Source organism: Adelges cooleyi, unplaced genomic scaffold (assembly GCF_023614345.1).
Source record: "Adelges cooleyi isolate 19-005CV unplaced genomic scaffold, UGA_ACOO_1.1 ACOO_flye_CR_arks_rails_tigmint_CR_PRNA_378, whole genome shotgun sequence".
Taxonomy (NCBI): domain Eukaryota; kingdom Metazoa; phylum Arthropoda; class Insecta; order Hemiptera; family Adelgidae; genus Adelges; species Adelges cooleyi.
Genome location: NW_026096054.1, coordinates 202,181 through 274,269, shown reverse-complemented (window position 1 = coordinate 274,269; position 72,089 = coordinate 202,181). Strand labels below are relative to the sequence as shown.

The 72,089-nt window shown below is 29.6% G+C and overlaps 6 protein-coding genes across 14 annotated transcripts; 5 read left to right on the top strand and 1 right to left on the bottom strand.

Annotated features, from left to right (window-relative positions):
* Positions 1–2,558: 2,558 nt before the first annotated feature.
* Positions 2,559–9,352, top strand: LOC126841197 (BTB/POZ domain-containing protein 9-like). Of its 9 annotated transcripts, none has more exons than XM_050577520.1 (12): positions 2,559–2,633; positions 2,966–3,073; positions 3,708–3,834; positions 6,383–6,466; positions 6,959–7,088; positions 7,181–7,411; positions 7,487–7,754; positions 7,820–7,940; positions 8,228–8,457; positions 8,542–8,770; positions 8,917–9,106; positions 9,168–9,352. In XM_050577520.1, the coding sequence occupies exons 7-12, from the start codon at positions 7,637–7,639 to the stop codon at positions 9,267–9,269; spliced, it is 990 nt and encodes a 329-aa protein (XP_050433477.1). In that variant the 5' UTR covers positions 2,559–2,633; positions 2,966–3,073; positions 3,708–3,834; positions 6,383–6,466; positions 6,959–7,088; positions 7,181–7,411; positions 7,487–7,636; the 3' UTR covers positions 9,270–9,352. The 9 variants fall into 9 exon arrangements, 8 of the variants coding, with proteins under 8 accessions (XP_050433477.1, XP_050433474.1, XP_050433476.1 ...); XM_050577517.1 differs by having other exon boundaries at positions 3,232–3,834; XM_050577519.1 differs by having other exon boundaries at positions 2,966–3,088.
* Positions 9,353–15,784: 6,432 nt separating this feature from the next.
* On the top strand, positions 15,785–18,097 carry LOC126841204 (BTB/POZ domain-containing protein 9-like). Its single transcript, XM_050577527.1, has 4 exons — positions 15,785–15,902; positions 16,852–16,935; positions 17,500–17,629; positions 17,816–18,097. The coding sequence occupies exons 1-4, from the start codon at positions 15,865–15,867 to the stop codon at positions 18,095–18,097; spliced, it is 534 nt and encodes a 177-aa protein (XP_050433484.1). The 5' UTR covers positions 15,785–15,864.
* A 31-nt stretch (positions 18,098–18,128) lies between these two features.
* On the top strand, positions 18,129–20,445 carry LOC126841206 (BTB/POZ domain-containing protein 9-like). The gene is made up of 6 exons (XM_050577530.1): positions 18,129–18,402; positions 18,467–18,596; positions 19,404–19,636; positions 19,720–19,903; positions 20,055–20,250; positions 20,326–20,445. The coding sequence occupies exons 1-6, from the start codon at positions 18,273–18,275 to the stop codon at positions 20,431–20,433; spliced, it is 981 nt and encodes a 326-aa protein (XP_050433487.1). The 5' UTR covers positions 18,129–18,272; the 3' UTR covers positions 20,434–20,445.
* A 2,750-nt stretch (positions 20,446–23,195) lies between these two features.
* LOC126841203 (uncharacterized) lies at positions 23,196–38,110 on the top strand. The gene is made up of 8 exons (XM_050577526.1): positions 23,196–23,272; positions 24,432–24,561; positions 24,702–24,978; positions 25,035–25,158; positions 32,837–32,966; positions 37,284–37,514; positions 37,592–37,868; positions 37,926–38,110. The coding sequence occupies exons 2-8, from the start codon at positions 24,541–24,543 to the stop codon at positions 38,108–38,110; spliced, it is 1,245 nt and encodes a 414-aa protein (XP_050433483.1). The 5' UTR covers positions 23,196–23,272; positions 24,432–24,540.
* Positions 38,111–38,671: 561 nt separating this feature from the next.
* Positions 38,672–39,250, top strand: LOC126841208 (BTB/POZ domain-containing protein 9-like). Its single transcript, XM_050577532.1, has 3 exons — positions 38,672–38,761; positions 38,912–39,101; positions 39,159–39,250. Exons 1-3 carry the CDS (start codon positions 38,682–38,684, stop codon positions 39,222–39,224), a joined length of 336 nt encoding a protein of 111 aa, XP_050433489.1. The 5' UTR covers positions 38,672–38,681; the 3' UTR covers positions 39,225–39,250.
* Positions 39,251–44,231: 4,981 nt separating this feature from the next.
* Positions 44,232–45,744, bottom strand: LOC126841205 (uncharacterized). Its single transcript, XM_050577528.1, has 2 exons — positions 44,570–45,744; positions 44,232–44,485 (listed from the first exon to the last, which is right to left on the bottom strand). The coding sequence occupies exons 1-2, from the start codon at positions 45,699–45,701 to the stop codon at positions 44,280–44,282; spliced, it is 1,338 nt and encodes a 445-aa protein (XP_050433485.1). The 5' UTR covers positions 45,702–45,744; the 3' UTR covers positions 44,232–44,279.
* Between the last annotated feature and the right edge of the window lie 26,345 nt (positions 45,745–72,089).

Here is a 72,089-nt window from a genome sequence, read left to right as displayed (position 1 = left end):
TTTACGTAGTCATTAGTTGAAAAATGTTTGTATTGATTATGACCTAAGCTGGTGCCATCCGTAAATACTATAATTGTCTATTTATTATCTCATTTCGGAGTTGATGCAGTACGTTTACAGAAATTGTTACCGCTTGATTCGGTGTCCGTTTCCTTTCTAAAATATTGAAATCCCAGTTTTAAGATATTTTTTAGTTTTCTAGCAGATTTTTGACAATTTGTTTAAACGTGTTGTCAATGTGTGTTATTAAACATACGACCGCATCATAGTAAGTAATAATTGTCAAATGCATGTGACTTCTCTAATATTATTCTTAATGTCTCACAGACGTTCCACATCATTGAAATGCCCACACATTCGATTACGTTTTAAGCCAAATAAATCGGTTTCTTGCAAAGTTTTAATGGTTTTCAATGTAATCGTCGTTTGACAACGGTCAAGACAGCATAGTGCAATAACACAGACTTGGAACAAAAACTTTTTTTAACATATATTTAATTATTTTACAAAAAAAAAAAACAGGCTGGTATATTATAAACATTGATATTAATTTATTTTAGTATAAACGTACTATTTTCACAAATATAACTGCACTCAACAAATGTTCATATCGACTGAATCATTGTTATAAATTGCATGGCAAACCAAAACACATTTTACAGAGACATCAAATATGTTTTTAACGCTAATATTTTTGCTAGTAGGTATTTATTTATTTTTTTAAGAAAAACTCGGAATGAATAACAAAACGATTTAGATGCAAAGTTTGACTGAGGTGACCTATATTTTAATAACGTGTTGTTTGTACTTTTCACCGTAATGTTAATACCCAAGCATTTGGAAAGGCGTTCATAGTTTTTAATATTATTATTTAAATGTAAAAAAAAATACTTGATTAAGTATGGTAGATTGTGCTATTTTAGCGGTCACTGCGGCAGTGTGGATACTGGACTTCACTTTGGTACTTTCTTGCTGTGCTGGTTTATACTTTGAATGTATTTGGTTTAAACTACATTAAAAATAATCAATAATCAGGTAGTGTTAACAGTCAGATTAATGATATGTTTATTTGTTGACGGGATACTTTTGTTTTTGTTACTTTTAAAAAAGAAAACTTTATCGAGTTGGTGAAAAAACGTGGTTGCGACCTGTTTCTCTAGGCTTTATCGTGTTTCTACAAAGACAACTATAAAAATATAGGGTAATTGTCAGTATTTCGAATTTAGTTTTATAAATGTATAAAAAAAACCAGTACAGCGGGGTCGGGGCATAGTAGAGACGGGGAGGTCACAGGTTTACAGGTACTTTGATAAATTAAAGTGATAAAATTGAATAAAAACCACTTTGAAATAAACGCTTTAATGCTTATTTGTAAATACAGCACCTCAATTTAATACTTTCTAACTTTGCCCCGAACCCACTGTACTGGTATTTTGTAACATAACAATATTAGCTCACGTTTGTCTGTAATAATACGTTTTATTTCTCCAAAACCACATTTGACGATTTTGGTAGGCTGATAAAAACTCAATAATTTCGGATTACCTCATTCTATTAGTGACAAAATTCGGCAAGTAACATTTTTCTGGATTTTTGTGTAAAAAACTTCAAAGGTGGTCAAATAATATGTTTTTGGGGTCGGTGATTACGAATTTAATATCAGTTCTAAATTTTAATCAGCCAGAAAGAAATAAAGTAAAAAAAAAAAATTGAATTTGTGTAAACTTAAAGTCAAAAGTGGTACTTGAGCACAAATCTAGTATCATTCTGCATAGATATACATAAAATTGTTTTAATGATTTGATACATTTTTTTTAAAGGTGTTTTTGTTAAAATATACGCAATCTGCGAAAACACAGTTTTCCGGCAATTAAAAAAAAACTGTAGTGCCGAATTTGCTTTCCGTTTAATATGTTATGAATACTTATGAGTTCTAACTACTGACAAACTTTCAACTTACATGACAAACCCGACTTATTGACGATTTTCTAGAATAATAATAAAAAAAACGACCTATGTCGATCAATTTTATTTTTTTTCGTAATGCAATGTTATTTTAAGGTCATTGTAATTCTTCCACATTCGGTAAGAGTATTTAGGGAAGGGGTGATTTTGGAATCTCTTATAATAACCTCTATAATAAATATAATAGATGTGCATAAGTTGTTATTTTTTGTTTTTGAGTAAAATAGAGTTTGATTGAACTTTGAAGTTTATAATATCATTTCAAAGGGCCGTAGCCTTTAATTTAAAATAGTAAGGTGACGTGAAGTAATAAGTAATGGGTTTAGAATAATTAGGTCGCGGACCGAAGATGGCAGTAAGTCAACTGACTGGGCATCGGTGCCCCTGGCATTGTCCCGTGTGTCTGTTGTCTCCCCTACCTATAATGGCTTACATGCTAATCGGGGTAAACTGCTAATAATACATGTTTTTGGAGGCGAGTGGTAACGGGTGGCTAAATGTGAGGGTTACTAATGTATCTTATATTCGTCTTCCAGCCTCCAAATACCATAAACGTATTCATGAAGAACTACCTTTATCTTAAGGGAAAAAATAACCCTCTTTGAATAGCAAGTGGTAAATTGTTTTAAAGGCGTCTATAGCATGACCGATGGAGAAGAAAAAAACACGTACTTATCAATAATCATGGTAAATTTAATTTAGTGTCGTATTTACAGGAGTTGATCAGGGTTATATACCATTAACCAAAGTCATATTTTTTTATAAAACGATTTAATAATCTATTTTTTTAACAGAAAACACTTCTTGTATTCAAAGAAGCTTCGGATAGAATTTTTTTTTCTCGATAAATTTTTTTCTAGAAAAAAAAATCATTTTTCACCTTTTTTGGCCCCCGTGTTTTTGACTTTCTAAAAACCGATAGTCCCGTTTTAAATACGACAATAGTGTTACATGAATTTAAAACACAATAACAAACGAGAATATTTTTTTTATTTTACAGGTACCTTGTCTATAAATTTCGGAAATGTACGATCAAATTCATCGAGGCCTCGCACAAAAATTGCACACCAGTTGTATACATAATTCTTTCTATGAAAAACACCATCGCGTATGCTAAAAAATTGTGCGCTATTTTATCAAAATATTATACTCCCGTTAGCTTTCAATACCTACGGACGTTGTGTTTTGTATAGTGTTCATAAATCACATTAACACGTATAACATGATGGTGTTTATGTTTTATTTTATTGTACTCATTGTTTTAAGGTCAACTCCGGGTACGTAATATATTTTATTTGCATCTTCGTAAATAATTGCCTTCTTATAATTGAAGCATATAATCTTAAGCGACATATTCTGAACCCAATTATGGTAATTATCGCAATCTGCTGTATTTGCTATTTTCTCACTAAAAGATGGCCTATTAAGATTTACTCATCCTTTCACAGATTCACGATTTCACAATTATTATTAAACCGTACTGCAAATACGCAATTAATTTATTGTTATTTTTTCATTTGAAAAACCAAAAAAAATATTTAAAATTAAATGAAAAATTGTTCAATTATTTTACAATCGTAAACATTTACTGCACTAGTGCAATACAATTATTATTATTATTTCATTAAAATTATCAACATTTACCATTTAAAAAAATTGATGTTAAATCAAACCGCTGGACGTTAATTCTTACTGTAAATAAATAATACAAATTCATTTGTAAAATTAATTTTATATTTTAGCATACTCTGGTCCTACCGAGAATCCATCGTCTTCGCCAAATCCGGCCGGTGACGAGCAAATTGATCACACTCATTTCTTGACCGACGAATGTCGTCGTTTCGATCGCAATACGTTTTTAAAAGAAGAGTATGTATTATGAAATTTTATAAGATTCCATTAGATGTAAAGGACGGGTGATTTTTAATTTTAAAGAATATTAAATTTTATTTAGTATTAACCCGTGTACAGGGAATAACCTGTACAATATATGTATAATAACAGTGTGTTGCCTACTATAACATGCCCTTAAAAAAAAAATTGAACTAGGAAATAAAAATAATTCTTATAAACAAAACATTCTAATTATAAAATATAAAATTATCACATTTAAAAAAATAAAGCAATAAAATTTAAAAAGTTTCTCAGCCGAGTCTGCAACCACGAAAGAGCATTTCCATGTCTAGTTGAAGTATTGAATAAATTTAGAGTATATTAACAAGCTATTATCTAAGGTGGCTAGTAAACATATCAAGTTTCTGGCTAATATTTTAGTGTTTTCATAATATCTGGCCCAAAACAATTCATAGGAAATTAACCTGTTAATTTACATTGAATTTTGTCAGTTATAATTTGATCGTTGTAAATACAACATATCTCTCATCCCAATCTATTACCCCTATCTCCCACCCCTATCACTCATCCCTATCTCCAACTCATTTTTCTCACCCCTATCTCTATCCCCTATCTTCCACCCTTTTCTCTATCCCCCTATCACCGACCCCTAACTTCTACCCCTATCTTCCACCCCAACCCCATCCCATCATCGTTCCCACCCACTACCCCATCTCCGTGTGGTAACACTTTTTTGATAACACTAAGTAAATAACACTTTTTTCGGTATGTGCCAGAGTTAAGACATGAAAATGTCAAAAACTATTAGGGACAAAACAAGATAAAAATAAATAATACAGACATACAAATGATGAACAATTAACATAAATATATCTTAAGTTTTACTATTTCCTACCATATCTGTTTACTGCATCATGCTGTTTAGGAACTATGGGAGAATTTGAATAATTAGTTTTCTTACTGCAATTTATTCTTATCTAAAGTCTTCATTATATTTCAATGTAAATGATACTATGTTTTCTATATTTTCTCCTATACCATTTTCAGTTTAAAGCTTTATATCATAAAACCTTCTACAACATGCACTTTTTAAAAATCATTAGACGTTTCTTTTTAAATTTTGGTTAACTATCTTTAATTTATACCTCGTGATCAATGTGTATATAACATTATATAGAAAGGCTGCTTACGGCTTCAACAATATCACTAAACTTATTTAAAATGTTTTTATCAGTATCGTTAACACAATCAATTATTCTAATTTTCTTGAATTATTACATGTTAGTAGACCTAAAATTGTAGTGCAGTCAAAATCCACTATAGAAAAAACATAATCTTATAACAACATTTAAGTTTACAAGTATCAATAGAAGGAATAATTACTTTAGCATGTATAGACATAAATTTCGTCACTAATTGTTTATTAATGACAGATTCATTTTTTTTTTTTGAAAAAATGTTTTTTGATGGTATGTGTTAAGGCGGAGGGTTCAAAAATAATATGACCTTATCCGGCCTTCAAGATTAAAATATTAAAGCGTTTGACGCTGAATCCAAAAACTGGTTCTACTATTAAATATTAAATATGGACTGTATAGGTAATTTTGCTCATTAAAATAAAAAATAAAAACATTTGTTGTATGTAATTCTATAAAATTACTTCTCTATTGAATATAATAACTTATTTAATAATCTTACTTTCTGGCCAGAATACTAAGGAATATTGAAATACTTAAGACTAACATATAATAATAGGTGATAACAATACCGACAATAATTTGATTTCCACTGTTGTAACTGCCACTATGACGGCCCGAAATTCTTGTGTGAAAGAAGACGGTCCCCGTTATGGCGCGCAGAACATGAGCTCAACTGGATATGAAACTTTCGGCGCGGCTCCTATGACTGCGACCGGTAATACGACGACAAACTATTTTATCTTTTTAGATAAAATTTTACAATTAAATTAATTAAAGCAGAAAAACAAAACAAAACGGCTCGACGGCCGAACACAGCATAAAAAACGCCTCTGGCACGTCGCGACGCGCGTAATTTGATTTGAATCCTATCTGCTGCACGAACAAACAATATCATTAAACTTATTAAAAAATTTTTTTTTAGTATCGTTAACAAAATGAATTCAATTTTAATGCCATTCAATTTATAACATTATATCCTTAAAGCAGGATATTTTATTTATGTTTTAGTAAAAGCGTGTAAGATTATTATTATTATTAATAATTTTATTGAAGTATCAGCTTAAAACTATTTATTTCTACAATTAATAAGATCTTGCTATGTACGAATATGAATATAAACCTCAACATCAATGATTATACTTAATTAGCTATCTCTGAAACACTCCCTTAAAATATATGAATAAAAAAGCATATAATTTATCAAAATATAGTATTAAATATATAAAAAACACAAGCAGTTTATAACTAAACTAATTTTTGGAATTTCTCTGTATTATTTTTAAAGATTTAATATTATACATAATATATTATTCATTTGTAGTATTTATAAGTATATTACTAATATATTTTAATATTTATTTTAGGTTTTCGGATGTTGTTTTAGTTGTAGGTAATGAACGATTCCCCGCCCATCGTGCTGTGTTAGCCTCACGCAGTGATTATTTCAGGTAATAATATCTTTAAGCATATTATTCTCTTTTTTGATTGATTGGTAAATTGTACTAATGGTAACATTTTTTTTTACTTTTTTACTATTTTTTAGAAAAGAATATTTTTTGATTTTTACGGTTAGGTTAGGCTCACTAATTTCCTAATTAACCACCTAAATTTTTTTGAAAAAACAGAAACATCGATTGCCTTAACATTTTTTACTGTTTTGTAATCTATAATTGTTAGTTTACTTGCTTGATATAAATTGATACTATGAACCATTACCACTTATACATATTTATGACAATAATAATATAGTTTTGTAAAACAAGTAAACAAGTGATTTAGTAATTATACAAACTGATTGTATGACTTATTACATAGCTGTTCATTATAATCTAACATGCTCAAACTAAACGAAAGTAAATTGAGTAGCCCGTACAATGTGCCTTACTGGTTGTAGCACATACAATGCATTTTTTTATGCTAATATTGGATACCTTTTTTAGTGTATTACTTTGTAACGGTTATACAGAAACTTATAAAAAGGAGGTGCCAATAAACGAAGGATCACCAACATCAATTAAAGAACTTCTTAAATATATTTATTTCGGTAAAATGAATTTAAGTGTTCTAGAGGTAACTTGTAATGTATATATTTAGAATATAAATATATTTTATAGAAAAGGATTTGTCGAGTATATATATATTATGTATTTTGTATGTATTAGAATAACGTCATTTTGGAGTTATTATTTCTCTCGAATGTATGGCGTTTTACAAACTTACAATTTTCACTGTCCGAGTACTTATGTAATAACATTAATATACACAATGTATGTTCGTTTTTGGTTGTGGCACTTTACTATTAACACAAAGAACTCGAAGTCGCATCAATCAATTTTATTGACATAAACGCTTTGGACGTATTGCAATCTGAAGATTCTCAATCTTTGACGCCCGTAATTATATTTTATAGTAAAAAATAAGTATTGCTCTTGTTAGCTAACTAGTTGTGACAGTAATATTATTTTTAGGAAGCATTAATTCTAATTCTCAATCGTGACACGGCGTATGCTCATGAATTGGATATATTCCGTGCGGTTAGTCAGTGGATCAAAAAGAACCAAGAAAAACTGGGTCCTAACGATAAAACCAACATTTTATCGGCCATCAGATATCAGCTTATGGATAAAAAAGAACTGTCTGAAGTTTGGGGATCTGAGCTGGTTCGTTCGTATAAAATTATTTTAGATGTCATAAAGAAGTCCCTCACACAAACATTAAATTATCGAGGACGATTAGGTATGCTCAATGTAAATATAATATGTTAGGCAAAATATTTTAGTATCAACTACTTTATTCTTTAGAACCAAATGTGAATTTCGCTCAAAAAGATTCGATAGAGCTTTCTCAAATTGACGGCGGTACCATGATCATGTTGGATCATCCGTCGAGTATAAACTACATCGAAATGGAAATATGTTGTTGGTGCGTTTTTATTTATTAATATTCTAATCAAAGATTTAGTATAATATCATTTGAATACCAACAAGATTAAAATTTATTTTTTTCATGATTTATATTAATAAATGTTAATTTAATTTATAAATGAATAAAAAAAATTTTAAATGCATCAAACAATCAGTTATGACTTATAATTGTTTTTTTAATCTATTTTGCACAACAATTATTTAAATTTATTATTTGATTTTTGACATCTTTATTGATAAAAAAATTACTCATGTTTTCATTTGATCGAATTCTTGTTATTTCAGCACTCCCTCCTATTACATTGAAGTATCAATAGATAAGTACAGTTGGTTTCGTGTGGTTGATCATTCAAATTACGATTGTCGGTCAATTCAACGTTTGTGGATTAACCGAATATATGTTAGATACATCCGTATTGTTGAAACCAAAAATACTAGTAAAAAAATTAAATTTTTAAAAGTCATGTACAATACGGACAAATTGCACTTGGTGGAAATCAAAAACGGATTAGTTGGTAAGGACAACACGAAAATAACTCGTTCTTTGAATAATATAAAAAAAAACTTATCTATCTAATTAACTGATTTCAATCTATTAGCTCCAAAGTACAATGTTGCTTTATCATCTATGGATGCGATTGTAATCAATGGAATTCCAAATACGTTTATCAGACATATGGCGAAATATACGCCCAGTACGATGCAAGACAGCATTTTGAATGATGACTATAAACACTACTATAAGTATCGTGGATATTTATATCATTACCTGAATAGAGGGTGTATAGAGGTTCAACTCGCCCAACCGTATTTGCTAAGTTCAATGAGGTAATCGTTTACAGAATATTTACTTTTTACTTTGGTATCTATTTTTTAATTATAATACTTTTTGTGCTTGAAATATATTTAAAAATAATTTTAGGTCAACTGTGGCAATAAGATTAAGATTATATTAGTATTGTCATTATTTATAGGATGCTGCTTTGGGACCACAATAACGATACCTACGATTACACTGTTCATGTTTCAGTCAATCATAAAGATTGGGACATCATTATAGATAAATCCAATAAATCGTGCCGATCGTGGCAGTTATTGCAATTTGAACAAAGGCTGGTAGTGTATATACGTATTACTGGCGTTCAGACTTCAAATGATGACAGAGTAAAATAATTGATTCAAGAATGTTTTCTAGACATTGTTAAAAAACTTCTTTTTTTTGTAGTCTTTTAATTTAGTATATTTGGAAGCACCCGCTCAAGTATCGCTAGCTAGCATCATCACAAAACCGTGGAAGTCGATGGTGTGGCTTTTAAATCGGAAATAGCGCCAACTATTCTCCCGAAGGCCAACTTCTATATGGACTAATGGGTTTTTTTTTACATATTATTGTTATAGGTTACTGTCAATTTTATTTCTTAATAAATATATATATATTAAATTTAATTATTACTATTATTAGTTACTTATGCACAAAAAAAATATATATATAAATAAAATAATAAACAAGATAGTTGGATGTCTAGTGTCGTTATCCATTTGACCACGTTATCAGTAGGTTCTTTGAATTTTTTAATGCATTATAAATATAAATAACATTTAATGTAATGTTCACATACAACTATATATAGTTTTTAGCTTCAATGCAGAGCGGCAAAGGTATTGGTTTTACGCTGATGTGTGATTATCTGTATACACTGTAACTTTTTTAATAATGAACCAATTCCTTCAAGTAGCAACTTTATAAATCACAAATTTCATCTAGTTAGTACTTTAGGGTGGGGGGGGGGTTGTAAAAGTTGAAACCGTTTACTTCTGTACAGTCGAAATTTGAAAAACAAAAAAAACCATACCAGTTTTTAAGTTAGAACTTTTACCGGCTATAATTTCGAAAAAAAAAGTCGGATCGACTTGAAATTTACAAGAAATATTTATTTGGTATGCTTGTACACGTCAGTTGTATCAAATTTAAATGAGACCCATTTCCCACCTCCTTAGTTAGGGTTCAAGTTTTTATAGTTTTTTAGTCCTAATTTTAGGACCTATAAAATGAGAATTTGTTAGTAGTTAGAACTCATATTTATTCATAACATATTAAACGGAAAACAAATTCAGCAATACTTTTTTTTTTTAATTGCCGGAAAACTGTGTTTTCGCAGATTGCGTATATTATAACAAAAACACCTGAAATCTTAAAAAAAATATTCATCAAATCATTAAAACAATTTTATATATATCTATGCAGAATGATACTATTAAGTTTTGTGCTTAAATACCACTTTTGACTTTTAGCTTACACAAATTTAACTTTTGTTTTTTTTGGCTGAGTGAAATTGAAAATTAATAATAAATTCGTAATCACCGACCCCAAAAACATATAATTTGACCATTTTTGAAGCATTCTACATAAAAACCCAGAAAAATGTTTTAGCTTCGATGCAGAGCGGCTTTACTGTGATGTGGGCTTTTTTTTATCTGTATACACTATAACTTTTTTAATACTGGACCAATTACAAACATAGTTAAAATAGTTAAAATGAATAGTTAAACGACCTATTTTGAAATCAATTAATTAAACTATAACAATTATCATTACCTACCAAGATAATCACAAATTTTTTAGCGTTACGTTGTTTTTTAAGTATTGAGTTGAAAATTCATTATTAATTATACTTATTCATTCACAAACATTTTTCTTTTTCTTCAATAATTTTTTTAAAATTATTTATTAATTATGTTATTCATCAAAATAATCTGCCTACAACTGTATGCGTTATAATTACTATCTTAGTTTAATGTATCAGTTTGAGTTTACCCGTGTTGAACAATTTGTATAGTTGAAAATAATTATTTGTTAGTTAAGTTAAAAAAAATTTCTCATTAATTGCTTTAATTTTGACAAAATTTTAATATTTTCTCGATTGTTTTGAGAGGTAATATTTAATTTAGTTCAACATGAATTGATCTTACCCGATATTATGATTTAATCATTAATGGCATATTTGGTCATGCAGTTTTGAATAAGTTAGATATTGTCTATTAAACAGTTTAAGGCAGTGTTTAAGTTGTTTTAAAATTATAAAATGTAATTTGAGTAAAGAGGTACTTAGTAATCGACATGGAAATCTCAAACAAGAGTTCTGTAAAAAAAAACAACTATTTTGTAAAATTGTTGTACTGTTGATTTTGTTTAATGAAATCATGTCTTATGAGTTATTATGTTTGTATAAATATTGTTATTGTATTACATAGCATACAATAGTTTATAAATACTTGGTTAATATTTATAAGACTTCTATAACCTATGAAAATGTTCTTATTTTCACTATGTACACATTATAAAAAAACTAATTATCTACCGAAACATAAGGTGTTGAATTTTATGCATATCTACCAGGAATTTTATATTTGTCATTAGACTGTTCCATTTTAATAACCTTTGTTTTCTTTTAATTACCCACTATGCATTATGCATTGTAGATGCTTGTGTGTTATGTGACTACCATATGAGTGATGGGTTGTTATATTTGTCAGTGTTATTAAACAACATTTTACAAATATTTTTTTTTTTTATTTAGGCTTCTACAGTTTGTTTTTTTTTATGTTAATTTTTTACCTGACTGACGTGCATGCATACAAAACTGATACAAGTGAACGTGTCAAATACTAATTATTTATTATGTTTTATGCAGTTTTCTACTAAAAACATTTAAATAAAAACAAAGATGTTTATAATTTGTAACTGCTGAAATATAAACATATCGAGTTACGATTAACAGTTATGTAAGATGTATGTGAACAATTAACTTGCGCACGATGTTGTACAATGGGGGTATATACAAGACAAAGGATATAGCCAAATTTTAATAAATAAAGAGGAGCTCAAAGAAGCTATCATTAACGTTTGCTTAGAAATGAATGGTTGTGTAATAGAAAAAGCCACAAATAACGATAATTCTGAAAAAATTAATTTGTGTTTACAGAATGGGCATCATTTTCAACATCGTTTGTAATAAATGTAAATAATGTACTTTTAAAAACAAATAATATAATAATTTAATGCTTCTAAAATTGTTTATTTTTATTTACCTAAGTGGCATACCTACTATAGTGAGTTGCTTACGCCTTATAGTTTACAATATTTTTATTATTTTAAATCTACAGTAAAAAGTCATATTCTGCATACTTTATATTTATTTGTACAGACTATAGAACTAAATAAATCAGTTTAGCATTAGAACCTGAATAAAATATTTCAAAAAGTTTAGCCAAGTCATAGATAACAATTAAAATGCATAAAATATGTCTTATTTTACCGGGTAATTATATGATTCTTCTTCTTCAGGTGCCTATCCGATTCTAAATGTTGGTGACTATCATAGCAATTCCCACTATGTTGGCCGCAACGTGGAACAACTTATCACATGATCTGCCAGGTCCTCTTTTCAAATATTTTTCCTTGCAGAATGGATTAAGTATAGAATATCTCCTTTCATTTCTTATGATGTGTCCCAAGTATTATAATAATGGTGTTAATGAACTCAGTGTCTTAGTTTATTCTTCTGAGAAATTAGATGTTTGTAAACCGACAAGTCCAAGGTATTTTCAGTGTTATTTTTTATAATCACATCTCAAATTCTTTCAATTTATTTATGATGTCATCGTTCAGAATCACTACTCCATACAGCAGCACAGAGAACAAATAGAATATTGTAAGTGTCATATTTGTTTCAAGAGAGAGATTGTGACTTGATGGTTACGATCATTTTTGTTAAATGTTGGTCTCACTTGTCCAATGCGATACTTTATTTTTATATGATTAGATAATATTAATTTAATAATCCGTATTTCAAGACTTATTAACGTTAACCACAAAGTTATTTATTAAATAAAAACAATTAAAAAAAAAAAATAGAATAATAACATAAGTACTATGCAACTATAAAGTATAATCTATGAAATGCATAATTATTAATTATTGACAATCGACAATCTACAGACTACATTATCTTTATCAATTTAGTGTGTTTTGTATCATAATATTAAACACAATAATAATAATATGTATAAAATACTCAACCGCAAATAACCACAACGCTTCTATATTATAATATACTATCTTCTGTATTATCTAATAATGATCAATGATAAGTATGAAATGGTCAACCGAAAATAATTAGGTAGGTATATAATTTCATTATTATTGGGGCGACATGCATCCGCCACGTCATTATCTATAATAACTTTGTTATATGGGATCAATGACTAGAGGAATTTATGACGGAATGTCCAGTGGATGAAAAATTGATTCTATAAATTTTCCCACAGCGATTATGATATCTCACAAAAGCACCTACATAAAAGTGTGTAAGAGCAGCATTGACGCGTGCTCTCCATTCCCCCCTGCCTATAAATTCAAATGATTGTAGCTTTGTAACTACACATCCAAAATAAAAAATTTAAGTGCACATATTTAAATACACTATAGCACTTGATAATTTTAACAAAAAAAAATTATGTTGCTATTTGAAAATCAAAAGTTGCTATCCAAATAACTAATTTACGAGGGGGATAATATCATACAAATTTGTTGAAAATTGAGATCACATTATATAAAAACTGTGTAAAAAAAAATCAATTGTTAGATAAACCCAACGAAATATTAACTGGCCAATGATAAAAAGATCACCCTGTATAAAGGTTCAACTTGCCCAACCGTATGTGCTCAGTTCAATGAGGTAATCGCTTCCATAACATTTAACTTAATTACTATGGTTTCTATTATTTAATTATTATATATTTGTGTCTGAAATATAACTTTTAATTATTAAAATTATTATTTTATCTGAACTCTGGCAATTAGACTAAGCTTATATAAGTATTGTTATTATTTAAAGGATGCTTATTTGGAACTGCGAAAGCCGTACTCATACGGTTATACTGTTGAAGTTTCATCGATATCAGGGCTTTTCAGTCGTAATAAGTAGCTCAATCTTTCGCACGAACGCTCACTTTTATGTGGATCTAATAGAGTTTTTTTACATTTTATTATTACAGATTACTGTCATTGTTGTTGTTTAATTAATATAAATATATTTATAATTCAATTTAATGTATACACATGACTATAAATTATATATTGTTTTCAAACATAATCATATTGGTTTATGTATTTCTGTAATTATTTTTTCAAACTCATATATTATGACGTTGTGTGTTGGCTGATATGTTCTGTCAGCAGACATTTAGATCGATTTTCGATTGAATATTATAACTGGCTTTAATGTCTGAGCTGAATGTCATGGAAACCATAAGACATATTCATCATCCAATGTCATTCCTTCAAGGAAGATACTAATCTTTTTGTTGAAGAGCAAGTGAAAAATTATTTTAATGGTCCCTATAAAAATACCGACGACGAAGAAGAAAACCCATACATATTAATAATCATTAAACATTTAATTCAGTGTATTCTGATCAATCGACATTCATTTCATTAACACTCCGAAAACCGAAATACTAACTAAATATGTTTTTGACTTTTATGTGTCTTATATTTGTCTTCCAGCCTCCTCGTACGATAAAACATATTCATGATCCAATGTCTTTCCTTTAGGGGAAAAACTAACCCTTCTTTGAAGGGCAAGTGGTGAATTGCCTTAAAGGTGCCAATAGAATGACCAATGATGAAAATGAAAAGACATATATAAAAATAATCATTATACATTAAATTTAGATTTTATTTACAGGGGGTGACATCAGGCTCAAATATCATCAACCAGAAACATAATTTTTATAAACAAACCTAATAGTCTATTTGTTAAAAACTCTTCTAAGAAAAAATGGATGAAAAATCATCAAAAAAAACAATTCCGTACACGTTTTTTGGCCTCCGTGTCGTCGAATTTCTAAAAACCGATATTCCCGCTTAATATCAGACAATAGGGTTACAGGAATAAAAAATATTTTGCTTATAAACTTTGCTACTGCATGATCCAATTCAACGAGGCGTCGCACAAAAACCGCACACCAGTTGAGTACACAATTTTTTCGTTTAAAAACACTATAATGTGTGCTAAAACATTGTGCGCTATTTTCTTAAAATAATTTATTTCAGTTGATTTTCAATACCTTTGGAAGGTGTATTTTTTTATAAGTGTTTCATATAGTATTAATAAATCTTATTAACACGTAAACAAGATGGTGTTTATTTATTTTATTGTGCTCATCGTTTTAAGGTCAACACCAGGTACGTAATATATAAATCATACATGTCTACATTGATAATTATCTTATAATACAAGCAAATAGTCTTAAGCGATAAGTTCTGTATACAATTATGGAAACTATAGTATTCTGCGGAATTTTCTATTTGCTCAATAAAAGATGACCTAGTAAGGTTTACTTATCCTTTCACAAACCTCCTTTCTGACTAGTAATAATGTCAAGATAAGCTTTAAAAAGCTGTAGGGGAGGCTTATTTAATATTTTTAACAAGTTTAACGGTTAATTAAACTTTAAGTTAGCTAAGGTTAGTTCGCAGTCTCTGTCCTTAATTTTATGTTAGTAGCTAAAATTGGTAAATGATTTTACAATCATTATTAAACCTTACTGCATATACGCAATTTAATTATTGTTATTTTTTCTTATGAAAAACCAAAAAACAACATTTAAAAAAAAATGGAAAATTTTTCAATTATCTCACAATATTGTAAAACTATACTGCACTCGCGCATTAAAGCTATCATTATTATTTTTTTTAAAAAGTAACACACACAATTTTTAAAAACAAATATCGCAAATAAACTTTACAAATTCGTTTGCTAAATCAGTTTTATTTTTTAGCAATCTCTGATCCTACCGAGGATCCATCGTCGTCGGTCAATCCTCTCGGTTACGAGCATATCGATCACGCTCACTTCATGGTCAACGACATTAGCAAGTTATATCTAAATGAAAAGTATTGTATTTATAACTTCTAAATTGTATTATTGTTTGTTAGGTACAAATTATGAACATTACCGTCAACATCACTCAATATACTTAAACAGCTATCGCTGAATCTATACCACATATAAAACACATCTTTATTTTAATAACTAAATAAATCGGGCTGCCTAATATTCATAGGTTGTCAGAAACGACACAGCATACGGTCAATAGACTGCATAGTTATTAGGATTTTTATACAATATTAAAAATAATTATACGGATATTCATACATAGTTTTATAAACAATAAATAAATTAAAATACAAATTATTACTATAAGCTACCAAGTGTGGTCAAACCAATTTGTTTTCCTCATACGTCCGTAGAGACCCGGAAACCCGCCTGATGAGGCATTACTTCACCCCTGGTTTTTGACGCCGTTTTTCATAACGCAATAAATAAATACAACATTTGGCTGAAACTATGTATTTTGCCTTAACATACCTTAACCTATCACACTTCATCCGGAACGAGGGCCAAATAACTGTATGCACATTAGGCCTCGGTGAATTTTTTTTACAAAAAGTCTTACGAATACTTATTGCTATGCTTACATATAAATACTATTATTATTTATACAATTGACAATGGTGGTGCGTTCTCGGGCCGGTGTCGCACGCACCCGATTCCTTGACCACCGCGACGTTCAGCCTTCTGGTAGCTGCCTGGCCCACTCTGCATTTTTTCTCCCTCAGGACTGTGAAATGTTTAATGTTGAATTCAGAAAGACGTATTTCTACACGAATATAGCTCATAAGTTATGTTTAACTGTCGCTCTGGACCAATGTGGTCAGGCTCCTTATAAACGGGTCTTACTAGATCATTAGACTTATTTTTATTATTACTATTATACATTAGTTCATTATTCATTTTTATTACACTAAGTGTATAAATAATTTGTTTTAACATGTATTTTAGGTTTTCCGATGTTGTTTTCGTTGTAAATAATGAAGAATTCCACGCACATCGTGTTTTATTAGCCTCACGCAGTGAATATTTTAGGTAACTCTTATCATTAAACATATTACTCCCTTAGTAATAATGATACCTTAAAAAGCATTACATTGTACAAATTCGTCGAAAATCGTCGTTAAACTTCTTTATTTATTTACTATTTTTTACGGTATCATCAATTTTCTAATCAACTATACTACATTTTTTTGAAATAATAACACAGCGACTTTGGGTGCCCAAAGATTTTTATTGATTTGTAAATGTTTTAAAATAAATGTATAATTAGTTAGATAACTTCCTTAATATAAATTGATTACATGAACCATTTAGTAGTTAAAATATGATTCTGTTAGATGAGACTAATACATTGTTAAGAGTTAAGACAATATTAATTAATTCGTGAAAAATAAGTGATAAAATATAAATTATAAATACTTGAATGACTTTTTATATTTCTGTTCAATATTATGATCTATCCTAATCATACGAATCGAGAGTAATATTGTATTTAATTATATAATAAAAATGCATTTTTTGTAGCTCACACAATGTGCCTTACTAGTTGTAGCACATAAATGCATCCTTTGTAATTATATTGTATACATTTTTCAGCTTATTACTGTATGGAGAGCATATAGAATCTCGAGAAATGAAGGTGCCAATAAAAGAAGGATCAGCAACTTCAGTTAAAGTTCTTCTTCAGTATATTTATTTCGGTCGAATGGATTTAAGTATTCTTGAGGTAACACATTATCGACTTAGGTAATTGGTATTAAAAATGGCATATTAAGTACTTTTTTCAAGGTCGTGCGTTTTTAAGGATCGTTCAGTCGATCAGTTGTGTTTTATGTATTTTATTAGAAACCTAATATATAATTATGAAAGCGACCATTTAAATAAACATGTTATGTAATAATTTATTTTTTAGAGTAATATCATTTTGGAATTATTAATTCTCTCGAATGTATGGCGTTTTACAAACTTACAATTTTCAATCACCGAGTATTTGCGGAGGAATATTAATGTACATAATGTTAGTTCTTTGTTTGCTGTGGCACTTTACTACCAACTCAAAGAACTCGAAGTCGATGCGCTCAGCTATATGGTCACCCACGTTAAGGACGTTTTGCAATCTGAAGATTCTGTCTCTTTGACGCCCGTATTTATCTTTTATATCATTAAATCAATATTTCTCGTGTTAAGTAACTAGTTGTGACAGAAATATTTATTTTTAGGAAACATTAGTTCTAATTCTTAATCGTGTCACTGCGCGTGCTAATCAATTAAATATATTCCGTGCGGTTTGTCACTGGATCAAAGAGAACCAAAAAGAACTGGGTCCTGATGATAAAACCAACATTTTATCTGCAATCAGATACCAGCTTATGGATGATGAAGAACTTTCTGAAGTTGAGCGATCAGAGCTGATTTGTTCGGATACAATTACTTTGAATATCGTAAAATCGATAAAAGAGTCCCTCATAAGTGCACTTGATAACTATCGAGGGAAATTAGGTATGCTTTATGTAAAATATGTAAGTTAAGCAAAATATATGGTGTCAACTACTTTATTCTTTAGAACCCAATGTGAATTTTGCTCATGGTACTCCGAAAGAGCCTGCTCAAATTGATGGCGGTACCATGCTCATGTTGGATCATCCATCGAATATAAACTATATTGAAATGCAGTTATCTGACGAAGATTCAAGGTGTGGTTTTACTTATCGATAATTGTAATCAAGGATTTAATATAATTTTATTTAAGTTTTTTCTTTTATCACGAATAATATCATACCTTATTAATAATTTTGAATAGCCAAGAATTTAATGTATACATGAGCAAAGTATAAAATGTTTATCCACTACATTGATTATCCACGAATTATTCAGTTTGGTATGACTTTCAACCATTATTCCAATTATATTCGCACAACAATTATACAATCATTTATTTTTTGACATCTTTATTCATAGAAAAATTACACAACTTTGCATTTAATACTTTAGGTCTTACTCATATCACATTGAAGAATCAACGGATAAGCACGATTGGTTGCGTGTAATTGATCATTCAAATTATAATGGTTGGTCAATTCAACGTAGTCATTATTTTACTAAATTATACATGGATACCAATGAATGACCAATTCAATAATCAATTATTCGATAATCCTTTTCGTTCGTCGATAAAACCACAATTTTTTATTTATATTTAACAACAGTCAACGCTGCCAAGATAACAAAAAAAATTATCTAGACACGATAATGATAGTTTTTTTAAAATTGATCTATCCTAACCTATAATATAATCCTAACCTATAATTAATAACATTACCTAACCCAATGATATGCCAACCGATTAGTTTAATTCTACTAAATTTATCTAAATAAGATAACAGATAAGTAAGTTTTATCTAATATAATTTATCACAACAGTTCCACAAGAATCATTATTATTGATTTCTTAACTATTACAAAATTATACAACGATTTGCTCGATGTGTTTGATACTTTAGATTTTACTGTTATTACATTGAAACTTCAATCGATCAACACATTTGGGGGCGAGTAGTAGATCATTCAAATTATCATTGTCGGTCAATTCAACGTTTGTGGTTTCTCCGAAGATTTGTTCGGTACATTCGAATTGTGGGCACCAAAAATACTAATAATAAGACTTTCACAATTTTGAAAATTATGTACAATACGGACAAAATGCACTTGGTTGAAATAAAAAACGGATTAATAGGTATGGACTACATGAAATTAACTGATTCTTTAAATAATATAAAACAAACTTATTTGTTTAATTAACTGATTTTAATCTATTAGCTCCAAAGTACAATGTAGCTTTAACATCAATGGATGCAATTGTAATTGAAGGAAGAATGAATTTCAAATCCCTCTTGGATGGTGACTATGAAAACTACGATAGGTTTCGCGGTGACACATATCATCTGGAAAATGAGTGTATAACTGTTCAACTCGCCCAACCGTATGTGCTTAGTTCAATGAGGTAATCGTTTACGCAACATTTAACTTAATTACTATGGTTTCTATTATTTAATTATTATATATTTGTGCCTGAACTATAACATTTAAATATTAAAAAAAATTGTTTTGTCTCAACTCTGGCAATAAAATTAGGCTTACATTATTATTTATAGAATGCTGCTTTGGGACTGCGATAGCCGATCATCATATGGTTACACTGTTGAAGTTTCAGTCAATAATAAGGATTGGGACATGATTGTAGATAAATCTAAAGAGTGGGCACGATCGTGGCAGTCGATGCAATTTGAACAAAGGCCGATAATATATATACGTATTACTGGTGTTCGGTGTTCAAATAAAAATGGCATAGTAATCTAATATTAATCTAACTATTAATCTAATAGTGTAATTAAAGTTGTAATTTAAACTGCTTTTGTTTTGTAGTTTTTTAAATGTGTATACTTGGAGGCACCTGCCCAAGTGTCGCTAGATTCCAACGTAACGCCAAGACAGCGGCGGTCGATATCACGGCTCTTCAGCCGTAAGAAATAGCCATCCACCTTTCGCACAAAAGCTAACTTCTATGTGGAGCTAATAGAGTGTTTTTACATTTTATTATTATAGGTTACTGTCATTGTTGTAGTTTTATATATATATAATTCAATTTAATGTATTAACATGACTATAGATTATATATTATTTTCAAACATAAAATCATTGGTTCATGTATGTCTGTAATTAAACTTATTATTCATCCCATCCCAAATACTATGACGTTGTGTATTGGCTGATAAGTTCTGTCAGCAGACATTTAGACCGATTTTCGATTGAATGTTTTATTTGGCTTTAAGGTCTGGGTTAAATGTAATAGATACCATAAGACATATTCATCATCCAACGTCACTCCTTCAAGGAAAAATGTTATCATTTTTTTGAAGAGAAAGTGAATAATTGTTTTAATGTTTCCTATAGAAAGATCGACGACGAAGAAGAAGACACATAAGTATAAATAATCATTAAACATTTAATTCAGTGTCATATTTACAGGGGGTGACCAGTGTGATATATCACTTTCTAGAGTCCTAATTTTTATAAATAGACCCAATCATTTTTTCGATAAGTAGAAAATCTTTATTATATTTATAGAAGTTTTAGACAAAAAAGAAACATAATATTAAGTAAAGTATTAGATGTTTATAATTACTATGATATTTATTATTTGTATTTCTTATATTGTCTTAAGGTCAACTCCAGGTATGTAATATATTTCATAGACGACTACTAAAATTGTATTCTAATAATCCTAAGCGATAAGATCTGAACTGAGTTATGAAAAGTATGGCAATCTACGTTGTTTTTTGCTCACTAAGAGATGGTCCTATAAGTTATTTATTTTACTTTCGCAAACCTACTTACTGTATAATTTAAAATGTCTAAGATAAGCTCTAGAAAATTCTGGTGGGCGCTAATTTGATATTTTTAACAAGTCTAACGGAAGGTCTGTCCTTAATTTTATATTAAACGCTAATTATGTTAAACGAATTTACAAATAATAAACCATACTGCACTCGTGCAATACAATTGTAATTATTTTACTTACAGAACTAAAATCAACGATAAAAAAAATGTTTTCTGTAATCGCTGGACACTAATTCATACTGAGAATAAATAATACAAATTCCTGTTTTAAAATTACTTTTTCCTTTTAGCATTTTCTGATCCTTCCGCGTGTGCATCGCCTTCGTCCAGTCCATCCGGTTCCCAGCAAATCGATCACGCTCACTTTTTGTGCAACGACATTAGCAATCTGTATCTAAACGAAAGGTATGTGTTATATTACGTCATTTTATAATATTAAAATAAGATTCAATTAGATGCAAAAGACTGGAGATTTTTAATTATTAAGAACATTACATTAAAAAAAATATGAACTAGTAAATTAAAAGAATTTTTAAGGGCAAATATACTGTTTATGTTTTCCTTATCGACCGTCGACGTCAAGGAATGGATCACTAGACAATGTTTCTGCTAATACTAGAAGTGTTCCTGGGACATATTTTACTATTCAATTATAAAATTAAGTATTTAACATCCTTCTTTGTGTTATAATAGGTACTGTAAGTAAGGTTTTTTTTTGAAAAGTGAATATAATGGTTTATAATAAGTTTGAAAATTCAAAAAGTTCAAAAGTTCAAATTTTGAAAGTTTGTCTGTGAATTCGTTGACAACCGAAGGAAATGGCATAAAGTTCTTTCTCAATAATTGTTTAGGTTGACTTAAGAGACTGCAAAGCATAAACGCAAGGTTTTCTATTTTGCATTATAACTGCTCTTACTGCATATTGTGATGCAACGACAGATAAATTGATTGATAATAACGGATTACCAAAAAGCGTGGAATATCGATTATTGTCCCAGCTCTGTCAGGTTCAGGTTTATCACATTCGCTATTAAAAATATGACCAAAAAAGTAGAAAGAGGATAATGTGACCTATTGATGGCTTTATTCAGATTTCTTTTGTCCAGACCTATTATTCTACTTAATTACAGTGACAATTGGATTAACTCGTTCCATAGGTGTCTAATAGAAGGAATTACTTTATCATACATACTTTTCGACGTTTATTGTTAATTAATAATAGATTTAATTTTTTTTAAGATTTAAAAAGTTATTTTTTTATGGTATGTTAACCTGGACACCAATGTCCAGCTCAGACTTTATTACTATACCGTTAATAGACAAATCAACTAATGAAAATAGAACATTCTTACCACTATAATTGCACCGATAAAATAACTCTCTAAGGGGGACCCACTTATTTCATAACCATGACAGATCTTGCAGCTTTTCACTTGATATTAGTAAAATTATTGAAGCGTTTACAATTATTACCATAACATTATACCCCTAAAGCAGGATATTTTTTAATTTATATTTTTGTCTAGCGTGTATGATTATTAAAATTATCATTTTTTTATTGAAATATCAGCTAAGCTCATTATTTCTACAATAATAATTAGAAACTCAAAATTATTATATACAAAAGATGACGATATTTACAATGCAGGAGAGATGACTTAACATTAATTATTTACAATATGATGACGGATAATGGGGATGGATGAACAATTAAGTATGAAGTTAATGTCAAAAGGATTCATTATATAGGAAAGAAGAGTGGTGGTGAGAGGGACCCGAAAATGGGAAATGGCAGAACACTAGAGCAGATGAATGAAGTCAACTGCAAATTCATCGTCGTGACGAGGGCAAAATGGGGAATCATTAAGAGAGATGCGATATGGGAGTAGGTTATGACTACATCTCAAACGACTGAAGCAGATCTTTTCTTTCCCTGATAGGTGGAGGTAATAAAACCATGATAGTTTGTTAGGTGAGTAGGTAGTATTATTATTATAGAATTCATTAGAATCTACCGTAGTATCTATATTTTAATTGTTTTTGTACCGTGTGTAGGACGACTCTCTATTTTGACTCTTTTGAGCTAAATGCTGATTGAATATTGTATAAATTATTTCTTGAATTGACTCTTTTCTTGACTGAACAGATAAAACATTTTCAATTGGATTGATTTCCTCTGTACGTTGCCTACAAAACTTCATTAACAAATATATTTCTTATGACTTTTTTACTGCTAATTTATCTTCTCTTAATAAGCTTTATTTAATATGTAGCCACTTATTAAGTAATCTTTAATTAGGCTCTCCTGAAGCTTGTTATATTTACATGACATACTCTTATTTTTCGAATCCGCTATATATTCACTGATGCTTTGTCTGCTGACTGCATGCAAGTAAAATGTTTGTTTCGTTTCAAGGTGATATTTTTTTGAATAAAGTAGGGAGTGAATAGAACTATCATCTCAAACATTTTGACTCGATTCTCATCAAAATAATTGAATATACAAGTTTAATATTTATTTTAGGTTTTCGGATGTTGTTTTAGTTGTAAATAATAAAAAATTCCACGCCCATCGTGTTGTGTTTAGCCTCACGTGTAGCCTCTGCGTGTAGCCTCACGCAGTGCATATTTTAGGTATTTAAATCATATAATTAATCATATTCATATTTCCTTATTTATAATAATACCTTAATAATCATTACGTTATACAATATCATCGAAAATCGTTGTTCAACTTTTTTATTTATTAATTGAATTTGTTTGCTATTTTTTTACGGTATCACCAATTTTCTAATCAACCATTCTAAATGTTTTTGTAAATGTTATACAAAAAAAAAAGTATAATTGTTTGTTTATTGGCTTAATATAAATCGATTTCAATATGAACAATTACTACTTATACATTTTCATGGCAATATTAATTAATTCTTGTAAAACAAGTGATATATTAAGTATTCAAACTGATTGTATGACTTATTATATAGCAGTTCAATATGGTCTAATCTTATCAAACTAAACGAGGGTAAATTTGTAATAAGTTTTAAAATGAAAACTCACTTTTTTTAGCCCATACAACGTTTTACCTTACCGGTTGTGGCATTTTTAGAGCTAATATTGTGTATAAATTTTAGTGCATTACTGTATAACGGTCATATAGAATCTCAAAAAAAGGATGTGCCAATAAATGAAGGATCAGCAACATCAATTAAAGTACTTCTTAAATCTATTTATTCCGGTCGAATGAATTTAAGTGTTCTAGAGGTAATATGTAATATATAAATTTAGAATATAAATATATTTTACAGAAAAGGATTTGTCGAATCCTTTCGTATTATGAATTTTGTTTTATGTATTAGAGTAACGTCATTTTGGAAGGATGTGACAGAAATATTAATTTTTAGGAAGCATTAATTCTAATTCTTACTCGTGACACGGCGTTTGCTAACGAATTGGATATATTCCGTGCGGTTTGTCGCTGGATCAAAAAGAACCAAGACGAACTTGAACCTGATGCTAAAACCAACATTTTATCTGCCATCAGATACCAGCTTATGGATGATAAAGAACTGTCTGAAGTTAACCAATCAGAGCTGGTTTGTTCGGATGCAATTATTTTAGATATCATTAAATCAAGAAGCGAGTTCGTTCCAAATGAACTCGATTATCGAGGACGATTAGGTAAGTCCAATTATTTGTTAAGCAAATTATGTACTATCAACTACTTTATTCTTTAGAACCCAATGTGAATCTCGCTCCGAGAAAGTTCTTCAAAAGTGGCGGTGGTACCATGAGCATGTTGGATCATCCATCGAATATCAACTATATTGAAATGAAGTTAATATGTAACGTAGATTCATGGTGTGTTTTTACTTATCAACTTTTTTAATTGGAGATTTAATATAATTTTATTTGTATAACAATTTAGACTAAAATGTATTTATATCACGTATAATATTATACATTATTGATAATTTTAATATATTGATAAATAAAATATAAATTTTTTACCACATTCAAAAAAATATTGCTTGTATAACAAACAATCAGTTATGACTTTTAATCATTATTGCAATAATTTTTGATCAATAATTTATAAATAATTACTTTTTTGCCATCCGTATTTATTAAAAAATAAAAATACAACCATTAATTTCTCAGGTAAATATCATATTGTTTTGTGGGCAAGTAGTATTGTTATTTTAATTTCGTTTTACGCACTGCAATAGATAGAAGTTAATAAAATCTCAAGTGGTTAAAGTATTAAATATCACTAAAAGAAATTTTTTATTATGTAATACATTAATAAAATGACAATTTAGATACAAGTGCGACGTATAAATATTATTGAAGTAAAATGAAAACAGTAGATGTGATTAAGTTTTTTAAAAGCTAACTACAATTGAGGGTCTATTTTAGTAGAACCATGTCATTGCCTCATTCAGAACGTCCTCATATTCATTATAACGACCCATTGGCCTTACCACAGTAATATAGCCGTCATAAGGTTTGTAATGGAATCTGCCATTTTGTGAAGTTAACATACAAACATTATCATCTTGATCAACACGAGTGATTTTTATATACGAATCTGGGAATCGTATACTTCGGAGCAAACCTATTAAAATACATATTTCGCTAAGGTTGGTGAATTCTGGTGTTTCTTTATCTAAAAAATTATTAAAAAAAATGTTTTTAAAAACTTTTTAATTTTAGCTTATATCTACTTTTATTTTTTGTTCAAAGGACAGTTTATACATGTGTATACGCAAAATCAAAGAAAAAGAATTACAAAACACATAAAAAAAAATCCTATTTTAAGTAACCTATTTTAAAACTAAGTATATTAAAATACATTTAAAAATGAATTACCGCAGTTTGCTTCAAAACTTTTTAAATTTATTTATTGTTATGGATTTAGTTTTTCTCTATTTAATATGTATTTATGAAATTTGTTACAAGTAGAACAATAATCATAATAGTTGTTATATTTACAAAGAGACAAGAGTAGATAGACAGAAAAATAAAGCCTACCAATGGAGGAACTTCGACAAACTTAAATAAAGATATATTTCAAATATTTTATTCTATAAAACTAGCAGATTATAATAATAACATTTTACTTAATTTTATGTGTACTATTCTTGTTCTAATCTTAAATCTTTTATGTATCTTGCAAAATTATTAATAAAAGGGCATTGCAAAAGTTTAAAATGGCAATAAATGAATAAAACAAACAAGGTTATATCATAATGCTACCAAAAGTTCTATGTTAAAATAAGAGTCTAAAAAACTCATTTCTTTATGTTGTGTGAGTTCTATTCCTACTTGTATTGTTACAATACTATTGGTATAATAATAAAATATATTATTGATATGTTTATGTAGAAATCGAGAAAAACATTAATAATAACAGATCCACCTTTGGTAATTACTTAGAATATTTGAATAGACAGTATGCTGGTCTACTAGAAAGCAAACGAAAGTAATACTTTCTTAAACATAGACCGAATATCTAGCGTAGTATCGGCTATTCAAGAATATAAGTGGATAGAGAACTACTTGTTGAGATGAAGTGTATAAGTTATAATTAATATATTATTTGAATGGTACATCGAATAAATTATTTATGATTGAAAGAATGTATAGTAGAAATCTACAAAAGTATTTATATTTACTTATTGCAGCCTTAAGTAACGTAAGTGTAACATATTGCATTGTTTTTCGTCTGCTTTCTCCAAGCAGAGACAATGTGCTACGATCATTCGAATTATCTGTGAAAAAATAAAATTACGTTGTTAACAAATATCATTTAAAAAAAAATTGATTAATTGGATTATAAACTAGGACTTTAGAGCTATTTACTTTATTTATTAAACGGTTGCTTACTTTCGTGGCGGCCAAGCTTAGGCACACGGATATCTGTATACAAATTTTGAAAATGTTTTAATATTTTACACTAAAAAACTCACAAAAAAGTTGGAATTATAATTTAAATGATCATAAAACTTAATAGTTATGATTTTTGAAAATAATTTGCATTAATGTGTGACTTTATATTATTACTTGTAACTTGGAATATTGCTTCTTGCACTGCTTTCTGATCAGCTATGACAATATTTTCTTAATTACAAGCAAAATAACATACATTTTCTTATGACAGGAATTTTAATGTAATAGATTATGTCTATTTAATTTTTTTAATTTAATAACATTAGAATTTTTTAATTAATTTAAAAAAGTAAAATACGACACTTGGAAAATACTATATAATATATTTTATTATGTCAAAAATGGTAATTTATTTTATATTAGGTACAGTAGGGTCGGGGCATAGTGGGGATGGAGCCTAGTTGGATCGGGACATAGTGGGAACGGGGAGGTCACAGGTTTATAGGAATTTTTAAATCTGAAAGTGATAAAATCACTTTCGAAAAAACGCTTCGACGCTAATCGGTAGTTAGTATTTCCAAGCCAGTACAGCCCAAACCAAGCACAGTATAAACCAGCAAAGTTAGAAAGTTTTAAATTAAGGTTCTGTATTTACAAATGAGCATCAAAGCGTTAATTTGAAGGTGATTTTATTCAATTTTATCACTTTTCTTTATAATAATTCCTGTAGACCTGTGATCTCTCCGTTTCCCCATTGCTTGGATTACATTATGCCTATACTCTACTGTACTAGTCCTCACGGATAAAATCACTTTAAAATAAACGCTTTGATGCTCATTTGTAAGTACAGAACCTTAATTTAAAGCTTTCTAACTTTGCTGGTTTATACTGTGCTTGGTTTGGACTGTACTGGCTTGAAAATACTAACTACCGATTGGCATCGAAGCGTTTTTTCGAAAGTGATTTTATCACTTTCAGATTTAAAAATTCCTGTAAACCTGTGACCTCCCCGTCACCACTATGCCCCGACCCAACTATCCTCCGTCCCCACAACGCCCCGACCCCACTGTACTGGTTTTTTTTTAACGTATGTTCTATGTTTAGGAGTAAAGCACCCCAAGAACTTTTCTTTCAATTGAAAACAAATTTACCATATAAATTAATAAACTAATTTCTATTTAATTTTACACGCTGAACCGATTTTGACGGAATTTTCACAGGTAAATGACTTTGCAAGTGATCTAGCAATTTGATAATATTTTTATTTAGTAGTAGTATAACCACACTTACGTTTACGTGCTTCAGTTCTTCCAGTGATTTCCTATGAAAGCATAAAGCTCTTCGGAAGTCTGTAATATTAAAAAAAGTTTTAACTGTACTTATAGTTAGCGGCTGCAATTAAACAAGTTATTATTCAACTAACTGTCAAGCTCACGGCGGCCAACATTACCAGCCGATGTCGATAACATATGAGTTGAATTTGATATCATATTATAATATGCATTTAGAACTTAGAATTTTATGTTAGTCCAATGCAGTCGGCCCTTGAACTTATTTTGATTGTTTTTGTTTATAAAGTCAAGAGGTGAGTGTGATGGACCGACGGTTTAACATTAAATAATCTTTTTAAAGAATTTGGGCGATGATTGGTCACATTATTGTATACTTAACTGCCACAAACAAAATTTAGCTAAAATCTTACGAATAATTACTAGAAAATTTAAATCCGAAAAAATGTAATCAAATACTTAAAATTGACTGTGCTAATTATTAAGTATACTTAAATTTAATTATTATTAAATTGTATTTATAATAATTTTTTTTAGTAGGTACATAAATAAATACAAAATGGAAACGGTTATTTCCATTACCTTGAGTCTAGATATATTAAAGGAGTAATATAATATCCCAAAAATATTAAAGAGTTCATTTTAGAATTAATAGAAAACTTCGAATCTTGTCTAATTGATATTTACCATTTAAACACCTAGCACGTGCTAATGAAATAGCAAAAATTTAACAAAGAATCATAATAAAATAAATCTTAAGAATAACCCTAACAAAATCAAACTTGAACAACAAAATTACTGACAAAAACTACTAACAGATAATCCACAAAAATATTTTAATTTGTTTTATTTATGGTCATGCAAATTTTACTTCTTCACAGTTAAAATTTGCCATATGGCTGGGGGTCAACTTGTAGTGAATAAAAGGGAGGTTCTATCTTTCATACAACCCTTCCCCTCGAATATAATTATAATAATTGATTACTCGTCAAGATGGATTATATCATCTTCTTCTTTTTTACAATCTGACAATTCAACGACGTCCGAAGCCGGTTTGTTTTGGCATTCCGGCGTACGATCACTATTTGTAAAATTATAAACATCTTAATAGGATTAAAAGACGATTCATGTGAAGTTGCACAGAGATTTTTATTCGAATCCGGTCTGGTTTTTATTCCAAGGTAATTGTTTTTTTTATTTACTTGATTTACGATTTAACACCAACTTCCTGTCCCACACGAGCTAAGACAATTTTTGCAATCACCATCTTCCCTCTATCTTGTTTAGTGATAGCCAATAAAAACACAACAACTTACACTTGTCTGCATTTTCCTTTAAAAAAAATCAATCTATTTCCTTTAGTATTTTGTTAGCGTGAGCAAATTGTTTAATTTTGTAAACCGCTGTTTAATTTTATGGGTTCGATTACCAGGGTTGTAATTGATATGCCCGCACACATTAGTTGTATCAAATTTAAATTATACCTATTTCCTATCTCCCTAAGGGGGGGGGGTGCAAGTTTTATTGTTTTTGGGGTTTTTACCCGTAGTTTTAAGACATTTAAGTTGAAAATTTGTCAGTAGTTAGAAATCATATATATCCATAACAGATTAAACGAGGAAAAAATTCGGCCGAACAGTTTTTCTTTAATTACCGGAAATTTTTTCGCAGAATTCGTATATTTTAACAAAAACACCTAAGATCTTAAAAAATTGTATCAAACCATAACAACATTTTTTTGTAGATCTATTCAGAATGATACTATTAAGTTTTGATACTCAAGATACTCATTTTTAGGTTTGAATTAATTTTTTTTTCTTTATTCGTCCTGTATTCGTATTTTTGCCAAAAGTTTGCTATTGTACAATAAAAATCATTCCCGCGACACACAAAATACGTAAGCGCACCAATTATGTACACAATTGTTTGTTTAAAAACTTTGTTAAGTATACAAAAAAAAAATATACTGGGGCATTTTCAATAAAACAATATATATCTATATCGGTTGGCTTACAATATCTGTGAACGGCGAATGGTTTTTTTCTAAGTGTTTTGTATAGAATTCATAAACCATAATAACACGTATAACACAATGACGTTTGTTTATTTTATTGCGCTTATCGTTTTAAGGTCAGCTCCAGGTATGTAGTATATTTCATATACGTCTACATAAATAATTTTCTTCTTATAATCGTAGTATTTAATCTTAAGTGGCAAGTTCTGATCACAATAATTATGATAATTATCGTAATTAGATATTGCTTAACAAGTTTATAATAAAGTTTTCAAACTCTGTTCTTAATTTTATATCGAGTGCTAAAATTATAAGATTATTTTACAATTATAAAACTATAGTACAATTGCACAGTAAAACTATCATTTCTATTTTATTTAAACAATTTAAAAAATACTTAATCAAATTGATGAATGCTAAGTCATGTCGTAAATAAACTATTCATATTCGTTTGCAAAATGTGTTTTATTTTTTAGCATTTTCTAATCCTACCGGTTATGCATCGTCTTCGTCTAATCCACCAGGTTCTGAGCAAATCGATCACGTTCCCTGTTTGGTCAATGACATTACCAATTTGTATGAAAATGAAAAGTATGTGTTATATTACGACATTTTATAATATATTTATAATAATATAGAAGATTCATAAGGTAAAAAAGGCTGTTGGTATTTATTTATTTAGATCATTACATTTTATTTAGTATTTACAATCTACGTATGTGTGCCGAGAGTTATAACAATATATGATACTGTATGATAAAACTGTAACAGTGTTGCCTACTATAGCATGCCCTCTATAAAAAAAAATAATAATATCTAGTGCATTAAAATTATTCTCATAAACAAAACATTCTAGACAAAATATAATGTTATCACATATAAAAACTAATAAGGTAATAAAATAAAACATATTAATGAAAAACAAGATAGATATAAAAGATACAAATATTCAAATCATAAAAATTATCAACAATTAACATAAATATCTCTTAAGTTTTACTATTCTCTTACCATGTCTAATTACTACCTCATGCTGTTTAAGAACAGCTATAGAGAATTTGAATAATTAGTTTGCTTACTGCAACTATCATCTAATGGTATCATTATTTTCAGAAGAGTTACAAGGACAAGTCAATTAATCCATTCTATAGGAATCGTTACCTTTTTTATTACTTTAGATTTACACATATTGTTTAGTTATTCAATTAGTTGATTATAAAAAGAAAAAGTTATTTATCCTGGAGCGTCTGTTATGGGTTTGATATAGTGATCAATGTGTATATGACATTTTATTAGAACGCTGTCTAGGTCTAAGTTTTGTTTAATATGCAGCCACTTATTACGATGACCAATTATTAAGGCAACTTTAATTAGACTCTCCTGAAGCTTGCAAAATTCACATGACATGCACTTATTTTTCAAATCCGCTATACATTTAGTTGCTGACTGCAAGCGAGTATAAAGTTAGTGACACTCCACGGTAACATTTTTTTTGGAATAAAGCAAATAGTGAATAGAAACTATCACCTCTTTCAACTTAACTTTAGTAATACCCATATCAAATTAATTGGATATTTTTAGTGACGGTTTACCAATAAAATTAAGGAATTTTAAGGAAGGATTTCTATATTCACTAGACACAAATAATGACATTTAACATCAACATCATTGATTATACTTAAACAGCTATCGCTGAAACACTACCTTCAATAAGGATAACAAATACATATACTTTATCAAAATGATATATTAAATATACAAAAAAACAAAACCGGTTTTAATATAAATTTTTTTTTTTAATTGTTCTGTATTATATTTAAAGATAGAATATCATACATAAATCATTATTCATGTTTAGTATTCATAAGTATATAAATTATGTATTTTAATATTTATTTTAGGTATTCTGATGTTGTTTTAGTTGTAGATAAAAAACGATTTCACGCCCATCGTAGTGTGTTAGCATCACGCAGTGATTATTTCAGGTAATAAAATCTTATCAATTAGTATAGTATTCTCTTAGTAAACATATAAAATCTACTTGAACCCTAAACCATAAAAATTATACCATTCTTGCGTACACGTGTTACGACAACGATGTGAAGATGATAACATTGTTGTCGTAACACGTGTACGCAAGAAGGGTATAATTTTTATGGTTTAGGGTTCAAGTAGATTTTATATGTTTACTATATATTTAACCATAAGTTTGCTTAACAGTTTTTTCTAGTATTCTCTTAGTAATAATACCCTACTAAGCACAACACATACAAATTTGTCAATTTGATTTTTTTAAATAGCGAATATAATGCATTTTTGTACTAATATTGTGTATATTTTTTAGCGCATTGCTGTTTGGAGATCATAAAGATTCCCGTCTAAAGGAGGTGCCAATAAAAGAAGGATCAGCAACCTCAGTCAATGTTCTCCTTAAATATATTTATTCTGGTAGAGTGGATTTAAGTACTCTAGAGGTAAATTATAGTCGACTTAGATGACCGATATTTAAAGACAGAAAAAGTACCATTTTCAAGGTTGTGCGTTTTTTTAAGGATCGTTCGGTCAATCGGTTGTAATTTTTTTTTTTAAAAAGAAACTTTTTTTTTTTTTTTATTAAAGAGTATTTACAATCTATGCTGCAAGGCATAATAAGCAAATAGTTACATTGTTATATATACAGAGAGAGGGAAAAAAAAAACAAATAGAAACTGTGATTTGATATGAGGAGGGAGGCTATCCAGTGATAGAACCCAACGTGATTTTTGTTCTAATTATTTTTAATTAGATTAATTTGAATTATTGTATTAACAGATCTCGACACCAATGTCTTCGGAGTCGGCGAGGTGGATTTCCGGGGAGTGAATTAGAAGCAAGTTGAGATATTAAAGGATTAGAACGAGTGTGTAATTTGGAATGAAATTTTTTGTAGTGTTTTATGGCTAAATGGTTTATTGGTTCTATTTTAAAGTCATTTTGAAGTGTGCAGTTTGATACATACCATGGGGCAGAAGAGATAATACGTAGAGTGATAGATTGGAAAGCTTGTAAGGTACGAAGTTGGGATGGTTTTGCACATCCCCAAATTTGGGTTGCATATGCCCAAATAGGCCTTAATAGGGATTTGTATAAAATAATTTTAGTGTGGAAAGGTAATTTTGATTTGAGGATTGGACGTAGTAAATGGAGTCTGCTGTTGAGAATTTTTCTTTTAGATTTAATGTGGGAGCCCCAAGTTAAACCTTTGTCGAGTGTGACCCAAGATATTTGACTTCCGAGGATATTGGAATAAGTATTCCTTGGAATTGGGGAGGCGGTGGAACAGACTTTTTTAGTGTGAAGGGAACGTACACAGATTTATCTGGATTAATTTTAATTCTCCAATTAGATGACCAGAAATCAATTAGATTTAAGTGAGTTTGGAGGAATTTGGAAGTAACTTCTGGATCATTTACTAGGGAGAGTATTGCAGTGTCATCTGTATAAGTAGCCATAATAGTATTTGGTGTTTTTGGAATGTCAGCCGTAAAAACATTAAATTGATCAGGGGAGAGGTCACTGCCCTGGGGCACTCCTGCTTTAATTTGGTGGTATGGTGAAAAGGAATTACCATATCTGACTCTATAACTTCTATTTTCTAAATAAGAACGAATTATTAAGTAATATGGGGCAGGTAGGAACAATTTGAGTTTGAAGAGTAGGCCTTCATGCCATACACGGTCAAAGGCCTGGGCCACATCCAAAAATACCCCTGGACAATATTGTTTTTTTTCAAAAGAAGAACAAATTTGATCTGTTAGTCTGTGAATTTGGTGAACAGTCGAGTGATTGGATCTAAAGCCAAATTGGGAATTAGGAATTATGTTGTGGGCATGTAATATTGGTTTTATCCTTATAAGTATAATTTTCTCAAACAATTTGGCGAGAGTTGGGAGTAAGCTGATAGGTCTATAGGAAGTAATCTCATTTTTTGATTTGTCGGGTTTGGGGATAACAATTATTGTGGATATTTGTCGTATTAATGGAAAATAAGAAATTCGCAGCATGGAATTAAAAATATAAGTTATTAAAACAATTGTTTTTTTTTGGCAAATTTTTGAGGATTTTGTTAGTTATGAGGTCATGTCCTGGTGATTTCCCTTCTTTTAATTTATTTATTAAAAATTTGATTTCACTTGGTGAGGTATGTTTTGCAGGTAATGACATTGGAAGAGGACTATTGACAAAAATATTAACCTTTTCTAAGTGTTCGTGGTTGGGAAATACGTCAGTATGTGGTTTGAAAATGTTGGAAAAATGCTCTCCGAAAAGGTTGGCTTTTTCTTTGTCAGAGATGGCCAAGGATCCATTTGGGCCAGTTATAGGTGGAAGTTGTTGTTTTATGTTAAGTAAGCTTTTGGTAGTTTTCCAGAGTGAGCCATCTTTTGAGTTTAAGGACTGGTATTTTCTTTCGAAGTACTCAGTTTTGTGTTTTATTATTAATTTTTTAATAGTGTTCGTTAAGTGATTAAATATTTGTTTGTCGGAAGGATATCGATATTTCTGCCATCTGGAGATTTATCGGAAATCAACGTTTTAATATATAAAGGCAAAGTATGATTATTTGATTGATGTTTACTGGTTGGATATGACGCATTGTCGACGGCAGATTGTACAAAAGTTACGAGGTCTTGGGCAGCGTTTTCTATATCAATTTTTGATTTAAGGGAGATATTTAGATTAGTAGTGTTTTGCATAATTTCAGAGAATTCTTTCCAATTTACTGGGCCTTGCGATAAAGAAGGATGTATAAGATTAAGTTCTGGACTTTCATTTAATTTTAGAAGGACAGGAGTGTGGTCTGAGCTAAGGTCATTTAGGTTATTAATAGAGAATTTCATAGTTCTAGGTAGTGTTGAAAGAAAGAAATCTAATATATCAGGGTGTTTATTTTCGTGTTGGGGCCAGTAGGTAGGACCATTTGGCGATATGGATGTGTAATTGTTGTTGTTAATGATTTTTTGGAGTATTTTTCCTCTTGAGTTGTCGGATATGCAACCCCATTGGGAGTGTTTGACATTAAAATCGCCCCCAGCCAAGAAGTTTGGTCCTAGGGATTTTAAAAAATCTTTTAGTTGTGTCGTAGTAATAGTAGGGTGAGGGGGAAGGTAAACTGAAGATATTTTGATCGGTGTGTGATTTAATGTTATTTGGATATTAGTTGCCTGTATAGTAGGGGTTTGATTAATAGGGAGTAACTGATGCTGGATTTTAGAGGAAATAATAATAGCAGATCCTGCATGAGCAGTATTGTCGGGGTGATCAGTTCTATAAACCTTAAAACCAGGGAAAAATAGTTTAGTGTTTGGTTTACAGTGGGTTTCAGAAATAAGTGCCAGATCGATTTGTTTTTCTGATAGTAAGTTTAACAGTTCAGAATCATGTTGTTTTAAACCGTTAGCATTCCAAAGCAATATCTTTAGTACGTTTATATTTGGTTGATTACTGACCATCTTTCATAAGTTTATTTATAACTGTTGTGAGTAGTGATATGAGAGGGTTAATTATTAATTTAAACTCAGAAATGATGGAGGAAAGTTGAGTAGCTATATTAAACTCAGGTGGATTAATAGTTGCGTTTGGGGGTGTATTATTTGGAGCGTTGGAATGGAGATGTTGGAGTGGAAGGGTGGAGATTACGAATGACTATTCGGAAGGGTTTGTCTTCTTGAGCTTGGTAGGTATGAAACTCAGCCTTATTTTCTTTTAGATATTTGATGACTGATCTATATGAGTCGGAGTTGGTAGTTTGGACTTTTAAGTTCTTGGTAGTTGCTTTAACAACAAAGTTATTGGCGCCGATTAGATCGATTAAACATGTTCGAAGTATGTGAAAATCTAATACTCCACGGATGAAAATAGGTGGAGGAGGTTTGATTTTTGTTTGTTCAATTTCCTCATTTAGGTCGTTGCCCGTCTGATCTATTTCGATATTTTCGTCTTCAACATTATCGATGTCAAGTGGAGCAAACCTATTAGAGGAAGCAAAAACAGTTATGTGTTTTTTATTTTTCCCTGCTAATGATTCAGTTGATATCGGTTTAGATTTGTATTTAACCGTTTGAAATTCAGAGTCGTTTTTTGTTGATTTATTTTGATTTTTATTATTATTGGGTGATAGGCCCGGAGAGCCGAGTCGCTTAGTGCGATTAGGAGTAATAAGTCCATCAGTATGATCGGATAGATCTGAAGAAAGCGAAAGTCGATTTGGCACGCTCTGTATACGTGACGCTTTTATTGTTAACGGAGGTACTGTTTTGTTATTTTTGTTCATGGCGACAGGTAAATTTATCGCGCGATAGCAATAACTGGTTTAAGCGGACCGTCCGAGCGCGGCCGCGATGGCAGTATTAGCAATTAATAATATATTAATTAAATAAATTACCAAAAAGACAATGATGAGGCTCAGAGGTGATGTAGAAATGAGATGTTCAACTCGTTGGAAAGCAGGCACTTTTTCAAAAAGATTACTTTTTAATACGACAAAAACGGTGAAAAATGTAACGAGATGTTTGATTATAACTAGATGAAATAACGGAGCACGATGTTGCATGGTCAACGATCAGGTTCGGGATGAAAAGAAACTCTTAACCACAAAAAAATAATACACTTTAGCGTGTATGCGTATTTCGGCAGAAATGTTACCATCATCAGCGCTAATAACAGACTGGGTTGTAATTTATGTGTTAAATTGGAAAAAAAAAATATTATTCAGAAAACGATTATCAAATACACATATTTTTTTTATTTTTTAGAGTAAAGTTATTGTGGAATTATTAATTCTCTCGAATGTATATCGTTTTTCAAACTTACAATTTTCACTGTCTGAGTATTTACTGAGTAAAATCGATGAACACAATGCAAGTTCGTTGTTTGTTGTGGGACTTTGCTATCAAATCAAAGAACTCGAAATCGAATCACTTAATTTTATCGACATTCATTCTTTGGATGTATTGCAATCTGAAGATTCCTTTTCTTTGACGCCCGTAACGATATTTCCATATTAAATATCATTATTGCTCGTGTTAGGTAACCAGTTGTGACAGAATTTTTTTTTTTTTAGGAAGCATTACTTCTAATTCTTAATCGTGACATGGTGTATGCTAATGATTTGGATATATTCCGTGCGGTTTGTCACTGGATAAAAAAAAAAAAAGACGAAATTGATGCTGAAGCTAAAACCAAAATTTTATCAGCAGTCAGATATCAGCTTATGGATGATGAAGAACTGTCGGAAGTTAGGCGATCAGAGCTGGTTAGTTTGGATTCGAGTATTTTGGATGTCATAAAATTGAGTATAGAGTCCCTCCCACAAGAATTTAAAGATCAAGGACGACTAGGTAAGCCTATTCCTTTATTTAGCAAAATATGTTAGTACCAACTACTATATTCTTTAGAACCTAATGTGAATTTCGCTGGAGATACACCCAAAGAGCATTTTCAAATTGATGGCGGTACCATGATCATGTTGGATCATCCATCGAAAATAAACTATATTGAAATGGAGTTAAGCGACAAACAAGCAAAGTATGGTTCACTTATCAATATTTCTAATCAAAGATTTAATGTAATTTTATTTTAATAAAAATGAGAACTAATATATATTTTTATCACAAATAATATCATACAATAATCATAATTTTGTTTATTCGCGAATTGAATTTATTCTCAAATAAAATATAGTTTTTTTATCCATAATCAAAAATATGTTGTTTAAGCACCGAACTATTTAAAAATAATTTCCTTTTTATAACTTTGCTTATAAAAAAATACACGACCGTTCATTTGATCGAATTATTTGATTATTTAGATCTTACACTTATTACATTCAAGTATCGATGGATAGCCAAAATTGGTTGCGTGTAATAGATCATTCAAATTATCATTGTCGGTCAATTCAACGTTTATGGATTAACCGAAGATTTGTTAGGTACATCCGTATTGTTGGCACCAATAATACTAGTAATAAGAGTTTTAACTTTTTGAAAGTCATGTACAATACGGAAAAATTGCACTTGGTAGAAATCAAAAACGGATTAGTGGGTAAGGATAATACGTACTCATTCACTGATTAATATAAAACAAAAACATATTTGTCTAATGAACTGATTGAAATCCTATTAGCACCAAAGTACGATGTTACTTTACCATCTATGGATAGGTCCATAGTCATAAATCAACCAGAATGTTTACAAATTCAACTCGCCCAACCGTATATGCTTAGATCAATGAGGTAATCGCTTAAATAACATTTAACATGTACTTTGGTTTCTATTATTTATTTGTTATATTGTTTGCGCCTGGAATACAACTTTTTATTGTTTAAAAAATAATTTATGGTCGACTCTGGCAATAAGATCAGGAGTATTATAATTATTTATAGGATACTGCTTAATCGTGGCGAAAGCCGAGCCTGTGGTTACACTATTCATGTTTCGGTCAATGATGAAGATTGGGATATTATTGTAGATAAATCTAAGGAGTCGACCCTATCATGGCAGTTGTTAAAATTTGATCCAAGACCGATAGTGTATATACGTGTTACTGCCGTTCGCACTTCAGAAAATGACAAAGTAATAAAAATAATCTAATAGTGTTGTTTAAACTGTTTAAAAAATTGTTTTTTTTAGCTGTTTAAACGTATAATTTTGGTGGCACCTGCTGAAGTATATTTTAACGCTATCCCAAAACAGTAGTGGTCGATACCGCAGCTTTTACGTCCTTAATAGCGCCATCACTCGCACGAAGCCTACTTCTATACGGATCTAATGGAATTTTTTTACATATTATTATATGTGACTATAATTTTTTTCTGCTTAATAAATATATATAACATTCAAATTACTGGTCACATAAAACTAATGTCTATATATTATTTTATAAACATAACAGTATTGGTTCACGAATGTCTGTAATTAAACAAATTTTTTTTCTCAACTCAAATAAGATGTTGGATCGTATGTATTACCTTCTTCTAGTAGTGAAGATATTTAAAACAAGTATGCTTATACATCGTTCTCCGTTTCGTTGATTTTCTAAAAATTAAAATTTTAATTTATTGGTTAATGTGTTTTTTACTTGAATGTGTCCTATAATCGTATTTTCGCGATTTTTAAATTTGCTATTATACAATGAAATTCATTCCTGCGTCACACAAAATACGTACAACAGACATATATATATCGGTTGGTTTACAATATCTGTGGACGGCGCTTTGTTTTTTTCTCAGTGTTTTGTATAGAATTCATAAACCATATTAACACGTATAACACAATGATGTTTGTTTATTTTATGGCGCTCATCGTTTTAAAGTCAGCTCCAGGTAAGTAATATATTTCATATAGGTCTACATAAATAATCGTCTTCTTATAATCGAAGCATATAATCTTAAGTCGTTAGTTCTGAACACAAACCGTCTTACTGACAAGTTATAATGTCTAAGATAAGCTCAAAAAAGATCGTGTGTAGTCTAATTAGATAATTTTTAACAAGTTTTTCAGAAGGTTTTCAAAATCTGTTCTTAATTTTATATCGAGTGCTAAAATTATTAGATTATTTTACAATTATAAAACTATAATACAATTGCACAAAAAAACTATCATTTCTATTTTATTTAAACAATTTAAAAAATACTTAATCAAATTGATGAATGCTAAGTTATGCCGTAAATAAACTATTCATATTCGTTTGCAAAATGTGTTTTATTTTTTAGCATTTTCTAGTCCTACCGGTTATGCATCGTCCCCCTCTAATCCACCAGGTTCTGAGCAAATCGATCACGTTCCCTCTTTGGTCAATGACATTACCAATTTGTATGAAAATGAAAAGTATGTGTTATATTACGACATTTTATAATATATATATATATATAAGATTCAATAGGTGAAAAAGACTGGTGGTTTTTATTTATTCAGAACATTACATTTTATTTAATGGTTACAACTTTACGTGTGTGTGCCGAGAGTTGTATATATATATGATATTGTATGATAACACTGTAACAGTGTTGCCTACTTTAACATGCCCTCTAAAAAAATTATAAAGAATACAATCTAGTAAATTAAAATAATTCTCATAAACAAAACATTCTAGACATAAACTATAATATTATCACATATAAAAACAAATAAGGTAATAAAATAAAACATATAAATGAAAAATAAGATACATATAAACGATACAAGTATTTATAAATCATACAAATTATCAACAATTAACATAAATATATCTTAAGTTTTACTATTTTCTTACCGTGTCTAATTACTACCTTTTGCTGTTTAATAACTATAGGAGAATTTGAATAATTAGTTTGCTAGCTGCAACTATCATCTAATGGCATCATTATTTTCAGTAGAGTTACAAGGACAAGTGAATTAACTCATTCTATAGGAATCGTTACCTTTTTTATTACTTTAGATTTACACATATGGTTTAGTTCTTCAATTAGTTTATTATATAAAGAAAAAGTTTTTTATATTGGAGCGAATATAATATATAAATCATTATTCATGTTTAGTATTCATAAGTGTATTAATCATATACTTCAATATTTTTTATAGGTATTCTGATGTTGTTTTAGTTGTAGATAAAAGACGATTTCACGCCCATCGTAGTGTGTTAGCATCACGCAGTGATTATTTCAGGTAATAAAATCTGATCAATTAGTATAGTATTCTCTTAGTAAACATATAAAATCTACTTGAACCCTAAACCATAAAAATTATACCCTTCTTGCGTACACGTGTTACAAGCTTGGACGGATCAATTTTAATCGTCTGTCGAAACAAAAGGATGTACACGTAGTTCAGACCACAGTTTTGGCGTTGAACCATCGGTATAATCATTATTCCACTGTCACTAGTGCTGATCACAAACTAGAGTTAGCAAAAAAACGGTTTTTTTTATTTAAGACCAGGAAATGTTTGGTGTTAACTCGAAAATATGCAACCGCGGGTCTTTTACATGCGTCCAAATAAAAATGAAAATAGAAGACATGGAGCAGATGGGCGAACAGGGTAAACAATATCAGCTAAGAAGACTAAAAAATCAAAATCACAAAATATTTTTTCAAAAAATTCTATCCTGTACAATCAGTATATTTAAAGCTCCAACAATATCATTGGATTCACACTGGATTTACCTCCTTTAACACTTCATTTAATAAAGATGAACGAAGTAGGAGTTGGGTTAGATAATAATTGTACAACTCTTATGTTTTATAAGCCCAAATTAATTATAATTGCTCGAGAAACAAAAAAACGAAGCCAGTTCTAAGCAATAAAAAGGGTTAGAACAGTCTTTATTTGTAGCGAACGACGACAGCCATATAATAGTTATAATAATATACGAACGATCCAAACTCACATATATTATTATGTGGCTTTTCGGACAAGACTTTTTTTGGCGGGTTCTTAATCCGTCTCTTGACATCTCGTTAATTGTTTACAGCTTTTTTCCGTGTCCAATAAAGTATATTATTTTGTTTGATGTTTTTTTATTGGGTTACTGGTATAATGAGATATATATATCATGGACAGAGTTGTTTTCAACACAAGTCGGTGTCCTGTGCCAGGTTTTTATGTTCAAAAATAATGTACACCAGCGTTCTATATATTAATTTGTACCGTCCTCCGACAAGATTAATCGATGCACCAAACAACAACACACTGCAGTATGGAAAAATACACTCTTTGAACGGAATTCTTTGCAACACACGAAGTAAAAAAATGTAATTATTTTTATAATCGCGCATTACGCTCTATTTTTAAACCTCAGGTAACGGCCTGCCGCCAAAAACAATAGTTACATAATAACACAACTATATAGCGATAAATACAAAAGATCAGATCTGAGATTCACACAGCAGACTTCATAGGATGAACTGACTTTATGAGGGAAAAAAATATTAATGATTCTAAAGAGAATTAATTGTAAAAATACAAATGATTCTTAGGCGGGGTAGTGTTTCACGTTCTGTCATCTCGGTCGGCCACCCTAGTCCTACACCTTCGTTTCCTCTCTTTGCTTCTACATTCATATCTTCATCACAACTCTCACTGAACTACTATCTCAACCCTATCTCTCGTTTTCCCCACAATTGATGTAACACTTAGACTCCCCTTTAAGTATATTTTATCTTATGTTGGAATATGAAAATAACAAATAGGACACAACACTTTGTGGAAATCATTTTCGTAATATTATTTTCCAATATGATACAGTACAATATGATAATAAAGTTTTTTAAAAATCTATAATAGATCCGAACAGTTATAAGCTAGCAATCGTAATAAACGGGAACTCTGTACGGTTTTTTGCTTTGTTGGGTACAGATTTGAATAACATACTATTTTGAAAATATTTTACTTAATACATCAACCACAAGTGTTTTTTGTTCCGATACATAGCTAAAAGGGTATTACGTTATTATGTTTACCATTATAGTTTTTTTATGTGTTTTTGGACACAGCTGTTCTAACCTTTTTACCGACAACACATCCCCAAAAGTTCCTATAATTCCTCTATTTTACTTTAAAAACGATTGAAATTGCTTAAAAATATATAGTACCTTTAACGGGCGTCAACAACTGGGTATTTTTGGTTAAAATTAACTCATTCTATTCAAACGTAATGAAGCTAAGTATACTTCTATTTGAGTTTTCTAGGAATTCTAATGTTATTCAAGACTTAAACTAGAGTATTTTTACGTAAGTTCTGATCGAAGTAGAAACATGTTTTTTCAAAAAAATAGATCCTATATGCGTTATAAATGATGAAAAAAAAAATTAATTATTTTAATAAATCCTTAATTTGAAAGTGAATTGATCACTTTATAGTTGTAATAGTTCCTGTAATCAGGTGACAACCCCTTTAACACTATGCCCTGACCCTACTATTCCCCGGGGGGAGGTGGCAAATATGAAGAGTCTTTTTTTTTGTTAGACTTAAAAAATGTACAATAAGAAAAAGTTCATAAAAAACTCCATGCTTATCAGTCAATGCCTGTACCTATTAATGTGTGTATAAAGTATAACTTATCGGACGGTTAAGAGCATAATATATAAAGTAAAACATTTTTAACAAGTTTTGAATTAATAAAGAAAATGTAATTCAAATAACTTGAAACTTATATTGTAACAACTTTTTAGATAACTATACAAAAGTACAGAACTCAGAAGTTTTTCACAACTTTGTAAGACTCTTTAAAAAACGTGCCAGAGCCATATGTGTTTAATATCAATATTATAAAAGTATTATACAGTATTCCGACTAAAAGCGACATAAAAATGAATAATATAAAAATAATATATTTTACTCATTTACACATGTTGGGCTGAAGCTACAAAATAAAAAAGATAAATAAATGGATGCATAGACTTTTAGTGTGTACCATTTGTCGAACAAATAAATACAAACGATTGTGTTTTAAACTAAATACTTTATTAACATTGCATAATACATTAATTGGATGAAAACAATTTTCATCAAACATAATTAATCGTAAGACTTATGTTTTTTTAACAATTGTTATTGTTATAAAAACTTAACTTTAATGCTGAAATTAATTTCCAAAAAATACGGTATTCTCTATGTTTTTGAATATAATAATTAGTCAACTAAAAATACCTGCAATTAATTTTAAAATGTTAATTGTAAAACTTTTTAATAATTATTTCTAACATAATTTTAACAAAATGCCTTGATTGTATTAAAGCATGGGATATTTAAATTCAGCAGTTAAAAAACAACGTTTAAACGGGTTTTTCAACAGTTTTAGGATTCAAAAACATCGAAATACGATCGCTATAGTCTCTGATAAACTTCAAGTATGATTGATATAATTTAAACTCGAGCGAATCTCCAATGTAGCGTTTAGTCTCATTAATAAATCCTTCTGCTGTACTTAAATGGTATTGAATAAAGTTTGATGGTTCCATATATTCTAATGGATGCAGACCTAAAATAGTGGATACTCTATTATATTCATTTTTAATTTTTTCAACCATAATGTCTTGGTTAAAATGATTATAATGGTCTATACCTTTTTTTAAGATAGTATTGAGTTCATGGAAGATATCGTCATCATTTAAATTTAACAAATCAATACCGTTTTGTAATATCAATTGAAAATCTCTTATATAAAAATTGACGCTTTCTTTTAATCTGGTAGTACAATGAACATACGGGTTATAGTTGCTCTTAATTATATTATTTAATTGAATTAAGAATTGCCATGTGGTTCGCAACAACACAAATCTTAATATGTCAATAATCATTAAATTAAGTTTTCCAAACATGAGTAATCCTTTGAAACCATGATGTTTAGGAAACTCTAAATAAGGCTTCATTGCTTGATTCAATATATTCCAATTATATTCATATACATAACAAGATGCATATGTTCTAAAACGGATTAGAAATTTAATATATATTTCTTCGATTGCGGTTTTTAAAAATGCTTCATTAATGTTTGGGTTGATAAAACTTTTAAGGCCATTTTCCAGATTGCCCTTGTGTAATTGGTTTAGCAAAGTTTTATTATCAAGAATTAACTTACGTGCGCTATGATCATATGTAACTAACTTTCCAGAATTTATGATGAAATTATTTTCACCGTAACAATTATTAGTCTCCAGATATTTGTTGAGTTCAGTGACAACGAAATTATTTTGATGCATTATATTTCTCCGAATACCGCATTGTATCCACCTTTTTATCAAAGGTAATTGAAAGCATTTGCTCATGGTTATTGTGTGATTGTAAACTAACCATACTTCTGACACCTGTATTCCTTTCACATCGATAAAAGTACTAACCATTTTCACGGATTCGTCAAAGAATGAAATCAAATCTGTTACTAGTAAAGAATCGTCTGCTGCTTGAAAAATTTGTTCTACTATTGAAAAATGATAATGCGCACTGAAAAGATAACTGAATTTCAGTTGGTCGAATCTGGATGTTATTGCTTGCCTTAGGTTTTCATTAGATAAACTAGTGAAATCGGTTACTGCTAACTCATCGTTCTGCGTCTTATATCCAGTATTAAGTTTACTCACTTGTTTCAACTGTGTTAGTAGTTTTTCACGTTCTTCTTTATGATTATCGTCGCACATGAGCATCTTATGTTGGAATATGAAAATAACAAATAGGACACAACACTTTGTGGAAATCATTTTCGTAATATTATTTTCCAATATGATACAGTACAATATGATAATAAAGTTTTTTAAAAATCTATAATAGATCCGAACAGTTATAAACTAGCAATCGTAATAAACGGGAACTCTGTACGGTTTTTTGCTTTGTTGGGTACAGATTTGAATAACATACTATTTTGAAAATATTTTACTTCATTTACCACAAGTGTTTTTTGTTTGGATACATAGCTAAAAGGGTATTGGTTTACGTTATTATGTTTACCATTATAGTTTTTTTATGTGTTTTTAGACGCAGATGCTTTAACTGCCTAACCAACATTAAAAAAGACATCACCAAAAGTTCCTATTATTTGTCCATTTTTCTTCAAAATCTATTGAAACTGCCTTAAAATATAATATAGTATATCCAGGCTTGCTATGTGTTAGTAAACGAACAGTTATGTTCGTATGTGACTCATAACCTTCGTATATTTTTTGTTAGTACAAATGTTTTTGTATTGTAGGCGCCAGTCGATATATATATTTTGAAATAATACAGCGATGCTACTCGGTGTGTACCAATCGGAGAAAAAAAAACCATTGTATTTTAAACAAAATATTATATTATAATGTACAATAAACTAATTAGAAGACAACAATTTGTTTAATCTAGATCGAGTGTTTTCGTTAGATCAAACATATTTCATTACAAGACTGATGTTTTTACAATTGTTAATGTTTTAAACATTTAACTTTAACGACGAAATAAATTCCGGAAATTACAGTATTCACTCGGTTTTTGAATATAATAATTATTAGTCAACTTAAAATACCTGTAGTTAGTTTAAAAAAGTTTATTACAAAACTTTTAAAACATTATTTTTAACGAAAATGTTGCAATTAAAACATGAAAATGACATTTTTGCTCGTGATTTTGAAATTAAGTATGATATTATGTACACTGCGCTATGGCAAGTTTTTTTTTTTTACTCATTCGATACGGTCTCCACTACATAAAAACTCTCCAAAACCCATATACAAGGGACACTGCCTAAGAGGAATTAAAAATTCAAGATGGTGGTTTTGTTTTTCTTAACTATAAGTTGAGTAAACAAGCGTCTGTGCAAACGTCTCGTTGCGGTACACGTTCACGTTCTTAGGAGTTTTTTTTTCTTATTTTTAATACCCTTAAGTATATAATATTATTACCGTTTGGACCGCCAGACCGTGACCGGTCCAACACCGCATGACCAACCCCGAATGTAGGTGCTGCTCGCCCGTCGCTTCGGTTAACGTCTTCTTCCCGTCCTCTAATTCCGTGTGCTCCACTGTAGTTACTCTAATATCGTCGTAGGTGTTTTTTAGTGGTAATAAAAAATAATAGAATAAAAAACCCAAACGAGAAACAACCGCAGAGGTACGACGACCGCGATGACGATTGCTCGGTGGCAAGCCATTACGGTACATTCAGCGTTTATTATGTGTTATTATAAAGCACATAATATTATTAATATACCTATATATATATATATATATATATATATATTATACATATCTAATTTTTGTTCACGGTCTCCGGTAGTTGGAGTGGTTTCATCTGAACCGAGACGGAATAGCGTCCGGTCACCATCCCATTGCAACTTAGGCGCGCAGGTTTACATCACCAAGAGAGTCTATTTCGGAACAGGCCAACGTTAATTTTTCATTTTTGCTCGTCTGCGAGTTGTGTACTTAAACTTGGAACCCGATCCGAAAACAACAAAAGATACCTTTAAGCGTCGCGTCTTGATTTTGTTTTCTAAAATTTTGTTATAATATAGAAATAATATAGTACTTATTCCGACTATGTTTGACAAGTGTTTTCAGTTTAACAAGGTAATAACCTTGTTAACCTTGTTTTATGGTTTAGGGTTCAAGTAGAATTTATATGTTTACTATATATTTAACCATAAGTTTGCTTAACAGTTTTTTCTAGTATTCTCTTAGTAATAATACCCTAATAAGCACAACACATACAAATTTGTCAATTTAATTTTTTTAAATAGCGAATATAATGCATTTTTGTACTAATATTGTGTATATTTTTTAGCGCATTGCTGTTTGGAGATCATAAAGATTCCCGTCTAAAGGAGGTGCCAATAAAAGAAGGATCAGCAACCTCAGTCAATGTTCTCCTTAAATATATTTATTCTGGTAGAGTGGATTTAAGTACTCTAGAGGTAAATTATAGTCGACTTAGATGACCGGTATTTAAAGACCAAAAAAGTACCTTTTTCAACGTTGTGCGTTTTTTTAAGGATCGTTCGGTCAATCGGTTGTAATTTATGTGTTAAATTGGAAAAAAAAATATTATTCAGAACACGATTATCCAAATACACATGTTTTTTTAAATTTTATAGAGTAAAGTTATTGTGAAATTATTAATTCTCTTGAATGTATATCGTTTTTCAAACTTACAATTTTCACTGTCTGAGTATTTACTGAGTAAAATCGATGAACACAATACAAGTTCGTTGTTTGTTGTGGGACTTTACTATCAAATCAAAGAACTCGTAATCGAATCACTTAATTTTATCGACATTCTAGCTTTGGATGTATTGCAATCTGAAGATTCCTTTTCTTTGACGCCCGTAACGATTTTTCCATATTAAATATCAGTATTGCTCGTGTTAGGTAACCAGTTGTGACAGAATTTTTTTTTTTTTAGGAAGCATTACTTCTAATTCTTAATCGTGACATGGTGTATGTTAATGATTTGGATATATTCCGTGTGGTTTGTCGCTGGATAAAAAAAAAAAAGACGAAATTGATGCTGAAGCTAAAACCAAAATTTTATCAGCAGTCAGATATCAGCTTATGGATGATGAAGAGCTGTCGGAAGTTAGGCGATCAGAGCTGGTTAGTTCGGATTCGAGTATTTTGGATGTCATCAAATTGAGTATAGAATCCCTCCCACAAGCATTTTATGGTCGAGGACGACTAGGTATGCCTATTGCAACTATTTATTTAGCAAATTATGTTAGTACCAATTACTATATTCTTTAGAACCTAATGTGAATTTCGCTGAAGATACACTCAAAGAGCTTTTTCAAATTGATGGCGGTACAATGATCACGTTGGATCATCCATCGAAAATAAACTATATTGAAATGGAGTTAAGCGACAAACAAGCAAAGTATGGTTCACTTATCAATATTTCTAATCAAAGATTTAATGTAATTTTATTTAAAAAAAAATGTGAACTAATATATATTTTTATCACAAATAATATCATACAATAATCATAATTTTGTTTATTCGCGAATTGAATTTATTCTCAAAAAAAATATAGTTTTTTTATCCATAATCAAAAATATGTTGTTTAAGCACCGAACTATTTAAAAATAATTTCCCTTTTATAACTTTGTTTATAAAAAAATACACGACCGTTCATTTGATCGAATTATTTGATTATTTAGATCTTACACTTATTACATTCAAGTATCGATGGATAGCCACAATTGGTTGCGTGTGATAGATCATTCAAATTATCATTGTCGGTCAATTCAACGTTTATGGATTAACCGAAGATTTGTTAGGTACATCCGTATTGTTGGCACCAATAATACTAGTAATAAGAGTTTTAACTTTTTGAAAGTCATGTACAATACGGAAAAATTGCACTTGGTAGAAATCAAAAACGGATTAGTGGGTAAGGACAATACGTACTCATTCACTGATTAATATAAAACAAAAACATATTTGTCTAATGTACTGATTTAAATCCTATTAGCACCAAAGTACAATGTTACTTTACCATCTATGGATTGGTCCATAGTCATAAGTCAACCAGAATGTTTACAAATTCAACTCGCCCAACCGTATATGCTTAGTTCAATGAGGTAATCGCTTAAATAACATTTAACATGTACTTTGGTTTTTAGTATTTATTTGTTATATTGTTTACGCCTGGAATACAACTTTTTATTGTTTAAAAAATAATTTATGGTCGACTCTGGCAATAAGATCAGGAGTATTATAATTATTTATAGGATGCTGCTTAATTGTGGCGAAAGCCGAGCCTGTGGTTACACTATTCATGTTTCGGTCAATGATGAAGATTGGGATATTATTGTAGATAAATCTAAGGAGTCTACCCTATCATGGCAGTTGTTAAAATTTGATCCCAGACCGATAGTGTATATACGTGTTACTGCCGTTCGCATTTTCAGAAAATTACGAAGTAATATAAATAACCTAATAGTGTTGTTTTAAACTGTTTAAAAAATGGTTTTCTTTAGCTATTTAAACGTATAATTTTGGTGGCACCTGCTGAAGTAGATATTAACGCTATCCCAGAACAGTAGTGGTCGATACCGCAGCTTTTACGTCCTTAATAGCGCCATCACTCGCACGAAGCCTACTTCTATACGGATCTAATGGGATTTTTTTTAAAAATGTAATAACCAAACTGAACGCCAAAAAATCAATATTAGAATTCGGTGAGCCGGACGAAATTTAGTATGAGAATATAGACATTGTGGAGTTTCGCGAAAACCTTTTCAGTATTCTAAAACGACATTTAATCAACTGTTTACGAATGGACAATACCAATAAAACTTATCCACTATCGAAATTCGTCGACTTGATATCGATAAAACAAAATTTACTGAACAATTCCATTACTTTGTTGCTCCAACATAAACTCGACATTAAACCGTTGATGAGGCTGTATTTATTTTTTTGCGGTCCTATTCAAGCACCGAACGACCGTTACTAGTATGACGCGCGCAACGCCGTTGGCCAATTCGTTGTTGGTCACATTCAAAATGACATGAAGAACAAGTTCAAAGACATCATAGGCGATGCACTCCTTCCGGATGGGTTGAGCGTTAATAAATCGCAAACATTAAAGGAAAACACGCGGCTTGAACTTTGGTGCCTGGCGTCCATCGCCATTTTCAAAATGAAACCTAACAGTGGTCCGTTGATGCGCGGCACTCCACTTCATTTTACATGCATCGACATACTGAAATGGACGGCGTTGATGGAATCCGACAACGAAGATGCCGTGAGTATCCAAACGAGTGATAATTACAGTCGAAGACACAGAAATTACAATACGACAGTACGCTGAGAGATATAGATACGAAATAGATATCGACAATCTGGAAGGGCTTAACTACGAGGTGTTATTGCGTATTAACAAAGTATTATTGTATTATGTGTACACGCATTTTGCTTTATCGACGATCTTGATCCGAACGCAACTATCAAAATTAAATCCGAATAACGCGAACTTCGTGAAACCATCTCACGATGGCTGCGTTGGGCCTTCGTGGCCCGTTAAGCAACAGGAAAAAAGAAACATGAACTTCGTAACATCATTTTTGATAGAACAAACTGAACGCCTTCGGGCGTTCTTGGAAATTTTTAATCGATTTTTTGTTCCTCGCTTTTTGACGCACGTGGATCGACCGACGGTTTAACAAAAGTTAACGGCCTTGATAAGTTATATGGATCGGTTCAGCGACAGCCCAGAGGATACAGTACTAGAAATGCAACAAAGTCATGAAAAAATGGTAACCAATATAAATAGTTTAGTAACCGATTTTGCTCTGGCCCTTTTACCAGCCCTTAAGGTGGACGAACCGGAAAAATGGATTGATTATATCAACGAAATCGTTGTAGAAACGTCAGCCAATATCAGTTCAGCCTTGGTAGAAAATCAAGAAAAAGGACTAGCAATTATGGTGGTATGCTTGACGCAGTTAAATCCCGGTTGGCCAGATTTTAAGAATCGGAACCCGGATGAATTTTTGAGGGCTGCCAAAGGTAGTTAAGACAATTAACAATTATTTAATCAATAATTAATTTGCAGTAAATGTAATACCAAAACTATTATGTAGATTTTTAAATTATTATAATTTTAATAATTTAATAGTTGCTACAATTGTGTGTGTATCAAACATTTTAGAAGCCAGAAATAAAATTTTGAGATCAACTCGATTACTAAAACGTGACCTTCTTGTTTTCATGCCTAAAATTGTCCATCTTATAATGATGACATTTATTTACTACTGCAGTTTGTGTTGCTAAAGGTACGATATTGTTTGGAAAAACGTGATAATTTAGACATAGTCGAACAATGAAAATTTAAATTAATGCGAGACCCTTGGAATTTTTGTAGTTAATCAAGATGTATTAGTAGATAGTAACAACTGGTTATGATCGGAGAGGAAGTGGTAAATAAAATAGAGAGTATACGTTTTTTTTTTTTTTGGCAACCACAATCCGGTCGAGTATAATAATAATATAATAATTGTTATTTTAGCATCATGATACAATAATATGTAAATGTAACGAATGCGTGAAAATTTTCTTGTGATTTCAGTGGTTTGCTGAATTCGCTAATTTGCATTATAGATGTTTATGTAAATTCATGGTCGTGCAGCGAAGGGTGCGTTATGTAGTAAGTAAGTCTCGGCAATAGTAATGAAGTGTATGAGGAGTAAATGGAAGTCCATATTTAATGTTCGAAAGAGGGCAAAGGTATACATACCTATACTTTAAGGATATCGGATCGTGTGGCTGACGTTGAGAGCTAAAATGCGATGGCAACCAAATGAACACTGACGAGAAACGGTATTATACTAAAAGCCGTGCGATTATTAAAATAATGTCGCTGATCGGTCCGAGTGTAAACCATATTAAAGGGTTGACAGTGGAAAAAATCGTTTAGTTTTTAGTTTATTTACGAGGTGTGCAGAAATGATGATTGCCGTCGACTAGACCTGTCGTTCCGAGGGGAAGGGATAGGGGTAGGACGTATCCCTTTTCCAATTCGGTAATTGACAAAAAAAAATCGTCTCCTTAATAAAGCCAATCGACAAGTAAATTATCTGATGTACTAAGTATGGTCATTTTTTGCCCTTATTTCGAAGCCAAAGCCAAAGCGACGTCGACTTTCTGTTTTGCCATTACCACCGCTGTCTCGTTATTATCCAGATAAGATAATTTTCGATAAAATCTAACAAATTTGTATTCAAGACTGTCACTCGATGACAGTTGAACGCAAGGACTTTGGTGCAGCTTTTACATAAAAAAAATAAATTCTTATTGAAATTTTGTAGACTTATGTGGTTTAGTATCATTTTTATTTTTAAAATATATAACAATTTTTTTTAATGTTGCTTTTTTAAATATCAATTAAAATTGTTTGTTAGAAAATATTTTTTTTCCAATTTGTATAGAGAATATGTAAAATTCCATTTAACTACATTTATTATGAAATACTTTATAAATATGTATGACAAGCCATTTTTCGTTCGACTGTCTCGGAGAAAGATAAATAATGATTTCTATCCTATAATACTATACAGGGTGATTTTTATATCATGAGCTACTCAATAAATCATAGAGTTTAATAAGAAATTCATTTTGTGTTTCACATAGATTTTATACAATTTGATCTCAATTTTTCACATTTTTTTCGGTTTTTACCCCCTTTCTACCTAGTATACTTGATAGAAATTTTCGAATTTTTAATGGTAACACATACATTACATTAGTAATTAAAATTGAGAAAAATGTATTAAAAATGTTGACTGGTCGATAATTTCATGTTAAAACCCTATGAGATATTGAGTGGCCCATGATAAAATAATCACCCTGTATATGCGTATGTATAATATATATATCTATAAATATTTATATATATACAGGGTGATCCAACTAACGTAAGACACTCATTTTCTCGGAAAATATAAATATTTTGAAAATTTTATTTTTTCTAAACTTTTAGGTACATATTTTACTACATTTTTCAATATTTAGAATATTTTTACCTTCAACCCTTATATGTAAAACAAGTATCGCATTTGGTTTTTTAAATGGGAACGTATGTTTTTAATTTCATACATCTGTAGACAACATTTTTAAAAAAGTTTTAGCGTTTGAATTTCTAATTTTCATCAATTGGTTTTCTACTTATTACGTTGTAAAGATTTGAAGTTTTGATCCATATTTATTTGGGATTTCAAAACAGGTAGCATATTAAATACTATTAAATAATATTATCGACCTCGCCCCGTCGTCCGTCGATAAAACCGATAATCAGATAATAGTAATACTCCTTAATTTTTTTTTTATAATACATGGAGATGCGGTTCTTTACCTACTGTCGGAAACCGCGATACCGTATACATGTCTGGTCAATTGTTCACATATCTTCAAATATTCACTAAAACAAAATATATTTCATTTATCAGGTCTTTGTAGGACACCCTGTATATATTAAAACATTCTATTTAAAACTAAAATTATTACTAAAAGTATATTATACAGCAAAATGAATATTGATAAAAAAAATATTTACATTAGTTTAATAATAATTAAAAGAGCACAAGTGAACAACAGTTGAAATTTCAAATCAATACAACTACTTTATTTTATTTATGTACATTGACTGATTTGATTAAATGACAAATGAAAAAGTTTGATTTATTGTTAGCATGTTATAACCTATATGCATTTATTTGTCAATCGTTAATATTTTGAAGAAAAAATTTGGTATAAAATGTATGGACGATAGTCAAACACCAAGTTTAATTAATTTTATATTCCATAATCAAATATCCGTTATGCATTAGAAATTCAAAATATGGGTTAGATTACAAAATTTTAAATTAAATTAAATCTGACATTAGATCTACTATAAATAAAAATATTAACCAAATATGAATACATTTGCTTAATTGATAAAAATATTGCTACATTTTTTTTTTAAAGATGATTTCATTCATATAAGAAACTAGAAAACAAAAGCTACCACATAACATAAAATCTAACTTTTTTCATTTGTTAAGCCACATTAAACAAATGAATAGTCAACTATAATTATAGAGTGACTTGACTAAAAGAAACTTATATTTTTAACATTAAATGGTACTAATAAAAATGCTTATACAAGTTATTTGTGTTTAAACTTAAACGCCATTTTTTAAATCTAAGCAACGTAATTTTGCTCTGGGCCTATGTTGCCAATTTGTTAGACTGAGACAATATATACAGGCGTCACGTTCTCCACTTAATGTAAGTACACCAAATACAAAGTCGCTACAAAAACGTACCCCTTAAAGTCTTGTACCCTGATGTAAGTACCCCGATAACAGCGCCACTGAAAACAAACAAAGAATACAAAATATTATAGCATGTAGATATTTAAAGAGCTGTTGTTTGTCGACCCAATTGTACAGCTATAAGCACTGTGTAACCAAAAAAAATACTGCTTTTTTACAGAATAGCAATATATTTTTGTTTGCTGTACTTGTATATAGTAAAAAAACAATACAGCGAATATGTTAAAAACTGCTTGTTTTTATTATTTTTTAGCCAGTTGTTTGTATCAAAAAACTTGTTGTAGTAATCAAAAAGTTTTCGAAAAACAACAATACATCTATAAAAATTGTTTTTGCAAAATATGGCAGTTCTTATAATATTAAAACCTAAAAGACTAGGATGCTCAAACACAAATTCGCCCTTTGTTTACATTGCTACAGTCATTTCAGAAAAACAACAAATAACTTATCCCCGATAAAAAACAATAATAAAGTTATTTCAAAGTTAAAACCTAAACTTTGACCCAATTAACGTTAAACGGGCAGTTACAATATTCGTATAAATTTGTATCAAAAAGGTACTTAATTAGTCCAAAAATTAAAAAAAATGTCCTTTCCTTTTTTAAAACCGAGATAGATTTTTTTTTCTTAATAAAAAATTTAGTCTTGTGGTCAATTGCGATGAGATGGGAAACAAAAAAAGTTTGTAGATAGAAGATCAGCCATTAGGTTATTCATCCTAACCCTGCATTAGTCGCGCAGTTAAATATCACATGAGTAGTCGCGCGTCTACATATGTAGAACAATTACAATTTTGCTAATCAAAATGTATTTTTGCAACATAATAATGATTTGACCACATTATTTAATTCTCCTATATATTGTGTATTTTGTATCATAGTTGTACAATATTAATTAATTTAGTACATATAAAAGGTATTATAATTATCATTGTGATGAGGAAATCCTAAAACCATTTAAAATAAAATTTATTATCGGTGAACTACAATAATAGAACGCGCAACTAATGCAGGGCTAATTATAAAAATAAATACAATTTTAAGCACATTAATGTTAAAACAGTGCTTTTATCGATTGTTCTGTGTCTGTGATCTACAGATTCGCGTTGAAGCGTTTACTTTAAAGTGAATTTTATCACTTTCAGTTAATATAATTCCTGTAGACATACAACAACTAAATGTAATTATTGTTGAAAAACTCAACAATAGGAAATGCTTAATATTTAATTTTATACTAGAATACAAACATTTATTTAAATACAAAAACGAGCTTAGAAGTTGTAAAACCTTGACCTGGAAACTTTTTCTATACAATAAGACATTCAAAACCAATGGTTTTATTTTTAATTTGTACTAAATTATATTTATGTTTGCATTATTCTATAGTCGATAACAGCGGTCATCCGTCACAATAAAATGTTTTTAGATAACTATACACAAGAGGTTTTTGTCTACCTCATTAAGCACAGTGACGGCTACGGTTTTTTTTGGACAACCTAAGAAATAGGGGGAAATTAAATATATTAACAAAACTTTAATATAGCAAACAAACGTATTGATAGTATTAAAATGCTAAAATATTTAAAAATGTTGTGATAATTATTTATGGAGTAAAAAACATATGTTCATTTGAAAAAAACCAAGTATAGAACAATAATAGTAAAATATATAACTACACGTATACGAAAAAAAAATAATTTTTAAAATATTCACATTTGCCGAGAAATGAGTGTTTTACAGCATATGGATTACTCTGTATAAAATATAAATAGATAGAAATAAACCACTTGATGACCAGTGGACGTTATGGCCTAATAAAACGAGCCCTCTAATTATTTGAAATTTTATATATTTTTCATTAAATAATTTAGTTTTTTAAATATATATGAACAATGAAAATATGTGGTATTTGTATGTATTTTTTATTGCGTGGTATTTTTTGATGCGTGCATTAATTTATGACTAGCATGTAACTGTTTAAACAAGAATAGAAAACCTTACATGAAAATGTGTTTTTTTTAGTTTTTAAAAAACGCATTTAATTTAAACCACTACACAAATAAATGGCACACTAACAAAGTGTTATGGATATTATGTTTTCGTATAAAAAAACAAAATATAAGTACCATTATTTTGCAAAATAAAACGACGATAAAACTGTGTAATAATATTTTCAAAAATGTTTTTTACGGATATGATAAAACAAAAGAGTGGTATCAATATACAGAGTGATAATTTTATCGTGAACCACTCAATATAAGGAATATTTATTTGGTATGCCGCCATAGGTGTCAAAGTCAAATTATACCCATTTCCCTAGGGGGAGTTCAAGTTTTTTTTTTGGGGGCGTTGTTTAGCAGTAATTTTAGAACCTTTCAGTTGAAAATCTGTCAGAAGTTTAAACTCATAGGTATCCATTACATATTAAACGAAGAAAAAATTAGGAACTACAATATTTCTTTAATTGCCGGAAAACTGTGTTTTTGGCAGATTTTTTCCTAATTAACATGTACACCTTAAATCGTAAAAAGCCAGTATAGTGGGTTCAGGGCATAGTGGGGATGGAGCATGGTGGGGTCGGGGCATATTGGGGACGGGGAGGTCACAGGCTTACAGAAATTATTACAACTGAAAGTGATAAAAGTCAGAATCAGTAGTTAGTATTTTCAAACTAGTAAAGTCCAAACCAAGCATAGTATAAACCAGCATAGTAAGAAAGAATTGAAGTGAGGTATAGTGTTTTAAAAATAGCATCAAAGCGTTTATTGTTAAGTGATTTTATCACTCTTATTTATAATAATTCCTGTAGTCCTGTGACTTCTCCGTCCCCTCTATAAACCGACCCCACTTTAATGGCTTTTTCATATTGTTTTTATACAATGTGATCTCAAATTTTCAAAAAAAAAAAATTGATTTTACCCCCCCCCCTCTCCCAACATAGTTTTTTTATATCAACTTTTGAAACTGAAATGATAACGCATACATTTCATTAGCTATTTTAATTTAGAATAATGTACTAAAAATTGTGTTGGATCGATAATTAGTTTTGGATTTCTATTTCTGAAGTTATTGAAGTTTCAAGCTTAGGACAGGAGGAAAGGAGTAATGATCTATTATTTTTATCTGCGCGCATATCCCAGGCGCACTTCCCATCCCGTCATGACTTGAAAAATAGTTATCCAAAACTGGTTATCGACCAGTCAAAATGGTAAGTACATTGTTCTCAATTTAAACAGTTAATGAAATGTAATCGTCACCATTTAAGTTTAAAAATTGCTATCGAAAAAACCAAGTTGTGAGATGAGTAAAAACAAAAACTGTTGTGGAAAATTGAATTTACATAGTATAAAAACAATATGAAAAAGAAAAATGTAATTTCTTACTAAACCCTATGAGATAGTGAGTGGTAAAATGATCACTCTGTATTATTTGTATTTGTATTAGACCGTATTTTGTAGCGAAAAATATGATCTAACTATTTAACTTTTGCAACTGAAATTTTGCTGAATTTTATTTTGTACACCACAACTACATATGCTGTAAAATATGTTGTTTTAGTTTTTAAAATAATTTATACACATTTTTATTGCACGCATGTATGTACAACTAACAAGTAACTGTACAACTGTTTGAGCTGATACTTATACAAAACAACATCAAAGCATGTTGTGTCCTTATTCCAGTAAGGAAAATAAACTACACAACTTACTGGGCGGAAATATTTTTGTCTACATTTTATACAACTTCAAGGAAATACATTTTAACTTCGACGCGGGGATGATATGCTGTTGTTACTATGATCAGGGCTAAATAAAGGGGGGGGGGCTTATATTGGTTCAATAAAAAATAAATGTTGTAGATTATTTTATAATTTTTGAACAATAAATTTAAAAAAAAAATTTGAATGAAAGTAATATTTTGTCAATTGTTATGATACTAAAATACACTAATGTATATTTAAATATAATATATTATCAACTAAAAATTACTAAATCTGATATTCTTAACAGTTTAAATTTTATCTGTTTTAATTTTATCTTTATCTGTTATGGTACATGATTAAATTTTTTACGTTTGTAATTCTAAGTTTTTCAAAAAAAAGGTCAATAAAAGTCAAGGTAACATTCGATCACGTAATCTGATTTTCTATAATATTGTCAAGTGCCATTCAAACCGGTCTGATAATCGTATTGAGTATGACCTTTTTTAAGTGAATAATGTTATAAAATCTATTTCTGTTGACTCCGACATAACACCGATTGAAACTATCCACATAGGCCGCATTCAATTCAGATAAATCACATCCCAACTTGCTCCTTTTTCTTCTGTCAATATAAGTGCCGATCTGACCCAATATCAGAGAGACTTCATGAAGAAACTCAGTGATGAATTGGCTGCCCGTAATTCAAATGGTGAAGCTATGTTACAATATTAGTAACTATGAATTAGATCTTACTAATTGTATTGTTTTTAGAGCTGATAAAATTGCCAATCCTAATCTTAGTCGTGGTAGTGGTGTATTATTGGTTGTCAAAAGTAACTTGAATTATATACGTATTCCAGTAAAAAATATTCCTGGTATCGAACAAGTTTTTGGTCATTAAAATTTAATGATATTAAGTTACTCATAGGATGTGTTTACATTCCTCCGAATACCCATTCGGATCTATATTATGAGCACTGCGAGGTTGTTGAAAATAGAATTCCTTTATCCACTTAACTCACCTAGTTTACTAAATGACAAATCAAACCAATTAATTATTTATAACGGGAGATTATATATATTAAGGGGAAATTTATATATATGAGGAGACTATGTTTTAACATAATAAGCATTGTCAATTTTTACAAAAAAAAGTGTATAGTTGTTGTAGTTTTTTTCAATTGAAAGTTAATTGTTATTTGCTTCGATTGAGGCAGTGTAGAGAAATGGGAATTACGAGCTATTTTTATGTAGTAAATTTTGTTTTGATGCTCGTGTTTCAATGCATTGTAGAACGTTATTGTTATAATAATTACTGTGGCGAGTAGCTATTTTTTTTAAATTTACATACAATTAATATATTGCGTTTTCCTAAATCAGAAATGTTTTATAATATTATAATTTATAACTTATGACAGGGAGTTTTTTAAAAATAATTTATCGTGTAAATTGTAATCCAATATTAAATTATTGTTTTTTTTATTAAAACCAAGCTGATTTTCACGGCGACTGTTGTAATATAAACAAATGGTAAGCTCCTATAGGTATCATAAACTTTGACTGTTATAAGAATCATCGTATTTAAAAAAAACAATTTGTATGGTTTTATTTTTTTTTTTTTATCGAAAACGAGGTGTTTTTCTTCTAACTTTATCTAACTAGGTTCTATAACCAAAAACAATAATGTTGTAGTCTTTTTACACGTTTTTTTAATTGAAACTATAGTACACAAAATGTACTTTTTGGCCAAATATTATCGCAAACAATGATCACATACTGCACACACAATAATAAATCATTAACAACGAACAAAGTACACTTCCTTCGCTTACCAAATGATACAAACATTTTTAAATTTTGTGCAGCACATATCTCTGTATATAATGTAAGCAAATGTACTGTTGCTCTAGTGTACTATAAAACTTCTTTGTAGTTTGACTTTAACTTAAAATCCAAAAGTTCATATTTCATTTTGCATTTCAAAATTCATACAATATTTTAAGATACTGTTAAGAGTATAATTTCTTAAAAAAAATGAACTTTATAAAGATAATATTGGTTGTAATATCCGTATTTTTCATTCTAATGTCAACGTATACAGGTACATAAGAAAAAAAGTAGTATACAAATGTGAAAAAAAATTTGTTTGGTTTTTTTGTAATTTAAAAGAAGTTTTTTCTTATTATATACATGATTTTCCATATAAATAATATATTTTTGGTATAACATCTGATGATTTTTTTCGAAAAATTAAATTTACATAAACATTTTAAACTTTTTATCTTTCTTAATTAATTTATGTTATACAAATGTATTTTTCATGTTTTAGGTGTTGATGGAAGTAAGTTTAAAATTAAATTGTTCTATTTTTATTTATTAATCTCATATCAATTATTATTACTTGTTTTTTGATAAAGTGTAATAGCAGTTTCAAATGACTTAGCCTACCCTTAAAACAACATTTAAGTAGGCAATTGCTAACCCATATTACTTAAATAGGAAGCTAAAAATGACAAATTTAGGAATGTTTGTTAGATACTGTTAATAAATAATTAAATACAACATTTTTTTTGGTGTTTCCGCTGATAAAAATGACTGTAGTCATAAATCAAATTATATGTTCTTTAGTAATAACTAATATTATACATTTTGTTTATACTGTAAAATTATTATTTTAAAAGTATAACTTGTGGCTATAATAAATTATACATAATGCATTGTGGTAGAAAAATATATTTAATAATTTTTTTTTTTTAATTTCAGCTGATCCGGGTAAGCCTTAGATACTTTGATACAAATTATGTTATATATGTGAAATTGACTATAGACTTATTTGTTTTCAAATCACTGTAAGTTGGATGATAATATCAGCTTTTGTGCTTTACAAAGATACTAGCAGTTAAAAAAGGATTTTTTCAATAAAGCTTAAAGTGTATATAAAATTATACAAATGTATTACATTGTTAAAAATAAGAATATGTTTTCTGTGTTAATGAGCATAATATATAATTTTGGTTATCCAGTAATAATGTTATTTTAAAAATATTACTTGTGGCTAAAATAAAATAGAATCTTTTGGATCAAATTAAAAATATGTAATTTATACATGATGCATTAGGATAGAAAAATATATTTATTTTTTTTCGATATTTCAGATTATCAGACAGGTCCGGTAGATCCTAGTAAGTCTTTAATACTTTTCTATAATTTATATATGTTAAGTTAAATAAGTGAAATTGAATATAGACTTTTATGTTTTGTTCCTGAGCATATAATTATAGTAAAATCTTTGTGTAGTTCAAAATTGATTTAAAACTATAATTCGTGGGCCATGGCCAACAAAATTAAACGTTTTAGACCAACAATTAAAAATAATTATACCAATATATAGGTACTTATAAAATAGACAAAATAAGTAATTCGGTTCTTTTTCGATTTTTAGATGTTTCGGCAGTTCCGGTAGCACCCGGTAAGTCTTTGATACCTTTTTATAATTTATATATGTTAAGTTAAATAAGTGTAATCGAATATAGATTTTTAATTTTCATTTTTCAAATGACTGTAAGCTGAAAGTTAATATGAAGTGTTGTGCTTTACAAATATAAACTAGAAATTTTAAAATTATTTTCAATATAGCTTATAAAGTGTATAAAATGCTTTAAATTATTGAATATAAGAATAACTCTGATAAGTTTATTAGCAATATTATAAAATTAGTTAAAGACTAACTAAAGGTTAAGTAAAAGTATATATAAAATAGTTGTATAGCTGGATGGTTGATGAATCTGAATAAAATGAATGTAGATTGCATACTTTTTGTTATTTGTTAGGATTAAAAAAGGAAGATTTTAGAATTAAAGTCTATAATATAAAATCCTACAAATGCCTTACACTGTTAAAAATAAGAATAAATTTGCTATGTTCCTGAGCATATAATTATAGTAAAATCTTTGTGTAGTTCAAAATTGATTAAAACTATAATTCCGAGGGCCGTGGCTAACAAAATTAAACGTTTTAGACCAACAATTAAAAATAATTATACCAAAATATAGATTTTTATAAAATAATAATAAAATAGACAAAATAAGTATTTCGGTTTTTTTTTCGATTTTTTAGATGTTTCGGCAGTTCCGGCAAATGGTAATATGTTTTTTTATTTGTAGATTTTAGCAACATATAATAAGTTTATAATACAATATAATATATTATAAAATGGTTTTAGGAACTTATGATGGCTCAGTATATTCCGATCCACTGGGGCATTACATAATATTGGACGGCCGCTAACGACAACTGTTTTTATGACAAAATAAGCTGCAATATCCAAGAAAAAAAAATTGCTCACTAATTTCTATACGTTCAAAAATGTTCTTCTTTGTTAATCATAATTGTCTTTAAACCTTTAAAATATTCTATTAACAATGTATTCCAAATAGTATATTTTGTTAACTAACAATTATATGGTAGGTCCATTACAGCTATCTACCAATAAAAATAATATTCACCGGCTAAAAAAATGTATTATTTAACTATCTAATCAAATCCAACTATTTTTGTTTATGCTTCTGATTTCTCCTCTTACTATCAACTCTTTATTATAAAACTAGAGCTTCGCTCTAAATATCCTAGGTTTGTAGGCTACAGTCTAAGAGGAGATAACAGGTTTAAAATTAAGTTGAAATTAAACTTGAGAAGTAGCTGGCCATTGGGAATAAGTGTACAATGGAAATTGTCTTTGGTAAAAGTGGTATCATCCCGCTTAACTTAGTGAGTTGAAAACAGATAAAAAATGTCTAGAGGACAGTCAGCTAAATGTCTGTTATGGTTTACCTTTGTGAAATAAAATTTGATCAAACGTTATATGTCAGTACACAGCGGTTCTGAGGGGGGTGTCCGGCTACGCCGGCCATGGTGTCGAGCCAGCGTACTACGTTTTAAAGTAATGCCATTATAAATCATGGTATCTTTATCTAGTAATCAGAATTCATATCTAGTTTTGAAAAAACTTTTTGCATCCTAAGTGCTGAGTAACTGTAGTGTAAGTCTAGCTGTCTGCCAGATCAGAAACGTTCTACTACTATTAAAGCGAGTTGTGCTACTTGCTTAAAGTAACATTTTTTTTTTAATTTGAATGATATGTTGAAAATCAAGTATCTGGTGTTGCTTACTTCACGGGCTCAGTAATTGTACATTTGTAAGCACATGTTAAGCTAGAAATATGAAAAAATAACATAGTTTTATTTGCTGTACATGGCACAAAACCAAAAACAATATTTAGCAAACGATCAATGCTTTTAGTCTTCATATAATAACAATATTCGTTTAAATAAAAAAAAAATCCGTACACTATACTATGTGATTATATTTGCTCAAAGGCGGCGAAAACGGAGATCGAAAATTCCATTGGTTTTTTAGGTAGTCGGGTTTCAAAACAAAAAAATTGTATGAACACAAACCATAAGTACATACTATTATAAAATGTATATTGTTAAAGAGGTGTCTTTTGCAGTTTCAGGCATAGTTCAACCCAGAAAAATATTTCATATTTACTAATGTGAAATAAAATAACAATATATTTTTTATTAGATGTACATCGCACAAAAACAATATATCGAACAAAAAACGTTATCAAATTTTCATATAATATTATTTGTTTAAATAAAAAAAAATATTTTCCTTACACTATACTATATGATTACATTTATTCAAGGGATGAGAAAATACTCTTTAGAAATATTTAAGATCAAAATCTTTTTTAATTTAAGCAACGTAATTTTGCTCTAGGCCCGGATATTCTGATTGCAGACAAAATTCTCTTGACTTTAATCTAGGTTTGAGCGGATTTAGTGCCAAAATTTAGAATTTAAGTAGTCATTAGTGTGTTATTTTTGTTGGAAATACCTTGGGTAAACCTATTTTATTCTTGCTATGTAAAAATATTTGTACGATTAACACATATGTATGGGTTAAAAGGCAACCTGAGACATTTGTGAATATTTTAAGCCACAGTACAGCCCTATTGGTGTGGTATTTTTGGAAAAAAAAGTCAGTTTTTTGACATTTTTGAGCTAGGTCGAAATTTTGGTTTTATTGTAAATTTTGACAATTTAAATCACACAAATGGGCAATTTTACCGGATATTCTGATTGCAGACTAAATTCTCTTGACTTGGCTCAAACACAAATTCGCCCTTTGATTACATTGCTACAATCATGTAAACACAACTGTTGTTTGTCGACCCAATTGTACAGCTATAAGCACTGTGTAACCCAAAAAAATACTGCTTTTTTACAAAATAGCAATATATTTTTGTTTGCTGTACTTGTATATAGTAAAAAAAAAAATACAGCGAATATGTTAAAAACTGCTTGTTTTTTATTATTTTTTAGCCAGTTGTTTGTATCGAAAAACTTGTTGTAGAAATCAACTAGTTTTCGAAAAACAACAATACATCTATAAAAACTGTTTTTGCAAAATATGGCAGTTCTTATAATGTTAAAACCTAAAAGACTATGATGCTCAAACACAAATTCGCCTTTTGTTTACATTGCTACAGTCATTTCAGAAAAACAACAAATAACTTATCCCCGATAAAAAACAATAACAAAGTTATTTTAAAGTTAAAACCTAAACTTTGTTGTTTGTGTACACTGCAACAGTTGTTATAAAAAATACTGTATTTATTGTAAACATTTGTTTACAATAAACAATGATAAATTTGTATCATTGGTTTTTTGTACAAAATACAGATTTGCAATACAATTTGAATACATTTATTATTACTGATTAACGAACTCTAATAAATATTCAAGTTGAACAAATTTGATAGTTACTGTCATTGAACGACCACGAATTGTTAATTACAATATTCGTATAAATTTGTACCAAAAAGGTACTTTATTAGTCCAAAAATTTAAAAAAATGTCCTTCTCTTTTTTAAAACCGAGATAGATTTTTTTTTATTAATAAAAAAATTAGTCTTGTGGTCAATTGCGATGAGATGGGAAACAAAAAAAGTTTTTAGATAGAAGATCAGCCATTAGGTTATTCATCCTAACCCTGCATTAGTCGCGCGGTTAAATACCACATGAATAGTCGTGCGTCTACATTTGTAGAACAATTACAATTTTGCTGATTAAAATGTATTATTGCAACATAATAATGATTTGACCACATTATTCAATTCTCATATATATATTGTTTATTTAACTATAAAAAATAGTTTACGCCCATGGGGCAATAGAGTACAGGATAATTTTTTTTTTTTAAATTAATTATAAATAATTTCAATAACACTAATTAAAAAATTATACAAAAATAATTAAACGACATTATTAAGAATCATTTTTAACCTGGCTAAAGGAATCGTAAATAAATCCAAGTTGTAATCATGTATTGCTTCATTAGAGGCCATTAACATGCGATTTACCGGAGAATAATAACTATAGTTCTGTTTGTAGGAGGGTATATGAAATAGTTGGTTTGAGCGTAAGGAAAAGGAAGGAGCATTAAGAGAAACAATATTTAATATTTCAGGACAGTCTATAGTATTATTAATTAGACCATGAATCCAACAAACATCTGCAATAAATCGACGATGAGCTAAACTAGTCAGTCTAATATTAGATTCAATAACTTTTAGATCTGTCCCGACTTTGCCTATTTTATATGCTATCATTCTTAAAAAGCGTCGTTGGAGGCTTTCAATTTTGTCAGATAACCCTGATTGATATGGAGACCAAATGACAGAACCGTATTCTACTAAGGACCGCACAAGAGCACAATATAGTACTTTAAGGCAGACTGGGTCAGAAAATTCCCAACAATTACGTTTAAGGAACCCAAAAGTTCTTAAAGCTTTATTATTCACTACAGTTATGTATTCTTTGAAAGAAAGATCAGAAGAAAGTGTAACCCCGAGATCTTTTATATGAGAAACTTTAACTAAGTTAGATCCGTCTACACTATAAGAAAAATATTCAATACATCGGCTACGATTGAATGTTACTTGGAAAAATTTACTTACATTAAGACTAAGACTATTAGAAACACACCACTCATGAAATCTGTACAAATCTTCTTGAAGATTGAAGCAGTCATTTATGGATTCAATATGCATGAATATTTTTACGTCATCAGCGAACAGCAGACATCGTGAATGTTTGAAAATACTAACAAGGTCATTTATAAATATTATAAACAATAAAGGTGAAAAATGCCCACCTTGTAGGACCCCAGAAGTGACTTTACGACTAGGTGAAATAATATTTCTTATTTTAACTTGTTGTTGTCTACCAGTAAGATAAGACTCAAACCATGATAGCATGGGTTCTCCCATACCATACATTTTTAATTTATGCACTAGGATGGAGTGATCTACGGAGTCAAATGCCTTTTTTAAATCAGTATACACAGCATCAACTCGACTACCTCTGGCAACAGCAGAAATTATATCAGAATAAAAGACAAGCCAATTAGTGACAGTTGATTTGGAAGTTCGAAAACCATGTTGAGAGCTAGATAATATATTTTTAAAAACTACAGATAATTTATTTTCTACTAGTTTCTCAAACAGCTTATGCAAAGCGTTTAATTTAGATATTGGTCGATAGTTAAATATATTTGAGTTATTCCCTGATTTAAAAACAGGAGAGATATAACTTGACTTCCATCTGCTAGGAAAGATCCCAGAGGACAATGATAAGTTGAAGAGGAAGTGTATTGGACGAGAAAGTGAATAGCAACATGCATTATAAACTATATCAGGAACGAGATCTGTTCCATATTTAGTGATTAAGTTAAGCTTTGTTAACGCATCAAAAAAAAAAAATCAATAAAAAACAATAATAACAATAATTATAATAATAATAAAAATGTCGTTTTATTTATACATTGTGTCTTATATTTCGAGTAGGTATAAAAACTTGTTAACTTGTATGTTCAAACTTTAATTTTTTTTTCGTTGTGAACCTAATGTAACATAGTTTTCGCGTTTTAAAAGTTGACACGATCATTACTTATTACTAAGTTATCAGTATCATGTTTCATGTATTTTCTAGATTCAATGTCGGTTGTTTTAGAACGAAAAATGAATAGTAGTGCCGTTATTTAATATCTATTTGGAATAACAGAGTACGCTCGAATTAGTCGCATTTTTTAACCCAAAATGTGAACACAGCACCTTTTGCAGGGGCGTAGCTAGGAATATTTTTTTGGGTAGGCCCACTATAAACCATTGATAAACAAAGTTATTAGTGATTAGTCTTATTAATAATTAATGTTTTTTTCTATATATATGAAAATGTTGGGTAGGTCCGGGCCTACCAGACATACCTACTGGCTACGCCCCTGCCTTATTGCTTCCGCATATCACATAATATCATAGTTTATTCGTGTAGGAAACCGAAAAACTATCCTCTAGGTAACAATATGTTTTACTGTGTAGTGTTTTTTTTATTTGCTTGATCCTTGTGTCCCTGAACGCGTATAATACTATTTAACATTTTTGAAAACGTATATTTTTCAGGACATAAGTAGGTATAATATACCTAAATATTTATTTTTTTTTTTTAACATTTATTATTAAAATATACACGATCTGTAGTTATTATTTTGTTTTACAATAAGCGTATGTGATGGAGGAGACATGGCTTGAGGCAGGAGAGAAGAAGCCACCCATTGGAGGCACTTAAGGGAAATAATTATAACCTTAAAATAATTATTACCTTATAATTGAACTCTTTTCATAATTATTTCTTGTCATCTAAAATCGTTTATATAATGATTATGCTTCTCGTCGACCTATTCGATGTTTTTTCTTGACAGACTTGATAAAAAGTTCAATTATCAAGACTATTTGTTTCATTGGTTTGGCAACGCCGAATTGTGTTTTTATGATCTATGGCAAGGACCGAGTCAGCGTTTTTCTGTAGTCACTAGTCTGTACTTTGTATGTCATCGGTCATTCTGTTTCTTGTTTTATAATTTCTCGATTTGTGTCAACTTCCTTTTTTCGGAATTCATTAAATAAGAACATTTATTTCAATAATTACAATTGCATATTATTTAATAAATTATTTTAATATGAATATTCTCGCACACAATTTTAAAATCGGAAGAAATAAACAATTTTGATTTTTGAGTCATTAAATGTTTGGTTCATCGGAGCACCTTTATGTTGACGCAACTTGCAAGTATTACCTACCTATAATTTGCACTACAATTGTATTTAAAATCAATATTATGTCATAAATTATTTTCAACAACTATGATAATTATTATTACATCTAGATATAATTTCATTTTTATTTTTACTCGTACTTAGAAATATTTAGATTCAAAAAGAACATTGTCAATGGCATACTTTCTTTTTGGCTTATGCTAGTATTGTACCTATGTATGTTATACCTTATTTGGCTTTTAATGCGTATTACGGTAGTCTGACAGAGTTACTTAAATAAAACTTAAGTAAATATGTCACAAGTCAAGACCAAATATCATGTTTTCATACAGCTATTGCCTGTTTTTACAGGACTCAGTTATCTGGTAATCAATATTTTATTAATTAAGATTTTTTTTACTGTAATTAACTGTATTTACTGAGATTAACGAAAGAATAAAATATGTAGTTTTTCATTTTTATTTGACTTGAATATAGTAGGTATATTATGATCGGGCTCATGATGTCTTAAAAATACCAAAACTTATATATATATTTATTGATTAAATATGTCTTAAAAAGTCAACATGTTTTTGAAGTATCCATTATTAGTATATTTCATACGGCTTAATTGATCAAAAATCAAAGAATTTCCATTTGAAAAAATAGATAATATTATGCTCTATAATTGGTCGATGTTTTTATTTTATTACGTACAGTTAATAAAAAATATCGCACGTATTAAATAATTACTCATCTAATAGAGAATAGTCGTATTGGTAAACCTTATAGTTAAATAATATTCTTTTTAAGAAGGCGGGCAGTACTTGGACTAGGATATGTTGAAAAATGTCCGTCCAGTACGCGCTATCTGTTTGTCAAAACTTTGGCCTATTCTTGGCTAAGTACGTTGCAAGACGTGAAACCAATTAGGAAGCACACAAATCATTGCGTGGGCTCTCCTTGTGTAAGAATACTGAAAGACAAGCCACCGGTAAGCACACTACGTAAATTTGACTGTAAGTACAATAAATTGTCTATAATGGCGGTAATTATAACCAAAAAACAAAAAAGTGCGAAAACACTGTAATTTACAATTTGCTTAAAATCGACGCATACATTATAATTAAAGGTCCCAAATTTTGTACTTAACAAATAAATTTTAATTAAATTTTTACAAAAAAAAAAATTAAGTGTAATGATTTTGTAAATTAATATACATACATATGTAAAACACGATCATGATATTCATAATGTATTTAACAAGTGATTATAAATGTAGTTATTTGTATTATTAATTATTTACATAAAAAATACGGTAATACCAATTATAACTATTGATTATAAATATTATAGAATATAGATAGCCCACTGGCATGTATTTTTTGCTGCGCGTAAGTTGTTGCCGTTGTATACAAGCTATACTGTTTGGCGGTAGATACCCTGATATTATTTATAGTCAATGTTATAACTAAAGTTATGAATTATTATTATTTTTTAACAATATGATAAGTGTTTGAATATCTTGGTAAAATATAACTTAAACAGGGTGCTGGGTGATCATTTTTTCGCGAACCACTCAATATCTTGTATGGTTTAATAAGAAATTTAATTTTTTTTTTTAGCATGGAGAATTATGCTTTAGCCTTGGCCCACCAGACCAAAAACGACACTAAATAACGATGTTAAAATTGCGATATTAAAAGTAACGCACCTACTTAAAATGTATAATCTCTATATCTCTCTATATATATAAAAGAAGAAATCCTGACTGATTCATAATCAACGCACAGCCTAAACTATGATAGCTCATCATCATCATCATGTAGCTTAACGGGCCATGAAGGCTCAACGCTGCCATCATGAGATGGTTTCTTGACGAATTCGCTTCCGGGACGGGTCGTCAATCCGTCGCCGGAGAGGGGGATGGCGGTTCCTTTTTACCGGACGGTTGCTCGCCCAGCAAACGGAGCGCCTGTGACCGAGTGTCGAACCGGCGACAGTGAGCGCTAACACACTGCCGCCTTACCCACTCGGCCACTCCTCCTCCTCTAAACTATGATAGCTAGCGAATTAAAATGTTCAGGGTATGTTTGTAATATAGTCTAGGCGTGCAATAAGAAAGGATTTTGAATAATTTTTATTTTAAGGGTTAGAAATGGGGAAAAAACAAAATTTAAATAGCTAAATGACCTTTAAGCATTAGTACATCATTCATCCGATCGCCATGAAACTTTGGGAAGTTGTTGAGTACACTCCTGCGAAGGTTTCTGGCATAGAAATTTTTTAAAAATTTCACCCCTAAGGCCCTAAGGGTGGCATTAAACAAGAATTTTGTACTTTAAATACGAAATATTTTTCGTTGCTGACCTAAATAAACACTTGGCTAATAACCATGGGACTCGAGCGAATGGCAGGTGATGATTAAAGGAACAGGGTGATTCTATGTACCACTATTCTGGGGACGCTATCAAAACTGTTCACGATTGGAACCGGATCTAGGACTGGGACCCTTGAATAAGAGGGACATAATCAATGTAATGTAATGTACATATGTGGATCTAAAAAAAACTATGACGGGTGTGCTAAAGCTTTACAATATACAATATACTTTTTTTTTTTATTTGTTATTATTTTATTCAGCCCTACATTTTTTTAGTATCGTACTATTTGCTTTAGTCGACGCTGACTACTGCTTTAGGTACATAGATGTCGGTTGCCATGGTAGACTTTCTGATGGGGGTGTTTTAAAAAATACTAAGTTATATAAAAAACTCGAAGAAAAGTATAGTAAAACGTGTACTTACGAGTATAGGAAAAATTTATTAATCTTACATCAGATGGATAAATATGTATAATTTTTAATCATTTTCTGTTATTTTTAAGCAACGAACAAGCTCACAAACATTTTTTTTCAAAGTATTTTTCAGTTATAATTATAAAGTGCTTAGTTTAAACTTACCAATCAACGTTATTAAAACCTCTGGCAGCAGAAAAAAATAATCAATTCAAGTCAATATTTTTATACACTCCTATTTAAAGCAATCTTATTTAGTATTTCTAAAAAGTACTTTATTAGATCATAAATGTAAACATTTCACCCCTTTCCCCATTTTAAAATCGAAAAAAATGTACATACAAAACGATCGTATTTTTAAACCTAAGTTTAAGGTGAGCTATAAATTTTATTTAATAAAAGTTTAATCAGTTGGGATAATGACAAAGGTTTGAAAAATTAGACTGAAGGCTCATTTAAAGTAAGAGATGACAATACGATTATAATACAAAATCTAAAATAATAAGGGATATCGTTTTTTGCATGCATTATGTGTTGAATTGTTTGACCAAAAAAAGTACATTTTGTGTACTACTGTTACAAATAAAACAAAATTTGTCTCTATAAAGTACATTCCATGTATGATTTCTGATCAGTAAACATGCTAC

What these genes read in the sequence shown, in the direction of transcription:
- LOC126841197 (XM_050577520.1), top strand. Translation starts at nt 7,637, where the DNA reads ATGGATAAAAAAGAACTGTCTGAAGTTTGGGGATCTGAGCTGGTTCGT. An exon ending in TATTTGCTAAGTTCAATGAG is followed by an intron (nt 8,771 to 8,916) that starts GTAATCGTTTAC and finishes CATTATTTATAG; the next exon opens with GATGCTGCTTTGGGACCACA. An exon ending in AGACTTCAAATGATGACAGA is followed by an intron (nt 9,107 to 9,167) that starts GTAAAATAATTG and finishes TTTTTTTTGTAG; the next exon opens with TCTTTTAATTTAGTATATTT.
- LOC126841204 (XM_050577527.1), top strand. Translation starts at nt 15,865, where the DNA reads ATGGTCAACGACATTAGCAAGTTATATCTAAATGAAAA. An exon ending in AAGTTATATCTAAATGAAAA is followed by an intron (nt 15,903 to 16,851) that starts GTATTGTATTTA and finishes CATGTATTTTAG; the next exon opens with GTTTTCCGATGTTGTTTTCG. An exon ending in TGGATTTAAGTATTCTTGAG is followed by an intron (nt 17,630 to 17,815) that starts GTAACACATTAT and finishes TTTATTTTTTAG; the next exon opens with AGTAATATCATTTTGGAATT.
- LOC126841206 (XM_050577530.1), top strand. Translation starts at nt 18,273, where the DNA reads ATGGATGATGAAGAACTTTCTGAAGTTGAGCGATCAGAGCTGATTTGT. An exon ending in TTATCTGACGAAGATTCAAG is followed by an intron (nt 18,597 to 19,403) that starts GTGTGGTTTTAC and finishes TTGATACTTTAG; the next exon opens with ATTTTACTGTTATTACATTG. An exon ending in TATGTGCTTAGTTCAATGAG is followed by an intron (nt 19,904 to 20,054) that starts GTAATCGTTTAC and finishes TATTATTTATAG; the next exon opens with AATGCTGCTTTGGGACTGCG.
- LOC126841203 (XM_050577526.1), top strand. Translation starts at nt 24,541, where the DNA reads ATGAATTTAAGTGTTCTAGAG. An exon ending in TGAATTTAAGTGTTCTAGAG is followed by an intron (nt 24,562 to 24,701) that starts GTAATATGTAAT and finishes ATTAATTTTTAG; the next exon opens with GAAGCATTAATTCTAATTCT. An exon ending in ATATGTAACGTAGATTCATG is followed by an intron (nt 25,159 to 32,836) that starts GTGTGTTTTTAC and finishes TATATTTTTTAG; the next exon opens with CGCATTGCTGTTTGGAGATC.
- LOC126841208 (XM_050577532.1), top strand. Translation starts at nt 38,682, where the DNA reads ATGGATAGGTCCATAGTCATAAATCAACCAGAATGTTTACAAATTCAA. An exon ending in TATATGCTTAGATCAATGAG is followed by an intron (nt 38,762 to 38,911) that starts GTAATCGCTTAA and finishes AATTATTTATAG; the next exon opens with GATACTGCTTAATCGTGGCG. An exon ending in GCACTTCAGAAAATGACAAA is followed by an intron (nt 39,102 to 39,158) that starts GTAATAAAAATA and finishes TGTTTTTTTTAG; the next exon opens with CTGTTTAAACGTATAATTTT.
- LOC126841205 (XM_050577528.1), bottom strand. Translation starts at nt 45,701, where the DNA reads ATGATTTCCACAAAGTGTTGTGTCCTATTTGTTATTTTCATATTCCAA. An exon ending in CAATACTATCTTAAAAAAAG is followed by an intron (nt 44,486 to 44,569) that starts GTATAGACCATT and finishes CCACTATTTTAG; the next exon opens with GTCTGCATCCATTAGAATAT.